Source organism: Lolium perenne, chromosome 2, assembly GCF_019359855.2.
Source record: "Lolium perenne isolate Kyuss_39 chromosome 2, Kyuss_2.0, whole genome shotgun sequence".
NCBI lineage: Eukaryota > Viridiplantae > Streptophyta > Magnoliopsida > Poales > Poaceae > Lolium > Lolium perenne.
Genome location: NC_067245.2, coordinates 273,324,194 through 273,395,086, shown reverse-complemented (window position 1 = coordinate 273,395,086; position 70,893 = coordinate 273,324,194). Strand labels below are relative to the sequence as shown.

Genomic DNA, 70,893 nt, shown 5'->3' with positions numbered 1-70,893 from the left:
TTGTTTCAATGTTGCTGATTTGACATCATATGACGGAGAAGACCTTGGAGCGTCGGGGTCGACGCCTTTTGAAGGGGGGGGGGAGATGATGAGGACATCCCTACCTCACTACTACCTCCGTCATTACAAGAAGATGATCCTGCTGTGAAGTTCAAGTCCAATGAAGTCAGGATTGGACCAATGACACGAGCTCGTGCGAAGCTACTTAAACAACATGTGAACTTGTTCCTAAACGATACTTTGATTGATGAGAACTTTATACTACCTAAGTGCTATTACTTATGTATGATCAGGTATGAGGAGGGAGCAAGCATCGCACGAGGAGGAGAGGAGCAACTGGACCAGAAGATGGACGTGAAGCTGGACATGGAGCTGGACATGAAGACATTCCATGGACACGCGAGGGAGGAGCGGGAGGCATGCGCGAGAGGGGAAGCTGAAGTTCAGGCCGGTGCCAGATCCGGTCCGACCGGCCGTGCCGCCGGACCATCCGGTTCCAGGCCCGGTCCGACCGGATCCAGCGCCGGGTCCATCCGGTTTCAACCGGTCGCGGCGCTTGTGCCATCCGGGCACTATCCAGTAAGCCCGGAAGCTTCGCCCGGTCACCACCCAGCGCCAGGCCCGGTTTGAACCGGACCGGCCGGTCCCAGACCCGGTCGACCGGCCGCCAGACCGGCCGACTCCGAGTCTGTCTCGACCAGATCTATTCTGGGTCGGTTATTTTCGTACTTTTTCGACCTGAGGTCGTCCTGGACGCCACGCCCCCAAAGTTGATTTAGACCACGTTTAAGATAAACCCTAGTTCATAGTTGTTTGCTACATCCAATTGCATTGATTTGGTGTGGAATCCCTGAAAAGTCTTGTGTGATCTGTTGTTCCATTGGGAATTAGTAGATTGTAACTTACCGCTTCGTGGTCGGCGGCTACGTGCGCAAGTGTGTGGAGTTGCGAATATCTTGCAGGGTTGAGAGCTGTTGCATTGGCGACAGGGACCAATCGAGAGATCTGGTTGCGCCATACAAGTTATCATCCACTACATCGTCGTGTTTTTCCGCTGCTATCACCCCGTGATCATCATCACTACCGTTGCTTACTGAGAAGATCGGGCCACCCCTTATCACCGGTGGATCGTCGACGTGATCTACGACGCGCCCGACAAGATGTACCTCCACATCGGCTCGGAGAAATTCGCACGCCACCACAGCCTCGAAGCCGGCTTCATCCTCCTGTTCTCCTACTTTGGCGGCAGGGACATGAGCGTCAAGGTCTTCGACGAGACGCGCTACCGTTGGGACTACCACGACGACATCACCGACAAGGAGGACGACTGATGAAGAGTGTTGTTTGTTCGCAGCGAATACGTGCACGAAGGTCTGTGTCTGTTCTTCCTCGGTAGAACCAACAAAGGCACCGTCTCCCGCTGGATTTTCCTGTTTGGGTGACTGCGTGTGCCCTCGAGTGTTCTTTTTCTTGGCAGCGAACACATGAAACCTTCGATGCACGGCCTAGTTAGATTTAGTTTTTTTACAATATTTTATATTTGTGTCCACCATGGTTCAAACTATGTATTAGTTTGTGAAAAACTATGTTCCTAATTATGTCTTCGTGTAAACCACGTTCTCAATTATATATTAATTTGTGGAAATTGAAATAAAAATACCAAAAAAATTATTTTTAATGTTTAAAGGCGGCGTTTGGGGGACGCGGCTGGAGAGGGACGTCCCCCAAACGGGCACGGAAGAAACACACCCAAACCCTCAATCCGGCACGGTGAAGATGCTCTAACGATTGGTGCAAATTTTTTGACAACAGCAAAACCCAGTAAGAGAAGGGTACAAAACCCAAATCCAGTTTGACCAAGCCGTCCGTCCGTCCACGGGGTTTTCGGCTGCCCCATCCATCCCGCCATGGCTTCGCCATTTTCGTGTGTTTGGTTCATGGACAATTGTGGATGGGATGGATGGTCCAGATTTTTGTGGATGGGATTGGATGATCCTTGTTTTTGTTTGGTTCAAAGGATCGAGGGATGGGATGAGAAGTGTTTTATCTTAGCATATTTAATAGGAGTTTGTTAACACGTTAATAGGAGATCCGCTGTGGCCGGCGTCGTTGTTGTCATGTCGTGACGCCGCCACAGCCTCCCCATTGTCCAGATGGCCCAAGCTAGATCTCCGCTGTGTCTTCTTCTTTCTTCCATTGAACTGAATCGAGCCGAGACGCCACCATTTGTCGCCATGGCAGTCGTCTTCCTCCACTCCGGCCGCCGCTCGCCGCGTTCAATTCCGTGGATGCCACGCCCCTTCCGGCCTACCCGACAACTCCATCAACATCATGGTTATCCTCCGATCCTTCCGGATCTCTCCCCGTCCTCCCTCGTGCTCTGTGGCGAGGTACTGTGGTGCGCCGCCGCCGTCAGCTCGGGCTAGTCGCCGGCAAGGTTTCCGGCAGCTCTAGATCCTCGCGTCGTTGCGTGCAGGGAGGGGCACTTGCTTGGGCGAGCCACGAGGCGTGGTCGGGCGAGCAAGGTGAGGTGCTCGCGCGTGAGGCACCTGGCGGCGGCTCGTCGTGGCTTTGGCCGACGAGGAATTATTAGCGGGGAGGGAGAGAGATTAGGAGCGGTCCACAAATTGGAAAAACATGGATGAGGAGGTCCGGCCAATTTAGAGGGATCACTTGGGTCAGCATCTTTGGGGAATATTCTATTAGGTGGATGGTACCATCCCTCTTGATTTACAACCAAACACATACAAAATTAGGACCATCCCATCCCATCCCTCATTTTGTCACGAACCAAACGCACGCTCGCGGCGAAGGTTTTCGGGGGACTAGCGTCGTGCCTAGGCCACTGCGCTGCTCTGCTCGGTCCTACTTTATGGAGACTGCGGTAGTTGAAAACGGGGTGACTGGTTGACACGGAGGGCGCCGCCTCCCTCGACAAGCACGCGCAGTTCCCTGCGCTTCTTGGCCTGGCCGCCCTCGCTTCTCCTCCTCCCCTCCCCATCAATCCATCATTGCCAAGCGAAAAGGCTATGAGCTTTTGGGGTTTCTTCCACGACGACGACGACGGCAGCGCCGCGCCCGACATGGAGGAGTTCCCCTACCTCTCCGACGCCGGTCCCGGCGTCCTCACGTCCTCACCGCCGGTACGCAGCGCCTCCCCGTACTTCTTTATCAACTTCTTGGTCTTTTCTTTGCGCGGTCCTGTGCGTGGGGCGGAAAGGCGTGTCTTTTCTCGTTTCCTCACTCTCCCGCGTGGTTTTATTTCAGGCGGACGGACCAGACCGTGACCGCGGCGGCGGCGTGAAAGTGAAGCGGAGCGCCTCGGTGGCGGAGAACGACAGCCGGTCGGGGATAGACCACCTCGACACCGTCGTCTCTGCCGGAGTCGACTTCGGCGCCGAGGACGCGGCGGAGCCCGGCCGCCCCGCCAAGCGCAACAGGACGTCCTACGGCCGCCACACGCCGGACCAGATCCAGGAGCTCCAAGCGTACGCGTCCTCGCCCCCTACACTCCCGATGCTTTGCTCGCCTCTCTGATCATGCGTGTGTGCGTGGGTGCGTTTGTTCTTCGGTGCAGCTTCTTCCGGGACTGCGCCCACCCAGATGGCAAGCAGCGGGCGGCGCTGGCCAAGAAGCTCGGCCTCAGGCCCATCCAGATCAAGTTCTGGTTCCAGAACCGGCGCACGCATGTGAAAGTAAGCAAGCAACCAACTTTATCCTCGATCGATCCTTTACCTCGTCTGCTTTGCGCTGCTCGCTGGCTGGCTGGTGCATGCGCGCGCGCGCTTCCTGACACGCCTGCTTCCTTCCTTTCCTGTGTTCGTTGATCTTGCAAGAGGGAGGCTCTGCTGGTCGAGAACGCGCAGCTGCAGATGGAGAACGACAGGCTGCGCGCCGAGAACGCGTCCATCCGGGGTGCGATGATGCACCAGGTGTGTGGCGGCTGCGCCCACGCGTCCTCGCCGATCCTTCGGGGGTCGGCGTCCCGGCAGGAGGAAGAGGACCTGCGCGTCCAGAACGCCAGCCTCAGGGCCGAGCTCACCCGGTTCTGCGCGCTCGCGTCCAAGCTCCTTGGCAAATCCATTTCCCTGCTGGCGCCACAACCAATGCCAGGGGAGTGTGTTGGCTCACTTCCGTCGTCGGCCACAGTGGCCAACTCCACGGTCACCGCGTTCACTGCTGGCAGCGGCTGCAGCTCAATGGCCACGACGAAGGCTGGCATTGACAAGTCCGTGTTGATGAAGCTTGCAGCGAGCGCGATGGATGAGCTCGTCAAGATGGCGCATATGGATGAGCCGCTCTGGACTCCAGGTGTTCCCTTGCCTGGCTCCCTCGCCAAGGACACACTGAACCACGAAGAGTACCTGAACATCTTCTCGCCGTGCATCACAGGGGCGAGACCTGCGGGGTTTGTGTCCGAGGCCTCTAGGGAGTCCGGCATTGTAATCAGTGGCAGTAGCGCTGCGCTTGTGGAGACCCTCATGGATGAGGTTTGCCCTCCTCTTACCACCATGCCCCTTCCTTCATATATTCTGTATGTCTGAACTTGCATTGGCTGTTTGAAATCTTGCTGCAGAGACGGTGGTCCCATATGTTCTCGTGCATCATCGCCAAGTCATCGACCATGGAGGAGATATCGACTGGAGTTGCAGGAAGTAGAGATGGTGCATTGCTGCTTGTGAGTGTTGAACAACACTATCCAGTGTCTATATGCACATCCTATAGTTAACTGCAGCGTCTAACTGATCACTGCAACAGATGCAGGCAGAGCTTTGTGTTCTTTCACCTCTTGTCCCTGCTAGGGAGGTGACCTTTCTCAGGTTCTGCAAACAGTTGGGTGATCGTGCGTGGGCTGTAGTGGATGTTTCCATTGATGGATTGGTGATGGAGCAAGGCCTAGCTGTGGTATACACCACTGCAAACATGAGGTGCCGGAGGCTGCCTTCTGGTTGTGTGATGCAAGATACCGCCAATGGCCTCTGCAAGGTACACCATCCTATCTCCATTCACCTGTATACATCATGATCTTAAGACACTTTTATGTGCTTCACCTCGTAAACATATGCACTGTTAGGTTGGCAATTGATAACTGTGTTAGCACGTGGAAACTCATCTACAAAAACATTCATAGTTTACTACTAGCTATGCTATTGAAGCCACTCCTAGAAGTGGTATTTGTTGGGTTAGTTTGTCATTGGGTGATCCACATGCATCACGACTCACAACTCATAGGGCACGCTCAAGCTTTCAACAGGAATGTACCAATGGTTTGAGGTTCCTGGAATGACATGATCTAGATCTAATATGTCAGCTATTCTTGTAGACGTGTGCCATTTCTCATAGGCCAGACCATGTGCAGAAAGATCTTCTGTTCCTATATCAGTCATTTTCAGTATTGTTGTGTGACTCCTGTTTATCTTCCCTTTCATGGCTGCTCACTTGTTATTTTGTCAAGTATAGATGCAAGCAACAGTAATGTGTCAATTAATATAGTTATTGCGATGTAAACATTCAGTACAAGTTACAATGTGGGAAGGTCTAGCATCTTGCATAGAATTAGTTTAATTTGTCTGCTCTTTTTTATATTCCAAAACTTGGCCAATATATTTCATCAAAACGTAAAAACATGTTTTGTTAGCACTGTCTAACCGGTAGTTACACAGGTGTACCTGATAGATCCTAGTAGAATTGCACCGCCCAGCTCGAGAATGTGTTCGGCCACGCACTCATCCACTTATGTGCTAACAGATGCAACTGAATCTACACTGCAGGTCATATGGATTGAACATACAGAATATGATGAATCCTCTGTGCACCAACTCTACCGGCCTCTCCTTCGTTCTGGCCTCGCCCTTGGTGCAGGGCGGTGGTTCGCGACACTACAGCGCCAGTGTGAGGGCTTGGACATTCTCATGCCATCTGTCACAGCACCGAAGCAAGACTCATCAGGTACAGAAATATGACAACGTGCAACATCTATGTGCCAGGCTTCCTTTCAATTAAAAGGCAATGTGCTACATTTTCCACAGATGTCATGGTGGATGGAACACGGAGCTTGCTGAAGTTGGCGCAGAGGATGATGGACAACTTCCGTGCAGGGGTGAGCACATCATCTGCTGCATGGAGCAAACTGGATGGCTTAACAGGCAACATTGGGGAGGATGTGCGTGTCATGGCAAGGCAGAGTGTGGATGAACCAGGGGTGCCACCTGGTGTGGTGCTGTGTGCTGCCACATCAGTATGGATGCTTGTAACACCCAAACGGCTGTTCAACTTCCTGTGCAACGAGGAAACACGTGCTGAATGGGACATCCTAAGCAAGAGTGGCCCTATGCAGGAGTTGACAAAAATTGCCAAGGGGCAGCAGGATGGCAACGCTGTATCTCTGCTGAAGGCCAATGTGAGTATTATATACTGCTCGTCCTAATTGCTGCTCCTTCTCTGCTTTCTGGAAACATCACATGCTTAACCGACTAGTAGTCACGAAGCTTTTTAATTATGTAAGATCTGAACCCATTTACTTCCAGGCTTTCAGATAAAGAAGGAACACATATACCTAAAAGGCTAAAACTTGGTGGTGTGCTCCGAATGTTTGTTTAGGGTGTAGATATGATCAGGCATAGTTTAATTATGAGCATGATGAAGTATGAATGGTCTGAAGTTTGTGAGATTTATATTATTGGTGAAGAACATATAAGATGTTTTCACCAACCTTAGTACTACTTACTAGTTACCATCTCTATTCCAATACCAAATTATATGTACTTTCAGGATGCATGCAGTCAAGCTTAAAAATTTACTACAGCTATACACTCGTACAAAGCATTTCATATCAAATGTTTCATATAATTTCAACTAGCATAGAACTAGCAAAGGTATTTGAATGTATTTATCGGAGGAGAGATGTGAAACAGCAAGAGATTTCCTCCCCCTGGGGCACACACCCAAATGTGTATGGTTTTGTATTAGAAGGAAAACCAACAAGAGATTGAAAGTAGGTAGTAGATTAGGTAGCATCATTGTGTCTGAATTCTTTGCAAGTAGCAAACTTGCGCTCCTGTGTGAAATTCCATCTAGTTTCTGTGAACATTTATTCGGTATATCCTGGTCTTCATAGGCATCTTCAGTAGCAAAAATGTCTGTCATGTTTTTGATTCAGGGTGTTCATACATGTTCCGCGTGACGGTATCTATTCTTTCTATTTTCCATTTCTAGCATAACCCTAATGTCATACATGGTGCAGGCCATAGACCTACAGGACAGCAGCATTCTGATCCTACAGGAGACATGCACAGATGCATCTGGCTCGATGGTCGTGTACGCCCCGGTGGACATCCCAGCAATGCGCCTTCTCATGGACGGAGGGGGTGACTCAAGATCGGTTGCGCTATTGCCATCCGGTTTTGTTGTTCTTCCTGCCGGGCCTAGCATATCTGGTGACGAGCACAAGGCATGCGGCTCGTTGCTCACCGTGGCATTCCAGATACTTGTGAACAGCAGCCAGCCCACCGGAAAGCTCACCATGGAGTCAGTACAGACCGTGAAGACCCTAATCTCTTGCACCATCAACAGGATCAAGACGGCGCTGCAGTGCAATGATGTCTGATTAGTGCAATGATGTCTGATTAGTGAAGACGAAAGCCATTTTGGCCTGGAGTGAGCAGCCAGTGACGAGTCTGAGTCAAGAGCGAACCGCGAAATATGAGTGGCCTTTGCTAGGTGATAAGGATCAGGCGGCGCAGGTCCTTAGCACAGAGCAATGGTGGTGGTTCGGGTATTGACTCATTTTGGAAAGACTGTTGGGGCTGGTGTTATGATTTGTAGTGAGTAGGTGTCATCTAAGTATTTTGTTGGCAGCTGTTCCATGCTTTTGTTACAGCGACATGTGGTGCTTTCTGTAGGAGCTCAGAATTGCAATGCTCGTCATGCCATAAGTTCTTTTCTTTTGAGGTAGTATTAGGTTCAGATAGTGGTCTCTGGCAACCTGTTTCCTAGAAAGAATCAACTTTGCTATGTTAACTTCTAAGATTTTCAGATCACTTCGCAGTTTCTTTTGTCATGTAGCAACTTTGGTGCACGGTACGCCTAAAATGGGAAGGTAGCTGCTAACTCTGCTCATAAGTTCAGGCAATCATTACATGCAAAGAAAAGATGGATCCATTTCCTAACAATGCTAGGTCATCAGCATGATATGAAATTGACTTGGATCAGTGATAGTTCCTTTTATGACACTGGTACGGTAGCAGCACAACGGTCTACAGGACCAGAACAATTCGGATACAGCAATGGACGAACCACAGATGTTTGGGCCAAGCTGTTTCAGTCTTCACTAATCACTACAGGCTACATCTGCCACACTAGATTAACATAACTAGGTTTACTCCAGTGAAGCACTATCTTACACAATACCACGGCAGAGTTGTAATAAGAAATCCGTGCAACGCTGTGAACTGATATCAGAGCTGCTGCACAATGTTACGCTTTTGCTGTTTCTCTCGCCAGGGCATACTTAGCCAGAAGGCCAGAAAGCTGAAGGAACGACCCAACACCATCACAGATCCTCATGTGGGCAAATCCAGTTTCCTGTGCAAATAAACATGAAATTTTAGCCCGCACAAGATAAACTGAGAACAGTCAACCACATAAGTAACAGGACTGTGTTTACCTTCAGGAATTCAAGCTTCAGATATTCAGCCATGTCATAGTTCTTGACAACACGGAAAAGGGTAGTGATTATGTCAGTAGGAGAGTAGCCCAGATCATAGAGTTGCTTTAGGCCAGAGCAGGCCTCATCAAACTTTCCATCAAGTACATTTTTCACTATATTCTTGACATGCAAGGGATGTGGTTGGTCGCATACCTGAACAAATTCATTATTACTGTTAACTGAAGAAAAAAATGCAAAATTTAGATGATGCGTGGTGATATAACTTATATTGTACCAACCTTGAACACATTTTCTTGATTAACAAAACGAAACCCACTAACTGTAGCTTGCAAATTGTTCAAAGCTTGTCTCATGTCACCATCAGCAGTAAAAATAATGGCTTCAAGACCTTCTGGCACATAAGGGACCTTCATTGAACAAGAATAGATACATTAGACCTGGCACCCAGGCCAAACAAACAGAATATCCTTTAGGGCTGTTAGATCAGACCCTAGTTTCAAGGTTTAACCAACATTCAGGTAATACGAGAAACCCTAGTATTGGCATGATCAAATGAGTTTCAACACTGCAAAATATAGAAACCATCGAATTTTATAAGGCTGCTGGGTGTTGCTTGCTTCCAGTCTTTCAGGTAAAAAGGTGCCTTGAGGTCCCATACTGATCATCTTTTTTACAAGACAAATTAAGTTTCTCAATCTAACAGCTCGGTCTATTGAAGAGCATTTTAGGATGACTAACAGGATATGCACCTGTAGACTCAACCAATCGGAGCATCAAAGTACATTCAGTAAACCAGTAAGGCAGGTACTTGTTAAAGCTAAGTTAACTTATCCTGACCAGACCAGCTCAGGGTGTGTTTGGTTGGGCTGTGGCTTATCTGAAAGCTGATGTGAGCGGTGTGCTGTGGAAAAGCAGTTGTGGGCTCTGTGCTGTGAGAAAGCCCCAAAGCCATTTGGCAACTAGCTGTCTGAATTGTGGTTGTGAGGATACATGTCCGTAATACCCCTGAAGAGATGAGAGATTGTTTACAAACTGTTTAATGAAAAGGACTTCATTAGAGGTTGATCTTGCCATGAGTAGTGTTGTTGTAACTAATTGATTGATTATCTAGTTAATTATTTGATAAAATTCCTGATCAATTGACATATTATCTTGTTAATAATTATATTGATTTTTCTGACTTAATTCACAAAATGTTTAACAAAAACCATACTTTGCGTCCCGTGAGCACGAGTGTGAATCCTCAAGTTTGGCCATTTACAACATATGTGCCTAATTAAACTAGATGTCTTAACTTCGACAAAGCAATCAACGATCAGCTAGTACTCTACAGGTCCAAACAGCGTACTCTCCCACGGTGGATCTGCAGTGAGGAACGGAAGGGGACAACCTGGTGCTGGAAACAGTTTGGGACAGTGGCAGGATGCCCCTCCTCCAGCTCCGGTGGTGGATTTGCAGGAAATGTCTTGAGGAGCAGCTGTAAGGAGGACCGTGGCCGTCAGTAGGAACTGATGTGGACGACAACGACAGTCGGGGAGGAACCAGAGAGGAGGTACAGGTTGGGGGAGAAACCAAAGAGGAGGACGACGACAGCAGCAGTTGGGGCGGACCGGTTTTCCTAGAGGTGGCATCCTCTGCTCGAACTCCACCGACGTGTGGCGGCGGCAGAGGCTGACGCAAGGGGTGGCAGCGAGAAGCCTAACGGAAGGGGTGGAGGCGGAGGGACCTGCTACAGAGGCGGGGCGAGCTGGCATCGGTGGGGGGAGCTAGAAGACGGTCAGGAGAAGGTGGCGGTGCCTAACAGTATCACGAGAGAGACATGGGGACTGGTCAGGGAGATGCCTCATGAGTTGGGTGGCAGGAGGCAGTTAAATTACCACAGCTTTAGGGGCAAAATCGAAAGGACTCCAAGCCAAAGCCAAAAAACACCTCCTGGCGTGCTTTCAACAATGCGCTAGTTTTCTGGTGGCTTTCCAAGTGTGTTCGCTGAGTTTGCTGTTTGGTTGGGCTTATGGCTTACAAGCAGAGAAAGCCACCGCAAAAGCCCAACCAAACACACCCCCAGTGTGTGATTTTCTGACCATCCAATTACAGTATGTAATCAGTTAACAGCAACAGACTAACATTCACTCTACATGGATTAGTTACAGTAAAATCGTAATTAATTGATTTGGAAAACAGCAACCTCTGGAGCAAGAACACTCAAGTAGCATAAAACATTTATCTGGGCCAATTACTTAACATTAGGGATCAGGAGCATTGATGGGTCAAATACCATATCGACAGCAAAGCCTAGAATTAAGAGCTGTGGTGAAGCCACAAAATTATGTAATGACAAAAGGAGGACACCGGCAAGATGCACCATGGATTAAGTGCAAATATCATTTAGTTGATGGTAATTGGTATCCATACCCTAAACTACAGGCTGCCTATCAGCACTGTGCATTGGCTCTTCAACTAGGAAATACTTCTTTATAATACCTCAAATTAAGCTTCTTTATATTAAGGTAGGCCGTAGCTCTTGTACAGAAAAAAGGCTAGTTTTATTTTCCTTTAACTGCAGAACAGGACAGTCATGTGCATGCTCTTATATAAGCTCTAATCATATTAATGCATGTACATTACAGTCATTATGCACAGATAACAACCACAGAAAAAGTTCAAAAGTGATATTTGAAATAAATAAAATTAGAAGAACAAAAATAATACAGACCTAGCAGGATTACATGTCAGAAAGGGGCTTAAGATGGATAATATTTAATGGGAAGACACCTTAAAATGGAATGTAATTTAAGGTAGATGGGGAATGCTCATGCGATCTTTCTGTGAGGGTTTTAAGTGGTTAAGATGGATATCAGATATAGAAGTCCAAATTAGATAAATGTTTTGGATTATTATGGCGATATGAATGGAGCTGTTTAAGTACACACACTTCTAAGTCCTTGCGATTACAGGGGTTAACAAATTACCTTCTCAGCTGCCACCACAACCATAAGGCGGCCAAGGATCTCCTGATCTGAAAGCCTCGAGAACCGGACAATAGCGCAGCGACTTTGGATGGGTTCGATGATTTTAGATGAAGTATTGCACGCAAGAGCGAATCTTGTGGTGTTGGAATAGATCTCCATGGTTCTTCTGAGTGCTTGCTGTGCCCCAGTTGTCATGCTGCACATAGCATGTGTTAGTCCGAACAGAAACTAAAAAATAGTTACCTATGTCGCTAACAACAATTCGATCCATGATTTGAAGCCTTCACAACAACTGCAGCACTACACTTGCAGATTTAAAGTTGACACTGGTTCTCTTTTTTATACTACCTTATGTGTTACTATTATAATAAACTTTCTGGTGTAATCTTCAGGTGAAGTGTATTTTTCTTGGTGATGTGTACTGACATTCTGGGCATAGAACAAGAACGTGCGATATCCCCTGCCCATTTTCCTCGGATAATACAATATTGTATTATATGGCAACCTCTAGCTAGTTTCTAATGCGGTTGTGTCATCAGTTCGTAATCCAGATGTAGTGCTAGCTTTCTCCAGTTCGAAACCAACAGATGATGAACTAGCAACAAGGTCACTGACACATCCTACTTTCAATCCTCAGATTACTGCCGACCACAAACCAACCCCGCTCCGGGGGTGGCATTACCTGTCAGCCTCGTCCAGTATGACGATCTTGTGCCGTCCAGGCGGCAGCGTGACCTTCTTCTGCGCGAACATCTTGATCTTGTTCCGCACCACATCCAGCCCCCTGCAAACGCACGGATCGACCATCAGTACATCACACAACCAATCCACACACGCAGACACGAGCCGACAGTACAAAATTAGGTCACACGGCGGGTGGCGGCAGCGACCTGTCGTCGGAGGCGTTGAGCTCGAGCACGCCCTCGCGGTAGCTGGGCCCGAGCATCTCGTGGGCCAGCGCCAGGATGCTGGTCGTCTTCCCGGTCCCCGGAGGCCCCTGGAAGGAGAAGAGAAGGTGTGAGTTTTGAGGTGTTCTGAGGGTGCGCAGCGCGCGGAAGGTGTTCGAGGAAATGGCGCTTACGGAGAGGATGAGGTTGGGCATGTTGCCGTCGCGGGCGATGACCTCGAGGCGGCTGACGGCGTCGGAGTTGCCGACGACGTCCGCGACGCGGCTGGGGCGGTACTTCTCCACCCACGGGATGTTGTACGTGTCGGCGGGGGCGGCGGCGGAGGAGGAGGCGGCGGCCATGGCGCTGGGTTGAGCCGAGGGAGGGAAAACCGCGCGGGTTGTGGAGGGAAATGTGGGAAAAGTGGGAAAAATGCCCGGGCAGCGGCGCGAGGGTTTCGTTTCGGCTGTGGGTCGCTTTGAAGACGACCGGCCGGTGGACGGCTGCGATCAACGACAGTGATTAAGGGCATTTTGGTTATTTATTTTTGTAAATTTATATGGGTCTTCTTCACTCTTGAAGGCAAAATTTCAATTTTCATTAAAGTCTACCTCCCAAACATGCTTCTAGAGAGACGAGGAAAGTGACGAGGAAAGTGGGCCAATGAAGTCGACCAAGATCATACTAATGGAACGATTTGACGAAAGCAATTTCGGTTACGGTGGACATCAATCAATTGCCTAAAGCTAACAACACCACAATAACGTGTAGCTTTGATTCCGGCGAAGCAACATTTGTCGAAGATCCATGTAGACATGGTGATTGCAAAATACTACGTGGGAAAACACGGATTAAGCTACTACATACTATGTTTTGCATCGTGGTACCTATTACACGCCGTCGCTATATATGTGATGGAGTGGAAACATGTGTGGCATGGTTCTACTCCATTCCATAAGTATCGATAATGACATGGTCGCCACATTATGAAGCAAAGGTGTAGTAAACATATGGTAGAGAAATCAAGTAGAACTTTCCTTCCTCACTTCCCAAGCACCAATAGAGCCACACTAAGAGGGTTGGTAATAATAGGAAGACTAAAAAATGTGAATGCGCCAATGAGAGTATCTCTCTAGTGTTGAAATATTGGGCCCATTTTTAGTGACCCAAATTAGATTTCAGTTTTTCCTATAAATCTCAAAGCCCACATAGTGGCAGCCTTGTGAGTTTGAGCCCAAGTTGGTGGCAGCTCACTAGGGAGTGGTAAGAGGTGGGAAGTTTAGTCCCACATGGAAAGTTGGGAGGAAGTTAGACCACCTTATAAGGTGGGTTGTTCCACCACTAGTAAGTGAGTGAGAATAGGAGTGCTACACGCGCGCTCCTCCTCCTCCTCGCTCGCTCGTCTCGACACGTCACGTCACGACGCGCGCGCCGCGCTCGTGGTGAGTGGATTGAGCCTCGAGCCGAGACTTTCCTTACTTTTTGCAGCTCTGGAAAACGAACAGAGTCCTAGACGGACGCGTCGCAGTTAGTCAGTTCGGGTCGCTCCCGGATCGTGGGCTATCTGTAACCGACTCGAAACGTTCGTGCGACGTGGGCGTGGCCCACGTTGCCTAGGGTTTCCCGAGCCTATATAATCTCCTGCCCGGCTACCGCAGAAATTCATCTAATACACGAGTTAGGGTTTCCACCTCTCTCTGCTTGCGCCGCCATCGTAGCCTACTCCATCCCGCGAGCCGACGTACATCGGCGAACGGGAGAGCAGGTCTCCGGAACCGCTCGTCCTTGCGATCCTGCACGGGAGAGGGCGAATTAGGTTTTTGGGAAGCGCTTTGCGCGACTGCTCAAGCTCTTCATCACGGGTCGCCTTCCGTCCAAGTCGGGCGGTGCTGCCTACCGTCGTCTTCAACGCCGTCTACTTCGACCCGTCGTCCCCGTCGTCAACAACGTTGTCATCAACAACGTTACTGCTGCGACATCATCTGCTACACCTCCACCGCCACCTCCACCAGATCGGTACGTGCGACATATCTCGATCTGTTTAGCGATGGATGCTTTACCGTTTGCGCTGCTGCTACTCATGTTGATTAATGCATCTAGTATGTTTGAGTTTCACATGTTAGTAGTTGCTTCCATCATGTTTTATATACTGGAATTAATCATGGAAATTGTGCCTAATTATCCAACAATCCAAAAACCTAATTGTAGGCAATTTCATGAGTTAACAATGGTTGGTTTTGCTGATGCACTGAGGCCGGATAAGTTCACCGGTGTGCACTTTAAGAGGTGGCAAGTTAAGGCCATGCTCTGGCTTACTCATCTGAAAGTGTTCGAAGTTAGTGATGGTTTACCTGAAGGAACTATATCTGACCAAGATCAGAACAAGTTCAAGGAAAACAATACTCTCTTCGTCGGATGCGTTCTGAGTATTCTTGCTGATCGTCTGTGTGAAGTGTACATGCACATAACAGATGGTAAAGAGCTCTGGGATGCACCGAATGCTAAATTCGGTGCAACCGATGCAAAGATGAACTGTACATCATGGAGAGCTTCCATGACATCAGGATGGTGAACAACCGTTCTGTAGTCGAACAAGCTCATGAGATACAGTGCATTGCGAAAGAGCTTGAACTCCTTAAGTGTGCCTTACCTGATAAGTTTGTGGCTGGATGCATCATCGCTAAGTTGCCCCCTTCATGGAGGAACTTTGCCACAACTCTCAAACACAAGAGACAGGAGATATCAGTTGAAAATCTGATAGCGTCTCTTGATGTTGAGGAGAAAGCTCGGGCTAAGGATAATACTGAGAAAGGAGAGGGTCAGTCTAGCGCCAACATGGTGCAGAAGAAACCCTACAGCAAGAACAAAGGGAATAACAAGCCCTCCTTCAATAAGCCTATGAAGACTACAACCTTCAAGAAGAAGAAGATGATAAACAAAGCAGATATGAGCTGTTTTACCTGTGGAGAGGCTGGCCACTTTTCTAAGGACTGTCCAGAGAGGGCAGACCGCAAGAAAAAGGGGAGGCAAGTCAACACGGTGACCGCTAGCAATGTTGATGGGTACGGTAATCTCTTTACTGTTCTTTCGGTATTTCAATCTCCATGTTGGTGGATTGATACATGTGCTAATGTTCATGTGTGTGCTGACATATCCATGTTCACTTCTTACCAGGTCGCCCGGGATTCTTCCGTCTTGATGGGAAATGGGTCACATGCTTCGTTCGTGGTCTTGGCACGGTAGATCTGAAGTTCACTTCGGGAAGATCGTGCACCGAGGAACGTGCAAGCATGTCCCTACTATGAACAAGAATCTCGTTAGCGGCTCCCTTCTATGCAGAGATGGGTTTAAGGTTGTTTTAGAGTCGAATAAAGTAGTTGTTTCCAAGTTTGGACAATTTATTGGTAAAGGCTATGAGTGCGGAGGCTTGTTCCGCTTTTCGCTTTCGATTTCGGTAATAAGTCCGTGGAACCATATTTGTGGCAATGTTAGTGATGATACCAGTGTTTGGCATTCTCGTTTATGTCACATTAATTTTGGTTTAATGTCTCGGCTATCCAGTTTAAGTTTAATTCCGAATTTCACCATTGCCAAAGGTTCTAAGTGCTATAGTTGTGTGCAATCAAAGCAACCTCGGAAGCCTCACAAGGCGGCCGAGGAGAGAAACCTGGCACCTCTAGAACTCATACATTCTGATCTATGCGAGATGAATGGTGTGTTGACAAAAGGTGGAAAGAGATATTTCATGACATTAATTGATGATGCGACTAGATTCTGCTATGTTTATTTGTTGCGAACTAAAGATGAAGCTTTAGACTACTTTAAAATTTATAAGGCCGAAGTTGAAAATCAACTAGAGAGAAAGATCAAGCGTCTTAGGTCGGATCGTGGTGGCGAATATTTTCCTAAAATCTTTGATGAATTCTGTGAGGAACATGGCATTATTCATGAGAGGACGCCTCCCTATTCACCCCAATCAAACGGGGTTGCCGAGAGGAAAAACCGCACGTTGACTGACTTGGTGAATTCCATGTTAGCCACTGTTGGTTTATCAAAGGCATGGTGGGGGGAGGCTTTGTTGACTTCATGTCATGTCCTGAATAGAGTTCCTAACAAGAATAAAGATAAAACCCCTTACGAGGAGTGGGCTGGGAGAAAACCATCACTTTCGTATTTGCGCACATGGGGATGTTTGGCGAAAGTCAATATTCCAATTACTAAGAAGCGCAAACTTGGACCAAAGATTGTGGATTGTATCTTTCTAGGTTATGCTCCGCGGAGTGTAGGATATAGATTTTTAGTAGTTCAGCCCGAGGTACCTGATATGCATGTTGATACTATTGTGGAATCTCGTGATGCAACATTTTTTGAGAATATGTTTCCTATGAAAGATATGCATAGCATTGCTAGAATTTCTACTGAGATAATTCCTGAGTCTAGAACATCTAATGAGTATTTTGAACAATCACATGAGAATGTTACTGAGAAGGATGACAATGAAGCTCCTAAACGGAGCAAGAGACGAAGGATTGAAAAATCCTTTGGTGATGATTTCATTGTGTACCTTGTGGATGATACTCCCACATCCATTGCAGAGGCATATGCATCTCCGAGATGCGAGATGACTGAAAGAAGTCATTCATAATGAGATGGACTCGATTCTTTCTAATGGAACTTGGGAGTTGTCAGAACGACCCCATGGATGCAAGCCAGTAGGCTGTAAATGGGTGTTCAAGAAGAAGCTAAGACCTGATGGTACTATTGAAAAGTACAAGGCACGGTGATGGCGTGTAACTCACACGTTCATTGGGAACCCCAAGAGGAAGGTATGATGCGCACAGCAGCAAGTTTTCCCTCAGAAAGAAACCAAGGTTTATCGAACCAGGAGGAGCCAAGAAGCACGTTGAAGGTTGATAGCGGCGGGATGTAGTGCGGCGCAACACCAGGGATTCCGGCGCCAACGTGGAACCTGCACAACACAACCAAAGTACTTTGCCCCAACGAAACAGTGAGGTTGTCAATCTCACCGCTTGTCAGAACAAAGGATTAACCGTATTGTGTGGAAGATGATTGTTTGCGTAAAACAAGTAAAACAAGTATTGCGATGGATTGTATGCGATGTAAAGAATAGGACCGGGGTCCACAGTTCACTAGAGGTGTCTCTCCCATAAGATAAAAGCATGTTGGGTGAACAAATTACAGTCGGGCAATTGACAAATAGAGAGGGCATAACAATGCACATACATGTCATGATAAATATAGTGAGATTTAATTGAGCATTACGACAAAGTACATAGACCGCTATCCAGCATGCATCTATGCCTAAAAAGTCCACCTTCAGGTTATCATCCGAACCCCTTCCAGTATTAAGTTGCAAAACAACAGATAATTGCATTAAGTATGGTGCGTAATGTAATCAATAACTACATCCTTAGACATAGCATCAATGTTTTATCCCTAGTGGCAACAGCACATCCACAATCTTAGAACTTTCTGTCACTGTCCCAGATTCAATGGAGGCATGAACCCACTATCGAGCATAAATACTCCCTCTTGGAGTTAAGAGCAAAAAACTTGGCCAGAGCCTCTACTAATAACGGAGAGCATGCAAGATCATAAACAACACATAGGTAATAACTTGATAATTAACATAACATAGTATTCTCTATCCATCGGATCCCGACAAACACAACATATAGTATTACAGATAGATGATCTTGATCATGTTAGGCAGCTCACAAGATCCAACAATGAAGCACAATGAGGAGAAGACAACCATCTAGCTACTGCTATGGACCCATAGTCCAGGGGTGAACTACTCACTCATCACTCCGGAGGCGACCATGGCGGTGAAGAGTCCTCCGGGAGATGAATCCCCTCTCCGGTAGGGTGCCGGAGGAGATCTCCAGAATCCCCCGAGATGGGATTGGCGGCGGCGGCGTCTCAGTAAGGTTTTTCGTATCGTGGCTCTCCGTACTGGGGGTTTCGCGACGAAGGCTATTTGTAGGCGGAAGGGCAGGTCAGGGGGCGTCACGAGGGGCCCACACTATAGGTCGGCGCGGCCAAGACCTGGGCCGCGCCGCCCTATAGTCTGGCCACCTCGTGGCCCCACTTCGTCTCCTCTTCGGTCTTCTGGAAGCTTCGTGGCAAAATAGGACCCTGGGCGTTGATTTCGTCCAATTCCGAGAATATTTCGTTACTAGGATTTCGAAACCAAAAACAAAGCTTGACAAAGAATCGGCACTTCGGCATCTTGTTAATAGGTTAGTTCCGAGAAAATGCACGAATATGACATAAAGTGTGCATAAAACATGTAGATATCATCAATAATGTGGCATGGAACACAAGAAATTATCGATACGTCGAGACGTATCAGCATCCCCAAGCTTAGTTACGCTCGTCCGGCGAGGTAAAACGATAACAAAGATAATTTCTGGAGTGACATGCCATCATAACCTTGATCATACTATTTGTAAACATATGTAATGAATGCAGCGATCAAAACAATGGTAATGACATGAGTAAACAAGTGAATCATAAAGCAAAGACTTTTCATGAATAGCACTTCAAGACAAGCATCAATAAGTCTTGCATAAGAGTTAACTCATAAAGCAATAAATCAAAGTAAAGGTATTGAAGCAACACAAAGGAAGATTAAGTTTCAGCGGTTGCTTTCAACTTATAACATGTATATCTCATGGATATTGTCAACATAGAGTAATATAATAAGTGCAATATGCAAGTATGTAAGAATCAATGCACAGTTCACACAAGTGTTTGCTTCTTGAGGTGGAGAGAAATAGGTGAACTGACTCAACATTAAAAGTAAAAAGAATGGTCCTTCAAAGAGGAAAGCATCGATTGCTATATTTGTGCTAGAGCTTTTATTTTGAAAACATGAAACAATTTTGTCAACGGTAGTAATAAAGCATATGAGTTATGTAAATTATATCTTACAAGTTGCAAGCCTCATGCATAGTATACTAATAGTGCCCGCACCTTGTCCTAATTAGCTTGGACTACCGGATCATCGCAATACACATGTTTTAACCAAGTGTCACAATGGGGTACCTCCATGCCGCCTGTACAAAGGTCTAAGGAGAAAGCTCGCATTTTGGATTTCTCGCTTTTGATTATTCTCAACTTAGACATCCATACCGGGACAACATGGACAACAGATAATGGACTCCTCTTTAATGCATAAGCATGTGGCAACAATTATTGTTCTCATATGAGATTGAGGATATATGTCCAAAACTGAAACTTCCACCGTGAATCATGGCTTTAGTTAGCGGCCCAATGTTCTTCTCTAACAATATGTATGCTCCAACCATTAAGGTGGTAGATCTCTCTTACTTGAGACAAGACGGACATGCATAGCAACTCACATGATACTCAACAAAGAATAGTTGATGGCGTCCCCAGAAACATGGTTATCGCACAACAAGCAACTTAATAAGAGATAAAGTGCACAAGTACATATTCAATACCACAATAGTTTTTAAGCTATTTGTCCCATGAGCTATATATTGCAAAGGCGAAGAGTGGAAATTTAAAGGTAGCACTCAAGCAATTTACTTTGGAATGGCGGAGAAATACCATGTAGTAGGTAGGTATGGTGGACACAAATGGCATAGTGGTTGGCTCAAGGATTTTGGATGCATGAGAAGTATTCCCTCTCGATACAAGGTTTAGGCTAGCAAGGTTATTTGAAACAAACACAAGGATGAAGCGGTGCAGCAAAACTCACATAAAAGACATATTAAAAACATTATAAGACTCTACACCGTCTTCCTTGTTGTTCAAAACTCAATACTAGATATTATCTAGACTTTAGAGAGACCAAATATGCAAACCAAATTAAGCAAGCTCTAGGTGTTTCTTCATTAATGGGTGCAAAGTATATGATGCAAGAGCTTAAACATGAGCACAACAATTGCCAAGTATCACATTATCCAAGACATTTTAGCAATTACTACATGTATCATTTTCCAATTCCAACCATATAACAATTTAACGAAGAAGAAACTTCGCCATGAATACTATGAGTAAAGCCTAAGGACATACTTGTCCATATGCTACAGCGGAGCGTGTCTCTCTCCCATACAGTGAATGCTAGGATCCATTTTATTCAAGCAAAAACAAAAACAAAAACAAACCGACGCTCCAAGCAAAGCACATAAGATGTGACGGAATAAAAATATAGTTTCGTGGGAGGAACACGATAATGTTGTCGATGAAGAAGGGGATGCCTTGGGCATCCCCAAGCTTAGACGCTTGAGTCTTCTTAGAATATGCAGGTGAACCACCGGGGCATCCCCAAGCTTAGAGCTTTCACTCTCCTTGATCATATTGCATCATACTCCTCTCTTGATCCTTGAAAACTTCCTCCACACCAAACTCGAAACAACTCATAAGAGGGTTAGTGCACAATAATAATTAACATGTTCAGAGGTGACACAATCATTCTTAACACTTCTGGACATTGCATAAGGCTACTGGACATTAATGGATCAAAGAAATTCATCCAACATAGCAAAAGAGGCAATGCGAAATAAAAGGCAGAATCTGTCAAAACAGAACAGTTCGTAAAGACGAATTTTAAAATGGCACCAGACTTGCTCAAATGAAAATGCCCAAATTGAATGAAAGTTGCGTACATATCTGAGGATCACGCACGTAAATTGGCTTAATTTTCTGAGCTACCTACAGGGAGGCAGGTCGAAATTCGTGACAGCAAAGAAATCTGAAACTGCACAGTAATCCAAATCTAGTATGAACTTTACTATCAAAGACTTTACTTGGCACAACAAAACACTAAACTAAGATAAGGAGAGGTTGCTACAGCAGTAAACAACTTCCAAGACTCAAAATAAAAACAAAGTACTGTAGTAAAAACCATGGGTTGTCTCCCATAAGCGCTTTTCTTTAACGCCTTTCGCCTAGCGCGAAAGTGTAAATCAAGTAACATCAAGAGACGAAGCATCAACATCATAATTTGTTCTAATAATAGAATCATAAGGTAACTTCATTCTCTTTCTAGGGAAGTGTTCCATACCTTTCTTGAGAGGAAATTGATATTTAATATTACCTTCCTTCATATCAATAGTAGCACCAACGGTTCGAAGAAAAGGTATTCCCAATATAATGGGGCAAGATGCATTGCATTCAATATCCAAGACAACAAAATCAACGGGGACAAGGTTATTGTTGACCATAATATGAACATTATCAACTCTCCCCAAAGGTTTCTTTTTAGCATTATCAATGAGATTAAAATACAAATAACAATTTTTCAATGGTTGATATTCAAGCATATCTTAGACTTTCTTTGGCATAACATAAATACTTGCACCAAGATCACATAAAGCATTACAATCAAAATTATTGACCCTCATTTTAATGATGGGTTCCCAACCATCTTCTAGCTTTCTAGGAATAGAAGTTTCAAGTTTTAGTTTCTCTTCTCTAGCTTTTATGAGAGCATTTGTAATATGTTTTGTGAAAGCCAAGTTTACAGCGCTAGCATTAGGACTCTTAGCAAGTTTTTGTAAGAACTTTATAACTTCAGAGATGTGGCAATCATCAAAATCTAAATCATTATGAGCTACAGCAATGGGATCATCATCCCCAAGGTTGGAAAAAATTTCAGCAGCTTTATCACAAGCAATTTCAAGTAGCTTTTTAGCAATTTCAGCGCTTTTGTACGCTTTGCACTAGGAGTAGAAACATTGCCAACACCAATTATTTTACCATTAATAGTAGGAGGTGCAGCAACATGTGAAGAATCAACATTACTTGTGGTGGTAATAGTCCAAACTTTAGCTACATTTTTCTCTTTAGCTAGTTTTTCATTTTCTTCTCTATCCCACCTAGCACGCAATTCAGCCATTAATCTTATATTCTCATTAATTCTAACTTGGATGGCATTTGTTGTAGTAACAATTTTATTTTCAATATCCCTATTAGGCATAACTTTCGATTTCAAAAGATCAACATCAGAGGCAAGACTATCAACCTTAGAAGCGAGAATATCAATTTTATTGAGTTTTTCCTCAACATTTGTTAAAGGCAGTTTGTGTACTCATAAATTCTTTAAGCATAGCTTCAAGACCAGGGGTACACTCCTATTATTGTTGTAAGAATTCCCATAAGAATTACCATAACCATTACCATTAGCGAAGGATATGGCCTATAGTTATTACTAGAATTGTTAGATAAGCATTGTTGTTGAAATTATTATTTTTAATGAAGTTTACATCAACATGTTCTTCTTGGGCAACCAATGAAGCTAACGGAACATTATTAGGATCAACATTAGTCCTATCATTCACAAGCATAGATATAATAGCATCAATCTTATCATTCAAGGAAGAGGATTCTTCAACAGAATTTACCTTCTTACCTTGTGGAGTTCTTTCCGTGTGCCATTCAGAGTAATTAATCATCATATTATCAAGGAGCTTTGTAGCCGCCCCAAAGTGATGGACATAAAGGTACCTCCAGCAGCTGAATCCAATAAATTCGCGAAGAAAAATTTAGTCCTGCATAGAAGGTTTGGATGATCATCCAAGTAGTCAGTCCATGTGTTGGGCAATTTTTAACCAAAGATTTCATTCTTTCCCAAGCTTGAGCAACATGTTCAGTATCTAATTGTTTAAAATTCATTATGCTACTTCTCAAAGATATAATTTTAGCAGGGGGATAATATCTACCAATAAAAGCATCCTTGCATTTAGTCCAGGAATCAATACTATTCTTAGGCAGAGATAGCAACCAATCTTTAGCTCTTCCTCTTAATGAGAAAGGAAACAATTTCAATTTAATAATATCACCATCTACATCCTTATAATTTTGCATTTCACATAGTTCAACAAAATTATTAAGATGGGCAGCAGCATCATCAGAACTAACACCAGAAAATTGCTCTCTCATAACAAGATTCAGTAAAGCAGGTTTAATTTCAAAGAATTCTGCTGTAGTAGCAGGTGGAGCAATAGGTGTGCATAGGAAATCATTATTATTTGTGGTTGTGAAGTCGCACAACTTAGTATTTTCAGGAGTATTCATTTTAGCAACAGTAAATAAAGCAAACTAGATAAAGTAAATGCAAGTAACTAATTTTTTTGTGTTTTTGATATAGAGAACAAGGCAGTAAATAAAGTAAAGCTAGCAACTAATTTTTTTGTGTTTTGATATAATGCAGCAAACAAAGTAGTAAATAAAGCAAGACAAAAATAAAGTAAAGAGATTGGAAGTGAAGACTCCCCTTGCAGCGTGTCTTGATCTCCCCGGCAACGGCGCCAGAAAAAGAGCTTGATGGCGTGTAACTCACACGTTCGTTGGGAACCCCAAGAGGAAGGTATGATGCGCACAGCAGCAAGTTTTCCCTCAGAAAGAAACCAAGGTTTATCGAACCAGGAGGAGCCAAGAAGCACGTTGAAGGTTGATGGCGGCGGGATGTAGTGCGGCGCAACACCAGGGATTCCGGCGCCAACGTGGAACCTGCACAACACAACCAAAGTACTTTGCCCCAACGAAACAGTGAGGTTGTCAATCTCACCGGCTTGCTGTAACAAAGGATTAACCGTATTGTGTGGAAGATGATTGTTTGCGAAAACGATAAAACAAGTATTGCAGTAGATTGTATGCGATGTAAAGAATAGGACCGGGGTCCACAGTTCACTAGAGGTGTCTCTCCCATAAGATAAAAGCATGTTGGGTGAACAAATTACAGTCGGGCAATTGACAAATAGAGAGGGCATAACAATGCACATACATGTCATGATAAATATAGTGAGATTTAATTGGGCATTACGACAAAGTACATAGACCGCTATCCAGCATGCATCTATGCCTAAAAAGTCCACCTTCAGGTTATCATCCGAACCCCTTCCACTATTAAGTTGCAAAACAACAGACAATTGCATTAAGTATGGTGCGTAATGTAATCAATAACTACATCCTTAGACATAGCATCAATGTTTTATCCCTAGTGGCAACAGCACATCCACAACCTTAGAACTTTCTCACATCCGTCCTGCATTCAATGGAGGCATGAACCCACTATCGAGCATAAATACTCCCTCTTGGAGTTAAGAGCAAAAACTTCGACCGAGCCTCTACTAATAACGGAGAGCATGCAAGATCATAAACAACACATAGGTAATAACTTGATAATTAACATAACATAGTATTCTCTATCCATCGGATCCCGACAAACACAACATATAGTATTACAGATAGATGATCTTGATCATGTTAGGCAGCTCACAAGATCCAACAATGAAGCACAATGAGGAGAAGACAACCATCTAGCTACTGCTATGGACCCATAGTCCAGGGGTGAACTACTCACTCATCACTCCGGAGGCGACCATGGCGGTGAAGAGTCCTCCGGGAGATGAATCCCCTCTCCGGTAGGGTGCCGGAGGAGATCTCCAGAATCCCCCGAGATGGGATTGGCGGCGGCGGCGTCTCAGTAAGGTTTTCCGTATCGTGGCTCTCCGTACTGGGGGTTTCGCGACGAAGGCTATTTGTAGGCGGAAGGGCAGGTCAGGGGGCGTCACGAGGGCCCACACTATAGGTCGGCGCGGCCAAGACCTGGCCGCGCCGCCCTATAGTCTGGCCACCTCGTGGCCCCACTTCGTCTCCTCTTCGGTCTTCTGGAAGCTTCGTGGCAAAATAGGACCCTGGGCGTTGATTTCGTCCAATTCCGAGAATATTTCGTTACTAGGATTTCTGAAACCAAAAACAGCAGAAAACAGCAACTGGCACTTCGGCATCTTGTTAATAGGTTAGTTCCAGAAAATGCACGAATATGACATAAAGTGTGCATAAAACATGTAGATATCATCAATAATGTGGCATGGAACACAAGAAATTATCGATACGTCGGAGACGTATCAGCATCCCCAAGCTTAGTTCTGCTTCGTCCCGGCGAGTAAAACGATAACAAAGATAATTTCTGGAGTGACATGCCATCATAACCTTGATCATACTATTTGTAAACATATGTAATGAATGCAGCGATCAAAACAATGGTAATGACATGAGTAAACAAGTGAATCATAAAGCAAAGACTTTTCATGAATAGCACTTCAAGACAAGCATCAATAAGTCTTGCATAAGAGTTAACTCATAAAGCAATAAATCAAAGTAAAGGTATTGAAGCAACACAAAGGAAGATTAAGTTTCAGCGGTTGCTTTCAACTTATAACATGTATATCTCATGGATATTGTCAACATAGAGTAATATAATAAGTGCAATATGCAAGTATGTAAGAATCAATGCACAGTTCACACAAGTGTTTGCTTCTTGAGGTGGAGAGAAATAGGTGAACTGACTCAACATTAAAAGTAAAAAGAATGGTCCTTCAAAGAGGAAAGCATCGATTGCTATATTTGTGCTAGAGCTTTTATTTTGAAAACATGAAACAATTTTGTCAACGGTAGTAATAAAGCATATGAGTTATGTAAATTATATCTTACAAGTTGCAAGCCTCATGCATAGTATACTAATAGTGCCCGCACCTTGTCCTAATTAGCTTGGACTACCGGATCATCGCAATACACATGTTTTAACCAAGTGTCACAATGGGGTACCTCCATGCCGCCTGTACAAAGGTCTAAGGAGAAAGCTCGCATTTTGGATTTCTCGCTTTTGATTATTCTCAACTTAGACATCCATACCGGGACAACATGGACAACAGATAATGGACTCCTCTTTAATGCATAAGCATGTGGCAACAATTATTGTTCTCATATGAGATTGAGGATATATGTCCAAAACTGAAACTTCCACCGTGAATCATGGCTTTAGTTAGCGGCCCAATGTTCTTCTCTAACAATATGTATGCTCCAACCATTAAGGTGGTAGATCTCTCTTACTTCAGACAAGACGGACATGCATAGCAACTCACATGATACTCAACAAAGAATAGTTGATGGCGTCCCCAGAAACATGGTTATCGCACAACAAGCAACTTAATAAGAGATAAAGTGCACAAGTACATATTCAATACCACAATAGTTTTTAAGCTATTTGTCCCATGAGCTATATATTGCAAAGGCGAAGAGTGGAAATTTAAAGGTAGCACTCAAGCAATTTACTTTGAAATGGCGGAGAAATACCATGTAGTAGGTAGGTATGGTGGACACAAATGGCATAGTGGTTGGCTCAAGGATTTTGGATGCATGAGAAGTATTCCCTCTCGATACAAGGTTTAGGCTAGCAAGGTTATTTGAAACAAACACAAGGATGAAGCGGTGCAGCAAAACTCACATAAAAGACATATTAAAAACATTATAAGACTCTACACCGTCTTCCTTGTTGTTCAAAACTCAATACTAGATATTATCTAGACTTTAGAGAGACCAAATATGCAAACCAAATTAAGCAAGCTCTAGGTGTTTCTTCATTAATGGGTGCAAAGTATATGATGCAAGAGCTTAAACATGAGCACAACAATTGCCAAGTATCACATTATCCAAGACATTTTAGCAATTACTACATGTATCATTTTCCAATTCCAACCATATAACAATTTAACGAAGAAGAAACTTCGCCATGAATACTATGAGTAAAGCCTAAGGACATACTTGTCCATATGCTACAGCGGAGCGTGTCTCTCTCCCATACAGTGAATGCTAGGATCCATTTTATTCAAGCAAAAACAAAAACAAAAACAAACCGACGCTCCAAGCAAAGCACATAAGATGTGACGGAATAAAAATATAGTTTCAGGGGAGGAACCTGATAATGTTGTCGATGAAGAAGGGGATGCCTTGGGCATCCCCAAGCTTAGACGCTTGAGTCTTCTTAGAATATGCAGGGGTGAACCACCGGGGCATCCCCAAGCTTAGAGCTTTCACTCTCCTTGATCATATTGCATCATACTCCTCTCTTGATCCTTGAAAACTTCCTCCACACCAAACTCGAAACAACTCATAAGAGGGTTAGTGCACAATAATAATTAACATGTTCAGAGGTGACACAATCATTCTTAACACTTCTGGACATTGCATAAGGCTACTGGACATTAATGGATCAAAGAAATTCATCCAACATAGCAAAAGAGGCAATGCGAAATAAAAGGCAGAATCTGTCAAAACAGAACAGTTCGTAAAGATGAATTTTAAAATGGCACCAGACTTGCTTAAATGAAAATGCCCAAATTGAATGAAAGTTGCGTACATATCTGAGGATCACGCACGTAAATTGGCTTAATTTTCTGAGCTACCTACAGGGAGGCAGGTCGAAATTCGTGACAGCAAAGAAATCTGAAACTGCACAGTAATCCAAATCTAGTATGAACTTTACTATCAAAGACTTTACTTGGCACAACAAAACACTAAACTAAGATAAGGAGAGGTTGCTACAGCAGTAAACAACTTCCAAGACTCAAAATAAAAACAAAGTACTGTAGTAAAAACCATGGGTTGTCTCCCATAAGCGCTTTTCTTTAACGCCTTTCAGCTAGGCGCAGAAAGTGTAAATCAAGTAACATCAAGAGACGAAGCATCAACATCATAATTTGTTCTAATAATAGAATCATAAGGTAACTTCATTCTCTTTCTAGGGAAGTGTTCCATACCTTTCTTGAGAGGAAATTGATATTTAATATTACCTTCCTTCATATCAATAGTAGCACCAACGGTTCGAAGAAAAGGTATTCCCAATATAATGGGGCAAGATGCATTGCATTCAATATCCAAGACAACAAAATCAACGGGGACAAGGTTATTGTTGACCATAATATGAACATTATCAACTCTCCCCAAAGGTTTCTTTTTAGCATTATCAGCGAGATTAACATCCAAATAACAATTTTTCAATGGTGACAAGTCAAGCATATCATAGACTTTCTTAGGCATAACAGAAATACTTGCACCAAGATCACATAAAGCATTACAATCAAAATTATTGACCCTCATTTTAATGATGGGTTCCCAACCATCTTCTAGCTTTCTAGGAATAGAAGTTTCAAGTTTTAGTTTCTCTTCTCTAGCTTTTATGAGAGCATTTGTAATATGTTTTGTGAAAGCCAAGTTTACAGCGCTAGCATTAGGACTCTTAGCAAGTTTTTGTAAGAACTTTATAACTTCAGAGATGTGGCAATCATCAAAATCTAAATCATTATGAGCTACAGCAATGGGATCATCATCCCCAAGGTTGGAAAAAATTTCAGCAGCTTTATCACAAGCAATTTCAGCAGTTTTAGCAATTTCGTGCAGCTTTGTACGCTTTGCACTAGGAGTAGAAACATTGCCAACACCAATTATTTTACCATTAATAGTAGGAGGTGCAGCAACATGTGAAGAATCAACATTACTTGTGGTGGTAATAGTCCAAACTTTAGCTACATTTTTCTCTTTAGCTAGTTTTTCATTTTCTTCTCTATCCCACCTAGCACGCAATTCAACCATTAATCTTATATTCTCATTAATTCTAACTTGGATGGCATTTGTTGTAGTAACAATTTTATTTTCAATATCCCTATTAGGCATAACTTTCGATTTCAAAAGATCAACATCAGAGGCAAGACTATCAACCTTAGAAGCGAGAATATCAATTTTATTGAGTTTTTCCTCAACAGATTTGTTAAAGGCAGTTTGTGTACTCATAAATTCTTTAAGCATAGCTTCAAGACCAGGGGGTACACTCCTATTATTGTTGTAAGAATTCCCATAAGAATTACCATAACCATTACCATTAGCAGAAGGATATGGCCTATAGTTATTACTAGAATTGTTCCGATAAGCATTGTTGTTGAAATTATTATTTTTAATGAAGTTTACATCAACATGTTCTTCTTGGGCAACCAATGAAGCTAACGGAACATTATTAGGATCAACATTAGTCCTATCATTCACAAGCATAGATATAATAGCATCAATCTTATCATTCAAGGAAGAGGATTCTTCAACAGAATTTACCTTCTTACCTTGTGGAGTTCTTTCCGTGTGCCATTCAGAGTAATTAATCATCATATTATCAAGGAGCTTTGTAGCCGCCCCCAAAGTGATGGACATAAAGGTACCTCCAGCAGCTGAATCCAATAAATTCCGCGAAGAAAAATTTAGTCCTGCATAGAAGGTTTGGATGATCATCCAAGTAGTCAGTCCATGTGTTGGGCAATTTTTAACCAAAGATTTCATTCTTTCCCAAGCTTGAGCAACATGTTCAGTATCTAATTGTTTAAAATTCATTATGCTACTTCTCAAAGATATAATTTTAGCAGGGGGATAATATCTACCAATAAAAGCATCCTTGCATTTAGTCCAGGAATCAATACTATTCTTAGGCAGAGATAGCAACCAATCTTTAGCTCTTCCTCTTAATGAGAAAGGAAACAATTTCAATTTAATAATATCACCATCTACATCCTTATAATTTTGCATTTCACATAGTTCAACAAAATTATTAAGATGGGCAAGACATCATCAGAACTAACACCGAGAAAATTGCTCTCTCATAACAAGATTCAAGAAAGCAGGTTTAATTTCAAAGAATTCTGCTGTAGTAGCAGGTGGAGCAATAGGTGTGCATAGGAAATCATTATTATTTGTGGTTGTGAAGTCGCACAACTTAGTATTTTCAGGAGTATTCATTTTAGCAACAGTAAATAAAGCAAACTAGATAAAGTAAATGCAAGTAACTAATTTTTTTGTGTTTTTGATATAGAGAACAAGGCAGTAAATAAAGTAAAGCTAGCAACTAATTTTTTTGTGTTTTGATATAATGCAGCAAACAAAGTAGTAAATAAAGCAAGACAAAAACAAAGTAAAGAGATTGGAAGTGAAGACTCCCCTTGCAGCGTGTCTTGATCTCCCCGGCAACGGCGCCAGAAAAAGAGCTTGATGGCGTGTAACTCACACGTTCGTTGGGAACCCCAAGAGGAAGGTATGATGCGCACAGCAGCAAGTTTTCCCTCAGAAAGAAACCAAGGTTTATCGAACCAGGAGGAGCCAAGAAGCACGTTGAAGGTTGATGGCGGCGGGATGTAGTGCGGCGCAACACCAGGGATTCCGGCGCCAACGTGGAACCTGCACAACACAACCAAAGTACTTTGCCCCAACGAAACAGTGAGGTTGTCAATCTCACCGCTTGCTGTAACAAAGGATTAACCGTATTGTGTGGAAGATGATTGTTTGCGAGAAAACGATAAAACAAGTATTGCGATATGATTGTATGCGATGTAAAGAATAGGACCGGGGTCCACAGTTCACTAGAGGTGTCTCTCCCATAAGATAAAAGCATGTTGGGTGAACAAATTACAGTCGGGCAATTGACAAATAGAGAGGGCATAACAATGCACATACATGTCATGATAAATATAGTGAGATTTAATTGGGCATTACGACAAAGTACATAGACCGCTATCCAGCATGCATCTATGCCTAAAAAGTCCACCTTCAGGTTATCATCCGAACCCCTTCCAGTATTAAGTTGCAAAACAACAGACAATTGCATTAAGTATGGTGCGTAATGTAATCAATAACTACATCCTTAGACATAGCATCAATGTTTTATCCCTAGTGGCAACAGCACATCCACAACCTTAGAACTTTTACATCAGCTTTGTCCCCGAGATTCAATGGAGGCATGAACCCACTATCGAGCATAAATACTCCCTCTTGGAGTTAAGAGCAAAAACTTGGCCAGAGCCTCTACTAATAACGGAGAGCATGCAAGATCATAAACAACACATAGGTAATAACTTGATAATTAACATAACATAGTATTCTCTATCCATCGGATCCCGACAAACACAACATATAGTATTACAGATAGATGATCTTGATCATGTTAGGCAGCTCACAAGATCCAACAATGAAGCACAATGAGGAGAAGACAACCATCTAGCTACTGCTATGGACCCATAGTCCAGGGGTGAACTACTCACTCATCACTCCGGAGGCGACCATGGCGGTGAAGAGTCCTCCGGGAGATGAATCCCCTCTCCGGTAGGGTGCCGGAGGAGATCTCCAGAATCCCCCGAGATGGGATTGGCGGTGGCGGCGTCTCAGTAAGGTTTTCCGTATCGTGGCTCTCCGTACTGGGGGTTTCGCGACGAAGGCTATTTGTAGGCGGAAGGGCAGGTCAGGGGGCGTCACGAGGGGCCCACACTATAGGTCGGCGCGGCCAAGACCTGGGCCGCGCCGCCCTATAGTCTGGCCACCTCGTGGCCCCACTTCGTCTCCTCTTCGGTCTTCTGGAAGCTTCGTGGCAAAATAGGACCCTGGGCGTTGATTTCGTCCAATTCCGAGAATATTCCGTTACTAGGATTTCTGAAACCAAAAACAGCAGAAAACAGCAACTGACACTTCGGCATCTTGTTAATAGGTTAGTTCCAGAAAATGCACGAATATGACATAAAGTGTGCATAAAACATGTAGATATCATCAATAATGTGGCATGGAACACAAGAAATTATCGATACGTCGGAGACGTATCACACGGCTTGTAGCGAAAGGCTACACACAGAGAGAAGGCGAAGATTACTTCGACACCTATTCACCTGTCGCTAGACTTACCACCATTCGAGTACTACTATCCATGGCTGCCTCCTATGGTCTTATCGTTCATCAAATGGACGTAAAGACAGCTTTCCTGAATGGAGAGTTGGAAGAGGAAATCTATATGGATCAGCCTGATGGGTTTGTAGTAAAAGGTGAAGAAAGAAAGGTGTGCAAGTTGCTGAAATCTTTATATGGCCTCAAACAAGCACCTAAGCAATGGCATGAGAAGTTTGACAGAAATTTAACTTCTGTAGGCTTTGTTGTCAATGAGGCTGACAAGTGCGTTTACTATCGCCATGGTGGGGGCGAAGGTGTTATACTATGTTTGTATGTGGATGATATTCTGATCTTCGGTACAAACATGAAAGTAATACACAAGGTCAAGTCTTTCTTGTCAAAGAGCTTTGATATGAAAGATCTGGGAGAAGCTGATGTGATTCTGAACATCAAGCTGATTAAGAACGAGAATGGGATTACTCTAACGCAATCTCATTATGTTGAGAAGATCTTGAGCCGGTTCGGCTATATTGATAGCAAGCCTTCTTCAACACCTTATGATCCCAGTGTGACACTACGCAAGAACCGGAGGATTGCCATAGATCAATTGAGATATTCTCAGATCGTTGGCTCACTCATGTACTTAGCGAGCGCGACTAGACCCGACATCTCTTTTGCAGTTAGCAAGTTGAGTAGGTTCATGTCAAACCCGGGTACTGATCATTGGCATGCACTTGATAGGGTCATGCGCTACCTATGTGGTACAATGAGTTATGGGATTCACTATTCAGGGCACCCAGCTGTGCTTGAAGGATATAGTGATTCGAATTGGATCTCAGATGTAGCTGATCTGTACGCCGCAAGTGGGTATGTATTTACCTTTGGAGGTGGCGCAGTATCATGGAGATCTTGCAAGCAAACCATATTGACGAGGTCAACTATGGAAGCAGAACTTACTGCTTTAGACACAACCACTGTTGAATCAGAATGGTTGCGTGAGCTCTTGATGGACTTGCTTGTGGTTGAAAAACCTGTTCCGGCAATCCTTTTGAATTGTGACAATCAAACAGTAATTGTCAAAGTGAACAATTCTAAGGATAACGCGAAGTCATCAAGACACGTCAAGAGACGTTTGAAGTCTGTAAGGAAATTGCGAAACTCCGAAGTAATAAATGTTACATATATTCAAACAGACAAAAACCTGGCAGATCCCTTTACAAAGGGACTATCACGTAATGTGATAGAAAGTGCATCGAGGGAGATGGGTTTGAGACCCGTTGATGTTATGCCATAGTGGTAACCCAACCTTTGTGATCGGAGATCCCGTGAATTAGGACCTGGGAAGAACAAACTAGTGGTTTAATTGAGGAGAGTATTATGTAACCCTCTCTATGTGAAGATGCACAACTTTCAATTGCTGTAAGGCAGGTTGGCAACAAGCCTTAACGTGTTTATGTTGGCTATTTTAGCAAAGATGCTGTCCTACAGAGCATTCTTGAAATAACACACCTATATGAGTCTGATTGTTAAACGTCGCAATCTATGAGATTTGGGTGATCTCTAGTAAACTCATGAAGAGACCACGAAGTATGACGCATATGCTTCACCCGCAGGGTAGGCTACTGGCAGCCATGTACTGGTCATGACTTTGAGTGAAACCCTGTTCACGCAAAACTTGCAATTCAAGGCTTAGTCCATTGTTCAAGTGTGAGTGGATGTAGCTTAAGGTTCTAGGCGGAAGTTCAACTTAACAGTCTCCGCTGAAACACTGGTATATAAACAAGCAGCGAGTATTGGTAAATCTCTAAATGGGGATTTGAGATCTGGTGGGGGATTGTTGAAATATTGGGCCCACTTTTAGTGGCCCAAATTAGATTTCAGTTTTTCCTATAAATCTCAAAGCCCACATAGTGGCAGCCTTGTGAGTTTGAGCCCAAATTGGTGGCAGCTCACTAGGGAGTGGTAAGAGGTGGGAAGTTTAGTCCCACATGGAAAGTTGGGAGGAAGTTAGACCACCTTATAAGGTGGGTTGTTCCACCACTAGTAAGTGAGTGAGAATAGGAGTGCTACACGCGCGCTCCTCCTCCTCCTCGCTCGCTCGTCTCGACACGACACGACACGTCACGACGCGACGCGCGCGCCGCGCTCGTGGTGAGTGGATTGAGCCTCGAGCCGAGACTTTCCTTACTTTTTGCAGCTCAGGAAAACGAACAGAGTCCTAGACGGACGCGTCGCAGTTAGTCAGTTCGGGTTCGTGCGACGTGGGCGTGGCCCACGTTGCCTAGGGTTTCCCGAGCCTATATAATCTCCTGCCCGGCTACCGCATAAATTCATCTAATACACGAGTTAGGGTTTCCACCTCTCTCTGCTTGCGCCGCCATCGTAGCCTACTCCATCCCGCGAGCCGACGTACATCGGCGAACGGGAGAGCAGGTCTCCGGAACCGCTTGTCCTTGCGATCCTGCACGGGAGAGGGCGAATTAGGTTTTTGGGAAGCGCTCTGCGCGACTGCTCAAGCTCTTCATCACGGGTCGCCTTCCGTCCAAGTCGGGCGGTGCTGCCTACCGTCGTCTTCAACGCCGTCTACTTCGACCCGTCGTCCCCGTCGTCAACAACGTTGTCATCAACAACGTTACTGCTGCGACATCATCTGCTACACCTCCACCGCCACCTCCACCAGATCGGTACGTGCGACATATCTCGATCTGTTTAGCGATGGATGCTTTACCGTTTGCGCTGCTGCTACTCATGTTGATTAATGCATCTAGTATGTTTGAGTTTCACATGTTAGTAGTTGCTTCCATCATGTTTTATATACTGGAATTAATCATGGAAATTGTGCCTAATTATCCAACATCTAGTAGTTCATAATAGTAGGTATCAAGCAAATAATGTTTCATGTATTTACTACAAGGCAAACCACTGTGCTTCTTTTTTAGAGAAGCGGGTTTATCCTGATTTCATTTAAAGAAACTAAGTTTTACAAAGTCCAACCACCACAACATAAACATCATCTTAGAGCAAGTACAGCAAGGGTGAGTCAGCAGGCTATAGCCTTTAAAATATCATCAAAATATGATGTTGAAGAGAGAGAGAAAAGGAGATAGAGGGAGCAAGCGCTTCACATGTCGCCCGGATATAGCACAACAAACGAGGAAAAGAACCTTGCATGCAGCCAAGGCCCAATAGCATGCATGCGTTGATGAATTATTTTTTGATTAGAGCTCATCTAATAGCCAATCTAATAGCTAGCCTATTGCATGGGTGAGCTTTATGCTGGCTCTATGTGACATGGCATGGCTTTAGAGCCTGCAGCTGACTCTCTTATTAAACATGCTCTTAGTCCATCTAGACTATATGAATAACATAACAACATATTTCCCACCTAAAGAAGGCCACACCCTCAGCCGAATCATTGTGGTTATTTCACAATTGTGCATGTCTCACAATTACACATGTGCACCATCCTAAATAATGGGTACATGTGGCCATATAAGATCTTTGACAAATCTGCATGTGTCACAACTACACATGTGCACCATGTGAATAATGGGGACACATGATCATATAAGCACACCCCATCTCCCATATAAAACCACACCACCATTTATGTCATCAACTTACAACTCACTAAGGATCGATATGATCGATTGTGCTATATTTTAAAATCATGAGAATGGAAAAACATTACCCAACTTCTTGTGGACGCATTTTACTTATAAATGAAAGAATTTATATACTTGAAAGATCATGCGTTTGTGGGAAATTTTGGTTAGCTGGTGTGATGAAAATAAAAAAATGAAAGCGCTATAGCTAAAGGAACATATATTTATACGTCTTAAAAATTTAACAATAATGAAAATTGCTTCTTTATCTAATAAATACCGAGCAATTACATATTTTAGAAGTTCTACTTCCTTCATCTTTGAACATGCCTTAACTTTGTCAAATTTATGGAATAGAGGGATATAATTTCTCAGACGGATATAATTCCATTCCATGTGACACAGTTTTTCCTGAGAATCATTTGACCAAGAAGATAGCCCGATTAAAAGAAGTATTTACATAAGATACATATCATTTTAATATGAAAATAAGTCACATAGTTTACTACATGGAAATTAAAATAAATAAAGCAAAAATAATAATTCAATCGCAAAAAGATAATACTCCATGTTAATCCATTTTTTTGGCATTTTTTTTTTTGCAATATTCAGTTGAGAACTTTGCCTGAGTTGAGAGCTGCCTGACAACGTGACATCATGGATCACAGCTGGTCCAATCCGCACAGCCCCATCATAGAATCGGGGAAGGAAAAGGGGAAAAAAAACGAGAAAGGACTCTCCAGTCTGCAGCCCCATTCCCAATTCCATTCCCCCGACGGAAGAGACTTCTTCTTCCCCTCTCCTTCTCTCGATCTCCCTCGATGTCGAGCAACCGCGCCGGCGCGCTCCTCGACTCGGCGCCGCTGCTCGGCGCCGGCGGCGGCGGGCACCGCCGGGGCAACGCGCTCCGCCGGCCGTCGCTCCGCGGCGCGGCGCGCCTGCTGCGCCGCAGCGGGCGGCGGGCGATGCGCGAGCCGTCGATGCTCGTGCGCGAGGCGGCGGCCGAGCACCTCGAGGAGCGGCAGGCGGACTGGGCCTACTCCCGCCCCGTCGTCGCGCTCGATCTCCTCTGGAACGTCTCCTTCATCACCGTCGCCGCCGTCGTGCTCGTGCTCAGCCGCGCCGAGGACCCCCCCATGCCGCTCCGGACCTGGGTCGTCGGCTACGCCCTGCAGTGCGTCGTCCACATGGTCTGCGTCGCCGTCGAGTACCGGATGCGCCACGCCCGGCGCGGCGGCGGGGCCGCCGCGGTGCCCGCCGACGAAGGGAGGGCCAGCGACGGCTCCTCCTCGTCCAGCGACGATGATGCCAGCGAGCACAACCTTCGTGGTCGCGGCACCGATTACGTCAGGTAATTGGAAGGATCTGGCAAGCAATCGGTATTTCTTAAGCTGTTTTGCTCGTTTCAAGCAAACCTAGAAAGTTCAGCAAAACTCTTGAACTCCACTCACACGTTCCCTCCCTATAATTTGGCCAGCTCTTTACGACATCGTAGTTCCTAATTGAATTTTCCTTAACCACGGTAGCGAATTTCTCTGTTTAATTCGTAGAGCGCCTGTGAGCCATTCTACAAGGAAATACAGACGATTATTACATAACCCGTGTCTATTACAGTTCTCTAGCTCAAAAATGTGTTGTATAGTCCTGTAGCGGTGTGTTTATGTTCTGTTTATTATTGTGGTTTGCTGATTGTTGTGTATAGAGAAGTGTGGCTGTTTCAAGAAATGTGGGGTTAATCTGTCATGCAAAGTCATGACTTAATATGGTTAGAAGTTCATTTTGTTCTGTTATGGCTGGAATTTTGGCCTGCACTGCTCTTTTAGGTGCATTTCTGCTACTGCTACAGAAGGGATTTGAGGAATCTAGTGCTGTGGACTTGATAATTACCCTGTGCTTTTCTATCCTCTGTGATGGTACTGACATAGTTTTTTCTTTCTAGTTTCTTTAACATGTTTCTATATTTTTTCTGGTTTATGACTAGTTTATAGATGCATCTCCCTGTTTCTTTAATTTGACCAAACATGAAGTTATTGTTAATGTCTCATTGTTGGTGAATTGGTGGTGTGTATAGTTGATTATCCATTACGTGGTAGTTCAACCTAAGAGTGTTCATCTGTCAGCATGCACTTCTTCCATTATGTATTGTTCATTTGTATCTGATGATTTCACTATTGTTTACTCTGGCAGTATTGCAAAGCATCTGGAGTCTGCAAATACAATGTTCTCCTTCATATGGTGGATAATTGGATTCTACTGGATATCTGCTGGGGCTGAAGATGTTATCCGTGATGCACCTCAACTTTACTGGTACATATATGTTTGAAGTAATAGCCGACATTTATGCTCTCCTTATTTCTTCCGTTTGGTATGTAATATGTTTTCTATGTCTTGCTCTGCAGGCTTTGCATAGTCTTTCTGGCGTTTGATGTGTTCTTTGTTGTATTCTGTGTTGCCCTGGCTTGCATTATTGGTATCGCTGTTTGTTGCTGCCTCCCTTGCATTATAGCGATTCTATATGCAGTCTCTGACCAGGTATGGCCTTGAAGTATGTGCAATATGGCAATATAAGTATGCTTATTACGACATATACAATCTAGAACAACAAGATCCAGTTCGGTGTCACATTGATTCTCTTGCAGATTTAAATGCAATTAACTCAATTATGTCAATCTTGCAATCAATAACCTTTCTAATCATCTAACTAAAATCAGGAAGGAGCATCTGAAGATGACATTCGTCAAATTCCGAAGTACAAATTCCGTAGGGTGGATGAACCTGAAAAGGATTCCGTTGATACCCCCGAGTCTTCTGGTGGAATAATGACAGAGTGTGGCACCAACCAACCTATTGAGAAAGCACTTGCAGCGGAAGATGCAGTAAGTTCCCATGTTATCGTCTTTTGGTCATGCATATCTTTGGCCCTAACAATGCATGAGCTACAGAATCTCTGAACCTCTTCAATTATACTTTGGACCATCTCAGGTAGCAGTATTTTTCGATCATCATTCATCATGACAATCATGGGACGGAATAAAACCATGATTTTGTGCTTTTTTAGACAGCCCATACTAATGAAATACCTGAGTTTGGTGCACTTAATCACTGGTCTGGGAAAATTTATTAGCCATGCATAACTTTACTTCAGTTTTAAAACCAGTGGATGCATTATATACTCATTATGTCCATGCACCATGCTGTATTGTTTACACAAGTAACACTTTGTGATACCAAGAATTCATTCATTGGTCACCTTGTCAATGCAGGAGTGCTGTATTTGCATTTCAGCATATGATGATGGTGCAGAGTTGCGTGAACTGCCTTGTGGCCACCACTTCCACTGCACCTGCATCGACAAGTGGCTGCACATCAACGCAACATGCCCTCTGTGCAAGTTCAGTATCCGGAAAAGCGGCAGTAGCAGCGGAAGTGAAGAAGTGTAAATGTACTCCATTTGATTGCCATCTCTTTCGACTTCACACCTGAGTCTCCGCTGATGTGGTGTACATTTTTGTATCCTAAATGTGCTAATAGTAATGTCTTAAAAGTGACTACAGTGATGTTCATATTACAAAAAATTAGTTGCTGTGTGTATCTCTACAGTCCGGAGTATATGCCTAGTTACTCAGTGAGCTGTACAACTGTATCTACGATTCATGTTTGCGTCAGATCGTGCTTGCAGAATTCCTTACTTGCATCTCATGGTCTTGCTGACAAAGAATTCAGTGCATGATTTTTTTTAGTACAACCGATGGAAGAAGGTATGAATAGTTTTGGGCTGCTGAACTGGCGAGCCGAAAAACAGTGTCGTCCTCCAAATCATCCATCTCGTGTGGTAACTTCTCTGCTGTTCTCCCCAGTGTTGTTATTACTGATATTTTTTTTTCTTTGAGTGAGGCAATTTAGTGAGCTGGGAGGGAGCCATGCGAGGTAGAATTGCAACATTTCCGCTTCAAGTGAAGATTCTATCTTTAAATCAACCAATGTCCGATCGGAGACATAGCCGTTCTGGAATCTCTGATGGAGCCAGGACCACTGCGGTCTGGGATCGGGCAGTGTTGAAGAATGAAGACCCCCAGATCGCCAGATGATTAAAATCAGCCGTGTGGACACAGGAACCGCTGCATCACAAGACGCAACGCTGCATCACAAGACCGCAATTCAGAGCATTTCCAACCGCGTCCCTAAATCTGGATCGAGTGTTTGGGGACCGCCGCTAGTTGCTGTTTTTCGGCGCGTCGGTTTTCAGCTGTGTCCCCTATTTTTTTAGAATTTTATTTATACGTATCATACAAATAAATATGTTTGCCAATATTGTTTTCAAATTAAATGTTAACAAACAAATATAAAATTGGGCTAGATTAAGGCGCCCTTGAGTCGCAGTTGATGCCTCTTCTTTGAGCCTCCATAGATGCTCTACGAGATCATATTGCAGCTGAGCGCGAACAGTGATGTCACGGATTTCCTTATGCATGACTAGGAAATCAGCAAACTCACATGGTGATCAACCTCCGCAAGAGGTCCCTGACACTCATAGGGACCAACATTCCTGACTCGAGTTTTGCGTCCAACGCAGTCGAAGTATTGCATCGGTGATTGTCGGCGATTTGAGTGGCAGTGGAGGGGGGAGGCGGAAGAGAGGATGCGCGACACGAAAGAAAGGCGCGAAGCAACGATATCGGCTTTGGTCGCTGGTAGATAGGAACCCACTCGGGTTTTCGTTATATCCGGCGTCCCCGCAACGTCCCATGCATAGCGGGGATGGGCTTGGGGAGTTGGACACCATCTTGAGCCACGCCGGATGAAAAAGAAGTCTTTAGGACTCGCAGTGGAGGAGCGCAGAAGATGCACAAAAGAAACTCGAAATTTACTCTTTTTTTTCCCCGTGAGGTTGCTGCATTCAAACAGTTTCCGCAAAAACATTTCAAAATGAGAACGACGGCCGCGGGCCCCACTCCCCGGCCGCCATCGTTTCCGTTTGACGGTTTCGGTTCATGCGCCGCACCAAACCCCACTTCTCTCCGTTTCTTCCGTTATACTATTTTTCTTCTCCCCTCCAGCTGCTTTCTCTGTGCACTCCGCACTCCCAGCTCCTCCGCCGCCCCGAAACCCTCGACCGCCGCGGCGCTCCCAGCCAGCCATGGACTCGGCGGCGTCGCTCCTCGAGGCGTACCGCCGCGACCGGCGCCGCCTCCTGGGCTTCCTCCTCTCCGCCGGCGCCGTCGACCTCTCCCGCGTCGATCTCGACGCCGTCAGCGCCGACTACGCCCTCGACTGCGTCGCCTCCGGTAAGGCCCGCGCCTCTCCAAGTCTCCGGGCGCACGACCCGTGCCGTGCGCGCGTGCGTGTGCTGAGGTGGAGCCGTTTATTTATGAATTGAATTAGTCTGATGGGTTTGGTTGCGTGTGTGTTTCGACCCAAACCAGGCGCGCAGTTTGACGCCTCGGAGGCCACCAGGAGGTACTTCCACGACAGGAGGTACCCGATCATGGTACGCTTGATTGAACTGACCTCTGGGAATTTCCTATCGATTTCAGCTCCAAATTTCGATTTAGGCACTTGTTTGATTGAATAATTGCTCCTGCTCACGAAACGTGTAGTGTTCTGCCAGTAGAAACTTACAGGTGTGAGGATGGGAGCTGAAAGTGATTCTAATGCTTATACTCCCTCTAGTTGATTAATAGTAATACTCCTACTAATAATACATTTAAAATGCGTGCAATCGCAGCAATGTGATTATAGGAAAATTGATAGAACATAGTTTGGTCCTTCTAAGCCTGTGCCGAATTCGATTGGGAGCATCTCCACGTCGTAGCAAACAATGACAACAGGACTGCCTGGTGCAAATATTTGTAACATGAAATTCTTCCTCAACCCTAAGCAGCATGCTACTAGCTACTATATAATTTAAGATGGCTTGTCTTTGATCTGAACCGTAGAGTTTTACCGGATTTGGTAAGCGTTCTCTTAATTTATCATTTCAGTCTGTGTTTAAATCTCTATGATCCCATAATTTCTGGTTTCCGTCCATGACTTTCGAGGTTTGTAAGTTGCTTCTGCACAATACTTTATACAAAGATAATACATTGCTCCTTTTTGTCTTATCATGTTTGATGTTTTGTATGAAGTGATATGCAAACACCTAGTACACCTTGGTCTGCGTCCATGGGGTACTGCTTGGGAATTTTCTGTAATTGTTAAGATTTTTTTTTATTCAACAGACAAACTCGCCATCAAGGAACTCATATTTTCTTCTTTCAAGGCCAGAAGCCTCTGGTTCCCCTCCAAAGAAAGTAGCACCAGACATTGGACTTGTACCACCTTCAGAAGAGAAATCAAGTAGAACAAGAAAACATAGCGATTCTTCTAGAGTAGCAACTGACCTTCCGGGAGCATCCAATGGTACGCAGGATGTTAGTTTGGCAGATATGTCTCCTCCGCAAGCAAAGGAAATGGATATTCTATCTCTAGGTTTACCTAGATTAAGCACAGGTAGACAATTGTCCATGCTACATTTTTGCTGTGCTTTCTTATGAATAAAAAGTAGGGATTATGTTTCTTTCCTTGACTAATTATATACTCTTTATTCGCCATTTAAGAATTGTCTGATGATGATCTAAGAGAAACAGCTTATGAGGTTCTTCTCGCTTCTCTATTTGTCAGGTAACTTGTACAAACGTGTCTGTGTTGGAAGTTTTCATAGATGCATGGTGCATATTTATATTGACTTACTGGTGTGATCTCTTCCTTAATAATGTGTATCCAACAGTGGAAAAATGAACTTCTCTGAAGAGAAGAGAGAGAAGAAGCCTAAATTCTTGAAGGGTTTAAGATCGAAGACTGAGAGGTCTAATGCAGCACCTCAGATGGAAAATTATTATACCCACCATCTTGATTTGGTCCGAGTACAAATGGAAGTAAGGTCCTTGACTAATTTCTGTACTATTCAATATTTTCGTTAGTTTAAATAAAAGAATTACCTGCTTGTTTGAAATACATGGCATCAATAACAAGATTCTTTATGTTTGGTTGATTCCAAACACATGGTTTCTCTTCTCCCTCCATTCCACATGTTAGAGTTACTGAGGGCTGGAGGTGTGCATTCTGCATAATGGTCTGAGGAAGATCAAACTATTGAAGGACCCTATTTGTTTTATTCTTTAGCAGCTGATTAAGATACTATTTTCTTCTTGTTTTTATGGATTCTAAATTTTGCATAGCGATCTGAGGACAGAAGGTTCTAGCTAGGATAAGAAACTTCTTTTCTCGTTCTGTTTATGTGATCATGTGATAACAGAATAGGATGGAAAACTCATTTTAACACATTCTTTCAGATATCAGAATCTATGGATATATTGTCCAAGAGAGCTTTAAGACATATTGGTTCAAAGATGGTGCAGGGACAGCTTGACGTGCCTAACATATCATTACAGCTCTTAAGTTCTGTTGGCAAATTTGATTTCCCAACAGAAAGACTGCGTGTACATTGGCAGAGAAGACAGGCAAGCAATCTTGAGTTTTTTCTTTCTACAGCATGGCGCTTGTTCTAACTATTACTCACAATTCTGCTGTCCAGGCAAATGTTCTAGAAGAATTACTTTTGTTCTCAGCATCTCTTGAGTATAGTATGAGTGAAACATTGCGGATAGTTCTCTCCAAGTTAAAAAATACAGAGGCAAGGCCTGTTATCCATATTTCACATCATTTTGTGTTGATTAATGTTACTGGTGTCTCATAAGCCAGATCAGTTGCTGAATCTTTTTCGTCAAACTGGGCTATCTTTGATATTGAGTTGTGTCTATATTTGCACCATAAACTTTTCCAGGACTGGGTTGTGAGTGTTCCTGATGGGCGTATTGAGGTCTTGACTATCATTGAAAGATACAACACAAGGCTATCTGCAGCTCCAAAGAAGTTTGGCCTTGAAGGCGAGACCTACCATTGGACTCGGAGCTACCATTTTAATTCTAGGCTATATGAGAAACTTCTCTGCAGTGTGTTTGATATTCTTGAAGATGGACAACTTGTAGAGGTTTCCTTTTGTTTTTTCCTCTCTATTGTCAATATCTCCTTGTTGGTATGCTTATTAAAAGTACCCTACTTTTATTGCATATATAGTTGAGTTATTCCTGAACAACAATGTGGAATTAAGTCAAAGATTGCATCTTGAGTTCCTGACACAGTTATTCTTATTGCTACCAGGAGGCTGATGAAATACTTGAAACAGTGAAGCTGACCTGGCCTATATTGGGCATCACCCAAAAGTTGCATGACGTCCTGTATGCTTGGGTGCTTTTCCAGAAGGTCTATTTACTATGTTTGTCCCCCTATTTTAATAGAAAGAATTCCACCTGTCAATCCTGAACTCTGGCAAAAGCGATTGGAGTTACAGAAGATAGAGTTATCACAAACAGATAGAACTACTGTCCATGCTAATGATGTACTCCCTCTGGCCCAAATTAATTGGCGCAGCCACATACTATGCCCAGTACAAGTTTACTCCTGAACTGTGTCAATTAATTTGGGCCGGAGGTAGTATTAAATTAGTATGAGAAAAAGGAAAGGCATATTTGAAATAGTGAACTCACTTTTGCCATAGTCATTTAGAAAGACTACACATACTGGTTCAAACTTGACAAATATTACTATGGAACAATTCTAATGGACCTGAATACTTGGGCTAAGCCATATGATTGGGTGTTCCTGTGAGCGAATACAACTCAATCCAGGGGCTATTTAGTAAATTAGTGCAATGATCCCACTTGCCAGAGTAAAGTTGGTGGCAGGTGGGCCAGGTGTAACCAACTGTTATCTTTGTAGCAGTAGCGAATTGGGATCCTATCTGCTGCCCCTTATCAAAATGACTGACCTGTGAATGCATAGGTTTTGCACCAGGCTCACTTCATTTTCTTTTCTGTAGAGGCACCTACACTGTATATTGTATTGATGACATAGGAATTGATGTTCATTCAATGTTTGTTGCCATTAGCATAGGACTTAACGATTTAGAATTGGGGAATGTTTCCAGAGTCTTATTTGATTGATTTTTGTACTTTATTTTGAACAAACGGAGAAATTCGTTGTTCAAACACTTGTCTGGAATGGTAATACTCCTTCCGATCCATAATAAGTATCGTGGTTTTAGGTCAAATTTGAACTAAAACCACGACACTTATTATGGATCAGAGGGAGTAAAATAATTCACTTTTACTCTGCTTAGTTCATTTTTTTACATGGAAAGCTTCACTCATTTGTCTAAATATCATTCTTGACATGAGCATTTTGTCAGCGCTAGTACCATGCCAAAGAGGCCACATTGATTCATATGGTTATTTTTCTTCTATTCAGTTTGCTCAAACCGGGGAAATTCTTCTACTAAAACAGACAGACCTTCAGATACAGAAACTTCAGTTACATAATGATGTTAGAGAAACAGAGATGTATATAAACAGCTTTGTTTGTTCTGTTGAAAGTTGTGGCAGCAATCGGGCTCTAAATTTGGTGGACAGTGCCATTCTTAAAATAAACATGTGTTGCCGCAGACAACTGGAGAGTTATCACTTATACTTCAGTCAGGTTAGCTACCTCCCTTGTTTGGATACAATTTCAGCTGAAGATTTTTTTGATACGCCAGGTGACTTATAGCTAGATGTGCCTTCATATTCTGCCTATTAGCAAAATTTAAATCAGTTACTTCCTCCGGTTCATACTAAATATCGCTGATTTAGTACAAGATTTAGTACAAATTTGTACTAAATCAACACCACTTAATATGGATTGGAGGGAGTAGTTTTTTTTTTGAGAAAAATTTAAATCACTTAGTTATTCTTAGGTAATGCTTGTAGGATGGGTAGATGCTTGTAGCGTAGGTCTTCTTAGATGAACTTTATAGTTCAGAATGCTTATATATCCATGTCCATATTAGAACTTTAGCATAGGCAAGAAGTACATGCAAGTATGGGTCCTTGAACTGTAAACATATTCTTTCAAATTTCTTGTTACTGAAGAAACATAAGTGCAGAACGCTTAAAGAGTTAAGACAGTTGCTGGTGTAGGTTGGCCATCCACTATTATTTGTCTCAGGAAGTCTGAAAGTGATATATAGACATGAGTAGTGTTACAGTCTGAAATCTGATTACCACATAATAATAATAACAATAACAACAATATCTAGGAAAAACTGAGAAAAGAAAGGGCTTAATGTTTTCGATTTCATGAGTTGATAAAGTTGCCCTACATTAATTAGTTTCTGCAATGATTTAATTCTTTTTTTGCATTGTTCTTTCCGCAAAAAGTTCAGTGTTACCACAAAGTTTTTTCATAAAAGCTTCTTTATCTTGCCTTTCTGTTACAGGCTAACTATTCAATCTTTGAGAGCATGCTGAACTTGCTATTACTTTCTGCGGCAATACTTACTGATGATGATGAAGAAACCATGGTTAGATTTCTTACTTGTCCTGCAGTACTTTTATAGTACTCCCTCCAATCCATAATAAGTGTCGGGGCTTTAGTTCAATTTAGTCCAAATTTGAACTAAAACTCCGACACTTATTATGGATCAGAGGGAGTATGTGTCATTTGTCAAAAATTTAAAAAGTATTTGATATGAACTCCTTTCATCCAGAAAGGATATAGCCCTCTCTCCTGAGGCAATAGTGGTGTTAACCAGGAACTGAGTTGGGTAGGGCAGTGGATGCACAACCCCACCAACCAAGTTTTAGTCGTGTACCTATTTTCTTAATTAAATTGATACCGAGTTCTTTGAGTGCATATCTGCCACACCCTACCTTTCTTATATTATTTTGACAGAAGTGGAGAGGATCGTGAAAATTAGTGTGACATACCTAACACTCAAACTATCAGTCGCATACCCTAAGGCCCGACATATAGTCATGATAATTGGGACTTAAGCTCCATGCTGCCCCTGGAGCTGGGAAATTCTTGGAACAGAAATGTTTACCAGCGCTCAAACTAGGAGATATTTGCTGGCGAGCCATACATGATTGTTCCTCATAGAAGACATTTTCCTTTAAAATGTATATACGGTACATCACACATTTGTTTTGTATGTCTACTTATAGACTCTAGTCAGGACCTATAGAATCTGAGAGGTTAAGAAAAATTGTTTCACTTGGATAAGATTGTTCATTAATAATGTTTGTTCTGTAGTTTCTAATGTAATCAATGTTGTAAGGATGTAAGGTATGATTATATATCATATTGCCCAGAAGATCTGAATTGATATTTCTCGTAGCAAATCCCTCATTTTTTTTGGCAATGTTAATACACAGACACAAGGGTGTTCCCTTTTGATCAGTTCGATCCTTCTGTCATGTAAAGTCACTTGGAATATTTTAGCTCCATTAGTAATTCATCATTTGTGTTTGATGTTGACCTTTTCTTGTTCTCCCCATTGATTACAGCTTATTGAGACCCCGCTTGGCAGTACACCAGAATCTACGCTGGTCCATAAAATTGTTGTCAGATCTATACAAACTGCATATAAGCATGTGAGCTAAACCATCTTACGCCCCCTACCAAAAGGATACACTTGACAAAAATAGAGTGATTTTTAATATTTCATATTTCCATTATGCTTCATTAGGTCCTAATTTCAGCACATGGACAATCAAAAGCAGAATCTAAGCATCCATTGATATTGCTTGCAAGTGAGCTAAAGCTACTAGTGGAGAAAGAATGCGCTACATTCAGCCTAATACTTCAGAAATATTATCCTGAAGCTGGAAAAGTAGCACTAGTTGTCTTTCACCTACTGTATGGCCAACAACTGGTTAGTCAACTCCCTTCTGCAGCTCTATGATTTTTTATTGTGTTCATTTTGTAACAATATTTACTACTACTATGGTGTCAAGGAGCTGTTTTTGGAAAGAACGGATGATTCAGAAAATCTGAAAGAGATACTGGGAGCATCAAATAATTTTGAGCTCTGTATAGCTCAGAAGCTTTACTCAATGTGCGGGGAAGCTGTTGGGTCTTCATTGTCTAACTTTCTAAAACCATACATGGTAAGGCATGAAGATGTTCTTTGTGCTCATGATAACTAATAATTGACAATGCCCCTTATACAATGAGTGTAAAATAAATTTTCCCTTTACTCCTATTGTAGGGTTTTTTTCAACTTGAATATCCTGTATAATCTGTTCTGCTAATTTGATATTCCTCAAAGTATATTTATGTGATGGTACCACAGTAATGTAGAATTGTGGAATCTAGTTCTTTGATGAGCTACAAACTTATAACTAATTTTATTGTACCTGTCAAATTGTCATCCTTATTTCGTAGATTGGCTTGCTGTTTCTTCAGACACAAAATCATGTTGACGCACTATCATCCATAGTGGTTTATTCAAAACTTTGAAACTTGATCTTATTCCAATACCAGGAGAAACACAACTGAGCTGTGGGCCAAATGGACACAAATTGAATGCACTTAACTTCCCAAATACATCAGTTTCTGTTTACTTATAGGGCGCATTAAAGTACAAATCTTGATGGACATCATGCTTTCTCATTTTTATTTGTTTTAAACAAACTTTATTGGTGTGCCATCTGGCATTTCAAACAGACACATTTAAGTTGAATTAAATTTCATTTTCTGAATTTTGAAACAGATCAATCGTTTTTCTTCACCCATCATTCTTCAGTGGCTGCATGCTCAACATGAGAATGTTTTGGAGTGGACAAAACGTACCATTGAGATTGAGGTTTGATACTCTATTCAAAGTTCACTGCGAGCATTTTTTGTGAATAGCTAATTATGCTTGAACATCACTTCTTTATTTTCTTTGCATTGATGCCCACATGGAAGATAGGGAATTTTCTCTGTAGATTTTTGAATAAACTGGCATGGTTGTAAAATTACCCACGAGTATTGTTTGGTGCAAATTTGATCACATTTTTTTTCGAGAAAACGCAAAGGACCTTTGCGCTTCATTTCATTGAAAAGATAGAGTTTGGTTTACATCCTCGTAGGAGGTGGTTTACATGGTTTTGTTCTTACATTTATTTTTAGTACTCCCTCCGTCCATTAATAGATGTCCGATGGTTCGTTTAAATTCGGATGTATCTATACACTAAAGTGTGTCTAGATACATTTGAATTTAGACAAACTTTTGACATCAAAAGATGGACAGAGGTAGTACAACATTATCACATGGTTCATACAGTAACTTGATAACTAGCTCAATGCATTTTATGACATTAAATTGGTACTTACATCAGGTTGAACCTTTCAGAAAAAAACCCGACTTGCATTATTCTGTAACATAATTACCATAACTTCGAAGAGATTTGATCAACTTTACTGGGTTGATTTTTTTGAAACTGTCATGATAGGATTCCAGCAAAACTGAAATGGTGCTACATATGCAATAGTTAGACGCACATGTTTGTTGTTGACACAACTCTGTAACTAGTACTGCCATCCACAAGGTGACTGTAGCCCATATGACATTCTTTAGGTGGTGACTTCAATTTTTTTCTTTGTTGGATATCTTTTTACTAACTAACTATTACGCAAGACTTCTGTTATGCATCACACAACTTCTTTTGTTTGCATTTGACATGTATTTCTGTCTCTTTTAAGTGTCCAACGTAAATTGTTCATGATGGCTATTGTTTCATCTCTGGTCCATAGGATTGGGTGCCTCTATCAGCTCACCGGAAACTAGCAACATCTATGGTTGAAGTCTTCCGGATTGTGGAGGAGGTAAGCTTTTCTTTATGAGCTCATTTGCCACCACATGTTATGTTCCTCAAGAAAAGGAAAAGAAGAAAAAACTTCTTGCTTTTGGATTACATATTGCAAACTTTATTATTCCCTCCGTCCCAAAATAAGTGACTCAAGTTTATATAGATATGGATGTATCTATAACTAAAATGCATCTAGATACATCCGTTTCTAGACAAAGTTAAGTCATTTATTTTGGGATGGAGGGAGTATGGTGATTTCACGGTAAAAAACCAAGGTTCAAAAAAGCGCTGAGCACTAAGCGAGCGGTGAGGCACTGCCTAGAGGAACTGCTGCTTAAGCGAGCTTAAGCGCCGCTTAAGCGTGCAGGGCAAAAAGCGTACGTCCAGGAGCACCGAAGGCAAATTGGACATACAGAAGACTATAATATGCTGTAGTTTTGTATCATAAGCATGTAATTCTACAGTACGTACAAACATTATAAAATTGCAAGAATCTCTTAGCTCTTGCAGCAGCAAACAGCAACAGTAGCAGTTCAGCAACGCAGCAAACAACAACAGTAGCAGTTAAGCACTTAGCCAGCAGCGCATCGCAGACACGTACACACGATTGAGGCAACACACGAATGCACACACCCAGGAACCTAAAGGCACATGATCTAATTAGGATTCAGGCAACACACGCACGCACACACGAGCTACATCGCACACACCCACACACGAGCTGGGAAAATAGGGATTAGGGGATATCTGAGAGATGTGGCGGCCGGCGGCGAGCAGGTTGAGGTCGACCTCGATCTGGGGCGCCTGGACAGGGAGGGTCAACCTCGATCTGGGGCGCCTGGACGGGGAGGAACGCGGGGGTGGAGGTGGAGCACTTGGAGGAAGAGGGACGAGCTCCCGCCGGCCTGGAGGAAGAGGCGGAGGGCTGTGCATGCTGGCACCGGCGGCAGGCGGAGGTTCACCAGCGGAAATCTGGTGCGCTGCCACTCTCCCCTGTCTCTCTTCCGCGCGCTTAGGCAACACTCAACGCCCAATCGCAGAGCTTAATCGCGCTCAGCGCTTAACCTCCCGCTCAGGCCTTAAACAAAGCGGTATGCTACCGCTTCGCTCTAATTACCGCTTAAGCGCGCCTGAGTGTACGCTTTTTTGAGCGTTGTAAAAAACGTTGATTACCTGGGTTCAAGTCCTCATTGACACAAATTTGGGTTCTTATTTATAATGCCGTGGCTTCCTTTCAAAAAACATGGTGATTACTGATGATGCTATTTGATCTTAATGCAATCTGAATATCAGAAAGTTCAGTTTGAAGGCAGAATCTTCCATCTGCATCTTCCACTTCTTTTTTGAAAGGAATGTGGTAGGGGAAGCCCCTACAGTGATTTTTTAAATATAAGAACCCAAACCTGCATCCTTGGGGACTTGAACCTGGCCTAGCCACCTCACTTCTTCATCTACATCTTCCACTCACTGCCTGATTGTTGAAATTCTTCTTTTCTGACTGCTGTTCTACTATGTTCTCACATTTTTCATAATTGTTTAGCCAGTTGCTTAATCTAATAATTACACTTGTACTTGCTTGGGGCTTATGTGATCAGTTTATGTGCAGACCATTGATCAGTTCTTTAACTCGAGACTGCCTTTGGATATTGTGCACCTGCGGAGTCTACTTATAGGAATCACTAGCAGCCTTCAAGTCTATTTGCTTCACATGGAAAACCAACAAGGTATTCCTTAGGTTTACATAAATGTCAATGCCTTATCTTGGACTCAGAAGGTTTTGTTTCATTGTTTGTAACAGTACATTTGCCATAGGTATGGCAGGAAATAACTACATTAGTCTTATCTCATCACATTAGGCGCGTTAATTTTACAGTGCTCTCTTTACAAGCCATTTGTTTTACCTCAGATTATCTTTTTAGGAAGACCACACTGAGTCGGCATCGTACTGTTAGGCACTGTGCTGACGCTGGTGTCACTTATGCAGCCTTGCAACTAGTTTTACAATTAACAGATTGGTGTGAAGCATCATGTGTATGACTCCCTCCGTCTAAAAATAGGCGTCTCAATTTTTTCTAGATACAGATTTATCTATAACTAAAGTCTGTATCTAGACAAATGAAGACACCTATTTTTAGATGGAGGTAGTAATGTAGTATATAACTCTCCCTCCCAATCCAGTCTGATTCACTACTTTCCAAACATCTCCGTCTATCGAACTATCCATGTGTCAGTGTATCAATCATGTTCCTACCATCAGTACCAGTTAAGATGCCATCACCCACACTTTGTCCCAGTATGCAGTGTTATACTTGTTTTGCGGCGGTACCTTTTTAAATGCCATCTCCCAGCACTTCAAGTGGAAATACAAGGCCAGAAAATCCTTAGTTAGTGAAGGGTGCTAGCAGCAGAAGTTGTAGAATTGAATGAAATTACCTGCATAACATGGATCGTGTACTTCTAGGTGTATATGTTCACTTGGGAATTAGGATATATATCTCATTACTGGTTTTCTTATGTTTCATCAAATTGTTAATGGAAATTGATGTTTACTTGTTTTCTAAGAATGTCAGATTGCATAAAAGATACCTTATTCATGAAGTTCTTTCATTCAGTATTGCTGAATTTGTGCCAAGTAGTGGTCCTGTATTATCCAGCATATTCTTTGTTTTTTAACTAATGTGCAAATAATTTTAAAGCACAATAGCATTAACAATATCACAAATATATAACATCTGAGCTTTTAATATCTTCTTTAAAAACATAAAAACATATTAATTGCTTACTGTTCATCTTGCTAATCAATAACTGTTTTCTTTATCTTTTCTTTCTCTATTGCAGTTTCTAGAGCTACCCTGCTTCCTACTGCGCCAGTCTTGACACGTTATGCAGAATCAATTAATCCATTTGCGAAAAGAAAACTTATTGAGCCCGCAGTTCGTGAAGAAAAGGTGGTCAATAAATTGAACAATTTAACGGTTCCAAAATTATGTGTGAAACTCAACACCCTTCAGGTGAGACATTTTGGTTGACACCCCTCCCAAACTGCATGACTGGATCTTTCATTAAACCCATTCAGTAATGCGTCTCTGATCCGCATATCCTAAATGGCAGTTTTTCATCAGTCTGGAACTTTCACAAACTACAGCTCTAGGTCAATGATCAAACATTCAAACTATAAATGCTGCATGGTAGTAGAAATAAAGGTTTACTTTAGCAAGTTTGAATTCCCAAAACACATGTGAAAGAATGGCAGTCTTACCCATGGAGCATTGTACATTGACGTGGAGTGAGGGCACAGAGGGCTGATCTCCTACATGGATTCTCACCACCCATGGATGTTGCTGGACGGGCATGGATATCTGGATACTAACTCCACACCTCTCACGTGTTCCTTCAAAAAACACATCTCACGCAATTGTGCGAGGCCGCTTTGTGATAGGTTAACTCACAATGAGCCACTTGCTTCGTATGAGCTCAGCACTTGCAAGTAGCAGCCCAGTCCCCATGAACGTGCAGCTATACCGTTACAGCATGTTGCACCCCAAGTTTAGTACCATGCCGTTGAGTACCCCCACTGGCGTTTGCGGGTTTGGGATAGCTTTAGCCACTCGACCCCTCCCTGTTGACATGCCTAATCTTGTTACGGCAAAATTTGTATCTTTTGTCAGCATTGTTAATTTTCTTTATAGTGTAGATAAATAGAATTGCTTTCCATTATTCTTGTCACAACATGAGTTGTTTTTAGCGTTTATTTTTCTTATGATCCATTTGTCTCCTGAATGCTGCAGTATATTAGGGATCAACTTGATACCATAGAAGAGGGGATCAAACAATCCTGGGTCGATGTCCAGTCAGGTAATCCACCCTCTAAGGCCTTTTTTTTTTTTTTTTTTTTTTTGCAGTGCTACTCTGGAAAATCTAGTGGTAAGGTTTTTCTTATAGATCCAAAAAAGATGTTTCCGACTAGCTAGTATTTATTAGCTTTAGTAAAACTGTTGTTATAGCTACAAAAAATTTCTTTCAACTAACCACTATGTTTAAAACTAGAAAACAATTAAGTGTGTCATAAGACTCATAATTCACAGCAATATCAACAAGTTTGTCGCTCTGTATTTTTCATATCACACGGCTGTTATTCAATGCATGGCTCCAGAAGATGGAAACAGCCTGCTTATGGTGTTCCACGCCATTTCTCATATAACTCCCAAATGAGACTGACTGGTACTTGGCTGTTCTTTTTCCAGCAAAAAACAATAAAACCTAGCCCAGAAACATTTTTTTTTGTTAAGAGCATCTCTAGCAGATACCCCATCCGGGTGTTGTACTGCATCGCGTGGATGGGGTTAATTGCATCAGCTAAATTCACGCGAAAAACAGGAGCGACCGAACATATACCCTATTCTCGAACTGAAAAAAGAATATACGTGGAATATTCCATCGTCTTCCTCGCAGGCACAATCTCAGACATCACTGCTTCCTGTCCATGATGTGGCTCCATGCCCCTTCCCTAGCCGCTGCTGCTTCGGCCGCATGGTCGCCGCACCGTCCCTGCGCTCGCCGCAGAACGCTAGTCAAGCTAGCAGCGTGCTAGCAAGCTACGCACGCTATGCTAGCTAGTAGCAAGCCAGCTAGGTAGTATCCGCACATGCGCCGCCGTGTTGCTGTCGCCGGCGAGCCTCTGTGACTATCTCAATAGATTTGTTCCGATTTTTTCGAAAACAGATTGTAATAGAGGCAGCGAGGTGGAATACGGCCTTGATTTGGCTGGACTGCGGGCGGCGTGGCGGAATTTCGCCGGAGTAGTACCACTCCGGCGAGCTCTACTCCGGCGAGCGTTGACCAAAGTTTTTCGTACCCCAAATCTTTGCCGTTCTACATTTGGGCCAAAATCCCCCGTGTATAGAGTATGCGAGGATATTTTGGGGTAGTGCTGCAAACTAAATTAGGATGCGGGGTGGTATGCGGTATCTATTCGAGGAAGTTTTTTTTGGTCAAACCCGTAAAAAGCAGGATGCGGTGTGGTATGCGGTATCTGCTAGAGATGGTCTAAAGAGCTGCTCTGGAGGAATTTCATATGCAGGACTAGGACCATTGGTCGTGAGAAATTTGAGCCCGTTTGTGCGATGTACTTCTTAGACCGTTGAATACCTTAGGCAAGGGTTAAGAATTGTTGTTTATATGTGGAGTTTGCCAAGCTTAGTTTTATGGATGATAACTTATGCATAACTATTCTTTGTCCCTGAACTACTTTTATTACAGCTGTGGAGTTGGTAAACCACTTGTCTTGTACTCTTGTATGGCTAGTGAAGGAGTTTTATCGAAAAAAATGTCATTATGTGATAAACCGACGGATGAGTTGCAGTTTATCTATGATTAATTACACATGACAAGTCTTTGTTCCTATACTTCTTTTGTTACAGCTGTGGGATTGCTAGACTATTTGTCTTATACGGCTAGCGATGGAGTTACCTCGAAAGATTCACCATCTGATGAATCGATTGATGAGTTATTTACAATATTCGATGATGTGCGATGCTCTGCGGTAAATACAACTGACACAATCCTGAACTTCATTGGTGAGCTACTTAGTCTGTGCCCTTTACAATTTTACACTCTTATTTGCTGGAATAAACTTTATGCAAGTGTTTTTAAGAACATATTGTAGTTGATAGTTCCTACTTCCTAGTCATGGCATTTCATTAGACAGGTAACTGTTCGAAACTTTGTTCTATTTTGTATTATCTTTAACTCTTCAAAAGTCCGAGGAAGATACAACAGCTTACCAAGTTCTTTTTTTGCGAATAAACAGCTTACCAAGTTAATGGTGAATTTACAGCAATGATATGTACTCCGACAGTTTTTTCGTATCGGTGAAAACAAAAAACTACCACAACACGCACATGACTGTTTATTGCTAGAGTAGCCATCGAATTGCTGTAAATTATAACACCCCAGCCACTTGGCTGGCGGTCGTTACCCTGGCAGCTCTCTAGGATCTCTAGACTGGCCCCACTGACCAACACTAGTCTTTCGTGCACTTTGTTAGTTTCTTTGGAGATGAGCTTCCGGAAAGAAAGCTACACCTTGTTAGTATTAGTATCCTATGAATCCTATTAAGCCCTGGGCCAAGATGACACACAAATCCACCACAAACTTGGTAATCTGTTGTACTCCTTTGATTGCTCAAGGGGCAATATATGGATAAGAATGAAATCCCTACGGCATATATAGTGTATACTGTCATAACTTATAGCAATAGTCTGAGCTTTTCTTTCTTGAGCTACTTTATATTGGAGTAGATCGCCTATCTCTCCACTTTAGGGAGACTCACTGCATGTTTCCTCCTTCTAATGTGTATATAAATTACTCACTGCATGTTTCTTCTTGTAATGTGTATAAATTGTCCCACTGAGCCATAATGATATGACTAGCTCATTGTCTCAGTTAGACAACTAGCTTACCATGGCAAGGCACATGATAGGTCATGGTGATGTACTGTTGCTACAATCGTGGATTTTTTCCATATTCTCTAATAAGCAAAACAAAAACAAATTTTTTACTTCAAGTGTAGAAGGAAAATAATCATGCACTTCTCTGTTTTTTTGCATTAACCTGATATTTTTGGAAGAAACATTGTCCCGATATAGATCCCTTGAGTTGCCAGGATAATGCTTTGCAGGAACAAGGGCTGTACTCTGGGATATGAGGGACTCACTTCTTTTCTCCTTATACCGAACTAGCGTTGAAAGTGCACGCATGGAGATTTTTATCCCTACAATAGAACAAGTAATGAATCCAAACTCGGGAAACCTAATAACCTACATGTTTAGTTTGTAACCTAGTAATCCTGCTTTTAACTTTGTTAACTGATGAACTCGACATATGCTGCAGGTTCTTGATCAAGTGTGTGATCTAATTGTTGACGTGTTAAGAGATGGAGTTGTGCTGAGAGTTTTTCAAGCATGCATGGTATATCCTTTCTTCCTATGCTTTCATGGGCGCATTTTTTAAATATTTATTTAAAGCAAATGATGGTTAAATTTCATATGTCCGCTTTATTTAGGAGGGATTCATTTGGGTCCTACTGGATGGAGGTCCATCACGCGCATTTTTGGAAACAGATGTGGACTTGATGAAAGCTGATCTGGCTATGCTCAAGGTGAACAAATAATACTAAATAAATGTGTGTGGTACTTATCATCAGTTAGAAAAGAAGCAAGAATTCACAAGACATATGGCATATCATTTCAACAAGTTGATACCTTGGTGAAATTGGACGCATCTGTTTCTCTTAACTGTTCAATATTTTCTCGTAGGATCTCTTTATAGCAGAAGGCCAAGGTTTGCTATCAGATGTAGTTGAGAAGGAGGCTAAACTAGCTGAGCCGATTTTAGACCTCTATGTGCTAAAGGTCTGGTGCTCTTTTTTGTTCAATCTCATCAAAGAAAAATGCTAATGCAGTAAGCAAATAGTAACTAAAGGAAATCTATGCATGCTGGTTTTCAGGCTGATACAGTCATTGATTTGCTGATGAAAGCAAGTGAACATATGCCACACCATCTTGAACCTATAACTGCTCGAAGAAGGCATGCACATGATGTCCATACCCTTCTTCGAGTTTTGTGCCATAAGAAGGATAATAGTGCCTCCACATTTTTAAGAATCCAGTATCATCTTCCAAGGTCTTCAGGTGAGACAAAATTAGCGATGAATTACTGTTGTTTATCAGAAAAAACAAAACACATGCTAGTATTATTTTTTTGTGAAAAATAGTCCACTTTTCAACCCTGAACTATTGCTGAAGTTCACTTTCCAGCTCTGAGCTTTGAAACCTGATATTTTTAACCTTGAACTCTTGATAGTTCAAGGTTAAAAACTGCCTGTTTCGGAATTTAAGGTTGAGAACTTCTTCAATAATTCAAGGTTGAAAAGTGGATCTCTAGTTTTCTTTTTTGTATTTTTCTTCTTGATCTTCTGCTTCAGTTCATTAATATCAAAACACATGCACAGGCACACTGGTCTTATCTTACATACCAACAACCGATACATGTTCCCAGTAGAATGTGCACTTCACTTCCAATGTTATACCATACATGAAAAAATATTTTTATTTTAGTTCCTTTGGGTTTGGTTTATGCAATGACTCCGCAAATTCTCCATTGATGCAGATTATGACGACGCTCCTGTGAAGGATGCACCTAAAGTACCTTTATTTTCTGACATGCTGAATAGGGGCTCTTCATTCAATTGGTCGGAGACTGGGCAGCAGAGTTATAAGATTATGAAGAAGAAACTACAAGCGGCTAGTTGGCAGTAAGACGTGTCTTGGTTAGAAAGTTCTGCTGGGTTTGCACATGTCCTTTGCTAGAAAATTCTGGTGGGTTTGCACATATCCTTCGCATATCTATGCGATAGGTATGTAATATGAAAATCTGAAGTTGGGTAGCTCATGGATACATGCAAACGAAGGTGAGAAGGAAGGCAGCATCATTCGCAAAAAAAAAAAAAAAGAGAAGGAAGGCAGCATATGCTGTAAGGCGTCTTTTTATGCATAATGGATTAATGGCATCACAAGTGTCAACCGGCTACTACCTCATTTGATGTCACTTTACATTAAGCAAGAAGCGAGGAAGAAACAAATAAGCTTTAATTGGTGATTTGTGAAGGAGACCAACTGAACTTTTACCTGAGATCATCATGTTCCAGCTAAAAGAGAAGCATTACAGGTATGTTACTCCACTAATACCACGTGACGTGACTAGAAAAGACGATCCATCCTCTTTTCTGTCTTGCAGGATATCCATTCTGAAAGTATTTCCCCTTTTTTTTTATCTTGCAGGATTTTCTTATGGAAATATTTTCCTCTGCTTGGTCTTTCCCAGTGCAACATCCAGTGAACAGCCTAGCAGCCACCTGTGGGAATATAATTTTGCCAACCCAGGGAAATTATCTTCGCTGCAGATCATTACGAGCGGAGATCTGTAGCATCGAAGATGCTAATACATTCTCAGAAAGATTACCAGGTAATCGGTCCACGAGCATTTCTGATACTCTCTTCATAGAACTTGAGTTTTCACTCACAAGCTGCCACATTATGTTCTCCCTCGTCCATGACTAAACAGGAATCGACAATAGGCTTGGTGGTCTAAAGATGCCGAAAAGAAAGGCCTGATCAAAACTTTCCCAGGCCTGATTCCCTCAAAACCGAGCTTCTATATATTGTATTCCCGAAAATGGTTGATTTACAGATATCAGCCAGTATACCGAATATAAACATGATAGTGAAATTTACTTACAGAAAGTACTGAAAAAAATATTTATAAATTTTCTTTTCGTACATTAATAGCAAAATAGCAAAGCAGTGAACAATCCGATGTAAATTATATCGAAGTGGATCCGATATAACTGAGATCAGCCACTGGAACGCTTGATCAAAACCTTCTATAACGCATCGTGGTCGGTGTAACAGTGTTCTCTGAACTTTTGGGTTGATTTTTTTCTCACTTGCGTTATCTGGAATTTGAAGTCATTCCTTTTCAGGCCCCTCTCTGATGTAGTTAAATTTTCACATCCTAGCCAAGGAATTACGAGAAAGCAAGGTTGTAGTATTCTGTTTTCTGTGGCGCAATGCCTTTGCCCCTGGTTAGGGTTGCATTTTGCAAGCAGGTGCACATAATTTCTAGAAAGCTAAATTAGCATTAAGGCCTCTTTGTTAATAAATGACACAGTTCAAAGATCTGGGATACACTTCTTTCAAAAAGGGATGAAATTAGAAATGAGTTTAACTTGTTTGCTTCGCAGGATCAAAAGCCATATACAAGGTACGAGGTCTATTCACTATTTTGCACACAATCAAAAGAAAATGTTTCTCTATGGACTGCCAATTCTTCTCTTTCTACTATTCACTGGTTTTTGAAAGCCTGCAAATCATCCCTGCAATTCCTAAGACATGAGTACAAACTATGAAATGGTTTGACTTGGCCAATGCTCTCAATAGCAAAGAAAGAAAGTAAACCTATGCGAGCAAATGCATTTCATGTCAGTTCAAATACCATCTCGTCCCAACAAAGACATTACAATACTAGGAGCTAGGAGCGTTGCGCGACTTGACCGCACAGGCCAGAGGTTTGGGCATCGACGGGTTCTTCCTGTCGCGCGAACCCCCGTCAGGCCTCGCGGCCGCAGCCGCCCGCACGGACAGCGCGAGCACGTCCAGATCCGACGGCTCCGTCCTCCTACACATCGCCGGCGGCTCCCGCCGCGCGACGTGCCTCTCGTCGTCTTCCTGCTCCTCGTCCTCCTCGTCGCCGTTCTCCTCCTCGTCCCCATCCTCGGGCGAGCGCGACCTCTTGCTCCCGATCGCGACGCCGAACAGCATCGGCTTCCCGCCGGGCCTCTCCCCCTCCTCCCCGCCGTGGTCGTACATCGAGACGAGGTGGCGCACGCCGTCGCAGACGCGGCGCGCGCGCGCGAGCTCCCGCGCCAGCCTCGCGTTCTCACGCCGCAGCCACGCGTTCTCCTCCTCCAGCTCGGCCACCGCGCCGCTCGCCCCCGTCGCCGGCCCGACCGGCGGCGGCGACGAGGAGACCGCGGGATCCCCGCTGGAGCTCGTCGGCGTGGGCGAGATCGGTATCGCTGTCGGCAGCATCGCCGGCGCCGGCAGCCCGGCGCCGATCCCCTTCCGCCTCTGTATCGCCCCGAGCAGGTGCTTCTGCCCTCGCCTGAAGCAGTCGTTGGCGAACTCCCACCTGTCGATCCCGACCTTCCTGAATCCCTGCACAAACAAACACCGAATCAGATCTATCAAACCAAACCAACCAAACGGGAGAGAAGGTAGAGGGACGCACGTAGGTGTTGAGCTGCCGGACGAAGGAGGCGAAGTTGCTGTGCTTGAAGTTCCTGGGCAGGAGGTCGCGCTCGAACTCGGCGCGCCGCCACACCACGAACGCCGTGCCGGACTCGTTCCAGGAGATGGTGTCGTCCGTCCCGGGGTCGTCGACCATCGCGTACGTCTTAATGAGGAACGGCGGCGCCGGCGGCGACGCCATTAAGCACCTAGAGGTTGGTTGGGTAGGAGTTGTCGCCAGAGGAGGAGATGATGGGAGGATGCGGTTTACAAGGAAGGAATGGTCGAGAAATGGGGATTTCGTGACGGGGTAGGTTTTGGATGGGGGCGAGAAGCATCCAGCTGGTTCTGGAAGGTTCCGAGCCTTTCTCTACTCGGCCCCACGTGGTGCTGTTTCTGGAGACGGGCTGAGCTGTGGCTTTGGAGAAGACGGGCTGAGATACAGCCTCGCGGCAGCCCAGTTAGTTTATGGGAAGATTAATTAGTGAACGGTCGCTTGTTTGGGTTAGAGAGAGACAGGGTCGGCCCTATGTTTTTCGGGGCCCTTGGACGAAGTAGACAAAAAGGCCCCTTGAGGCTAATATATGCCTACTTTCAGTTTATACACATATTTTCGATAGAAATAAAAATAATAAAATGGTTGAAAAATATAATAAGTGTTTTCTCAAATTTCCCCAATAAAAACAATAAAAGTGTATACAAATAATGATATGCAACTGAAACATTTGGATCGCAATCGACTGAAATACTTATTTAAAGCACCCTTTGCGATTCAATAAACTTATTGGCTAGCTTTCTCTTTCTCTTTTTCGCAGTACACGGCATTTATTTTGGCATTCTAACACCTATAACAATGAAGGAATATACATCAAATTAAAATGCTAATTATTAAGAGAGTAAATCATGGATTGGATAAAAAAAATAGATTGAAGATTTAATCATCTGCTTACAGAGGGGCAGGACGGCAGGTTGCCAATCGACGAGCGGTTGACTGGGCGAAGCAATCGGCCAGCAAGGAGGGCGGTTGAGCGAGGCGATCGACGAGATGCAGAGACGAGGAAGACTTACGAACTGGCGATTGTCTATATTCTTTTTCCCAAGGAAATCGATCGAGGCAGGGCCGAACCTTGGCCACGCGTACTGGTAGCCTCTTGGTTTTTTCAAGGGAACCAATTCGTTCCTGACTAATGAAGATCATGCATACTGGTGGTCTCGTGGAAGACATCCGATGGGAGCTGGACCAATCGGGGACTTGCTGTCTGGCTTCAGTACTTCTTCCATCTTTTTCTTAGGCTAGCCATAGTGCTAGTATCATAAGGAGTATCATGCATGCCACCTAGGTAAAAATTTGATGTGGCGCTATAATTAATGAGGAGAGATATGCTAGTGCTATCATAATATAATACTGTATCATAGCATGTGAAACTAGAAAATTTAATGTCAAATACATCATATACACACAATTGCATTGAGATTCTACAAATAATTAAATATCATGAGATTATGATACTACTAGATGATACTAACCACTATAGGGGTAGTATCATAGACTTGTATCATATGAATGATACCACTATATGATACTTTGCACTATGGCCAGCCTTAGTGGGCATATTGACTTGTATTAATTCTTTTCAGCTCATAGTATAGAGAAGCTCCGATCCTGGGCCCCTCCCCACCTGGGCCCTTGGCGGCCGCCCATGGCTGCCATGGGTCAGGGCCGGCCCTGGAGAGAGACCGGTTGGATGACTTGCGTCAGTGCACAGTACAAGAAGCCGGGAAGGAGAAGAAGGTGGACAGAAAGAAAGCGAGCACAATTGGAGGTAACAGGTGTCTCCTGTTTTCGTACAAAATCCTTATTATGGATCTAATGACCGCCTCAATGTTGAATTCACTGTGATGACTTAGAGCAATACTATGTTTGTCGGGGTGGTGGCACTGAATCATGGGGAAGTGGCAACCCTATGAGGTGGGGTCAGGGCTCGACAAGGTGTTGGTGATGACCTGGTTCCATCCAGGTGGCGGAGTTTATTGGGCCATACAATATGGCATGCAACGAGCCGCTATGTCTTGTATGAGGGGGTTGCGGCTTTGGGTGCTCGCGCGGAGAAAGGAAACAAATAAAAACCAAAACCAGATGTGATAATCTTATCGATCCCTCTAGTATAATTGTATTCCTTTCTTGGGATAAAATATTCCTGCTATCTCCTCTTAGTTTGCTCGGGTCGGTCGGATATGTCTTTTCCTCCCCAAATTATCTATGCTCATTTTGTTTAAGCGAGCTAGATCCTAACAACAACAAACATTCACTCTCCTCTCCCGAAATTACGTTGCTCACTTTGTTTAAGCAGGCTAGATCCTAGCAAAAACCTCAAACATTCACTCTTATTATTGTTTCTTGTTCAAGGCCTTGCTCGTTACTTACTGAAGATAGATATATTTTCTCCCTCTTTTTATAGTACATATCTACAACCGCTCCTTGCCAGAAAGATTTCTCTCTCTCGTTATTGGAAGATGGAAGAGAGGGGCAAAGAGAGAGAATATGTTAAACCTACCACTTATAGTTCAACTTTCAGTAAATTCTCCTCCGCAAAAAAAAAACTTTCAGTAAATTATATACCTATACCTTCTGGGCAACAATGCAGAGGGAGCCGAACAAAGGGATGTGGGAGGTATTCTCATAAAGTGCACATCTATTCCATGTGTAAATCATCTATATATTAAAGAAAAGCTATTGATATTCATTTACTAGTAGCACAAATCCTATACTTCTTCCTTGAAATGATTCCAATACGAATCCTTTTCAACGACCTAGTGATCTTACCTTCTTCGAGCCCAAGTTTCGGAAGTTGCTTTGGCAAACCTAACATGGAATAAATACCTAGGGATCTTGGCAAATTTCTACTCAGTTCATATGAATCGGGATAGCTGAAAAATAGTGTGACTGTGCCATTTTATTAGAAAGACATGGTTTATTTTTGACTTTACCTCCCGAGATAGTAAGTATATTGAGGATACTCAAAATCGTGTTCTAGGAGTCAACTAGGAGGTCACCGGGACGCCAACCAAGCCAACTAGGAGGTCACCCTCCAAGAGTAACAAGCTCACGGTCTCTCACTCGAACTAATTGTGGTGGAGAGCTCAACACTATGCAATGATGCAAAGCAAGAACACTAGAGGTGTTCAAATCTTTCACACTCAAATCCCACCAAAGCAACAAAAGCTAGGATGAGATTAGAGAGGAAGAACAAAGAGGAAATCAACAAATGACTCCAAGATCTAGATCTAAAGAGTTCCCCTCACTTAGAGGAGAGATGGATTGGTGGGGATTGTAGATCTAGATCTCCTCTCTTAGATCCCTTAAGAATGAGCAAGAATCATGGGGGAATCAAGAGATAGGGCAAGTTCTTCAAAGGCAACAATGGAAGAGAGAGAGTGTAAGAACTTCTCCAGCCCAAGGTGGAAGAAGGCCTATTTATAGCCCAAGGCCAAAATCTAACCGTTGGGGAAGGTTCAGCACAGCACAGTCGAGGAGGCCGGTCAACCGGGCCTGGGACCGGGCTGTCCGGTGCAGGGGCCGGTCAGACCGGACCACAGACCGGAACAGTCGGTCCAAACCGGACTTGGCGCCGGGCCTTGACCGGGACGGGTCCTTGTCGCGCAGTACATGGCTTCCGGATGGCACCGGAGCAGGAGACGGTCCGCGCCGGGGCAGCCGGTCCAGGGGCCGGTCCGACCAGACGTGTGGCCGGACCAGGCCGGTCCAGACCGTGCCAAACGCCGGGCTAGAACCGAGCGAAGGGGAAACTCCCCTGGATGGTGCCCGGTGTGCACTGGTCCAGGGGCCGGTTGGAACCGGGCCATCCGGTGGGACGGCCGGTCACGCCGGGCGAGGTACCGGGCCAGTAGGAAAATATGTTATACAAAAACTGTGATAACTTTTGTGTCCGGGCTCTGATTGATATGAAACCAATATTGTTGGAAAGATAACGACGAATAGAACCCCAACAAAAATGGAAATATGGAGACTCTTCACATGATATTTTTAGATGATTTTAGAGAGGGAGTCTCCCACCGTCAAGAAACGGTGAAGACGTCCAAACTCGAAAACGCAATAGAAGATGCATGCGGATTCCGTTTTTGATGAACTTGGGCTTGTTGTAAAGCTAGCAACAAGCTCAAGAACCTCTCACAGAGAAACACCAAGAAGTAATAGGGATATGCAAGTATGCGAAGGGTTGAGCTCCCTAAGACGATGTGATCAAGTTACCCAACCGAAAGCCCCTCTTGATAGTGCGGCTATGTATCCTATAATCCGGTCTCCCAACAACCACCTTGAGACCGGTAAAAGGAAAACCTAGCAAGGCCATACCTTTGCCTTGCGCATCCCTCTTGAACTTGATGATAACTCTTCAAGCTTCACTCAAGCCGGAATGCCTCACTTGATCATTGTTGCTTCGTGAAGACTCACAAATGCTTCCTCATACACCATGATGGGAAAGCTCCATTGATGCACATCTTCACATGTCCATTATCACCAAATGGACGGCAAGCTTCAAGCATGTGATCCTCTTGAGATTCTCATCTTGAACTTGTCCAACTCGACCTTGATGACGATCACCACTTGATGTCATCCTCTCATGGGCTATATGAGATCTCACTTTTGATGCATGCTGTAATAACCCAGAACATAGGAACAACGAAGGGTAAATTTAGAAATGGGATGTGCATTTCATCGCAAAACGGGGGAAATTTTCGCGCCTTATTGCAACTAAACCTAAGAGGGATCGAGGTTCTCTCTCATTTTGCACTTAGGGTTAGGCAATGTGAGTTAAGGAAATTTCGACATGATCTCTTTTGTATCTTGTTACTTTGGGGAATGATTGCATTTGATAAGTGTTAAACATTTAAATATAAACATCACACAATATAAACAATGAATTTAAAATTCAAACACAAGATATAAATTCAAATCATCTTGAATTTCAAAGTGAATATCAAATACAATATTTAATTCAGAATATAAATATTACATAAAGCAAAAGCTCATAAACAAAAACTTGGGCTTTATTGATACACAAAACAAATTACAAAGTCTTTACATTATTCTTGATACAAGAATTAAGGAATAATAAACAGAAATGAAAAAGGAAAATTACAAGGTTGTTCTAAACTAAAACCTAAACTAAATGCCTTGATGAATATCTTCTGGTCATATTCAACTTCAAACCTGCAACATAAATCACAAGTGCTAAACCAGAATGTAAGTGTTAGCAATTTCAGTTTGGACAGTTAACACAAAACACAGAAATTCAGTTTGGACAAAGGAAAGCATCACATCGCACACTTGTGCTTGTCCGAATTCCGGGACAGCACAAGATAAGACCAGGCAGACCAAAACTGAGCAGCCACAGGGGCTCAAGTTTCAGCATATGAAGGCTGTTGCTAACCAAGCAACAGCAAGGCAATGCAAGGGGTGAGTCACAAAGTAACCAGGCCTTGTGTGTCATGGCCAGAGAAGAAGTAGAGGCCATATAAATAGCACACAAACCCTAGAACCATGACAGTCGACCAGAATTGCAAATCACCAGGTAAGGGTGAAGCAAGAACAAGCACAGTTCATCCAGTTCATAACCAAGAACAGAAACCAACAAAACCAACTTAGCCACCAGGAATCATGGTGACCTGAGAAGATCAACCAGAGATTGGAGGTGAAGGGCTGAGCACAGAAACCCCAAGTCTGCATCAACAAAATATTTCACACTAGGAGCTGGAACAAGGTATACCAAGTTCCTGGACAGATCCAATGGATTTGATCCATCACATATGCATAAAATAAGCATGGGAATGAGCAGATGCTCATATGGGTAGATCATCACTTGGTTTTCACCAAGGATTACTGCCAGTCAAAAGCTACTAAAAATAGAAAAGCATCTAGGTACAGATCTTGTACACAGAAACTAGCACACATGCACAGATGCACACCATAGCTAGATCACATGCACAGATAGCACCAGTAGATGAATTGCAAGGATTAGCAGCTAAGACTACACAGTAAATCCTAAGCTATGAACCATCAGAAACCCTAGATTTTCATCAGGCAAGCATATTGGCATTCATATCTAGTATGATTCCCAAATATGCAAGCAAAGGTTGAGTAGCCACAAGAACCAACTAACTAAGTGAGCAACCAATCAGTAGCAAGGCTACTGAGGTCACATCACACTTAGCATCAATTAAAATAAAGCCAAATATATCACATCATTATCCAGGAATGGATTCAGATTCAATTGCTTGCCAGATAATCATGAACAGCTAAGTCATTTGCAAGCAAATCATTTAAATCATTACTGCATAAGCAGTTCATCATAATTTAATTAATACAAGCATGAATTTATCACAGATCCATGCTTAGCACTGACAGTAGCACACTATTAAGCAACACAATTTACTCACTGCATCATAACCACTGGAGCAAATCCAGTAGCTTAAGTAAGCAACAGCATAGTGATGCTTGAGCATTAGCATCACAAGATAATTGAATCACTTAGTCACAGTATTAGCCAGTAAGCTATCACTGATAATTGAATTGATAAAATGGATCAATTATAGCAAGCCAAGCTACACAGAGAGGTTAGCCAACAAGCAAGGAATGATCCAATGGATCATTGGCTTGCATAGGAAGCACTGAAGCATATCACAGGCACCACTGGCACACACACAAGTGTCACTGATGCATCACAAATACACCTAGACAAGCAAGTATGATATCCCAGTAAGAATAAGCAAGCCACAGTCAAGCATAGCATGGCATAGCTAGCTTTTGAGCAAGCACAACAGAGCATGGCAAGTATAGAGCATGCTAGGAGCAGCAGAGATGCAAGCACAACATAAATAGCAAGCAAATCGACATGTGCCAGTACCAGTAACTGGTAATTGGGCCATGAGCTTGCAGTAAACAGAAGCACAGGCAAATTGCACAGCAATAGCATGGCTCTGCGTGATCACAGGATCACCAGAGAGCAACAGAGCATGAGGAGGAAGAAGAACCGTGGCAAGGGAGGCGCACAGAAGAGAAGGAAGAGATGCAACACTTACTTGCGCAGAAGCGAAGCTAGGGCAGGGCGAGGCAGGGCGCGCGCGGCCCTAACAGCTGCAAGTCCAGGGTAGGCGCCGACGTTACGCCGGCGAACCAGACACGAACCAGCACCACCGTAGCAGATGCACATGAGGTGACGGCACGAGTACTGCGAGCAGCACCCGCGCCAGGTCAACCCCAGGCGCGTACCCATCGTCGGCGAGGACGAGATCTCGCCGGAGTCCGTTGAGGCGATTCTTCCCGAGATCCAGAACGGAGGCGATTCGCCAGAATAGGAACAGAAGGGGAAAACCACGCGGACAGATTGATAGATCTGCACGCGGCGGTTCAGGTTCGCTACGGCAGAGGAGCACGGCGATGGCCGGAGCGAGGCGGCGGCCATGGCGGCGACGCCATCGCCAGGGCGTCGCGAGAGAGGCTAGGGTTAGAGACGAAAAGCGAGAGAGGGCCGAGTGAGTGAGAGCGTGGTGGGCCGTTCGGCGCCACCGAACCCAAAAGGGATTGGCCTTATTGGGCTGTCCCTGGGTTTAGGTAAATGGGCTGGGCCCAATATGGGTCCAGGGGGGTATTTTGGTCTTTTAACATTTAATAAAAGGCCAGAACTTTACCAAATTTTAATAAATCAAATACAACTCTAAAAATCCATTAAAAATTGGATTAATGAATGAAAAATAAATCTTAACAAGAATAAAATATGAAATGGAATTTATGAAACAAATTCAAAATTATGAATTTTAAGAATTCAAATAATAACTTGGAATTTAAAATTATTATTTACTTGTATTTAAAATTCAAGGAAAAATCTCAAATAAGTTCAAATACTTATTTTCAAACATTTCAAAATGAAATTCTATTATTCCAAGTCATTTCTTTTGGAAAAGGGTATTTTTCCCAGAAAAATACTATACTCCTTTTTATTCCAAAAACTATAGAGGTAACTCTATAATTTTCAATTATTTTTGGAATGATTAAGGGAATCACCAAGTAAATAATTTTACTTTGAATTGTTGTACTTTGTGTGAATTAAAAATGGTTTATACTTTTAAATCAATTGTAAATTACTGTCAAAGACATAAATCTTAAACGCAACCCTAAATTGCTATAACTCAATGGGGTAAAAGGGTTTCAACATAAAATAATACATCCATGATTGCATTATTTGGATTTTATAACATTGTCCTTACCGGACAATGATGCTTCTTACAGAACCCGAGGTCCAGGTTCCATCAACTGCATTGAACTGCACTATCTCGCAGTCCACAGGCAAGTTCACCCTTGCTCATGTCAACTTGATTATTTTCTACTACTTTAATGCAAAGCTATATACTTATCATTCCTGCATCGCAAATGAAATGTTACTTTCCAACTATGAATATGACTATGTGGTTGGCAATGGAACCATGGTATGTGTTGATATGGTGGAGGTTCCATTGCATGGGTTATATCACCCTAGGATTAATTACCAATGCCGTCCAGTGATTCTAGCGCCGTACAAACCGCGTTGACCATGAGATCTATAATGGCTCTAGGGAAGCCAGCCGTATCTTTTCCCTTCTGCACGCCAACAGATTGGTAGAGCCGGTGGGGTGTTGGAGGCACTGCCGCAATAGGTTGGGATATCCTTTTAAATCCCCATCCATTAGTGATGATAAGCTCTACCATCTATGAAGGATTGTCCGGAGTACACCGTGAGTAAAGCCGTATTATCGGGAGAAGTCTACTGGGGGTGTACGGTTGGACAAAAGGGTGGGTTTGCAGTCGCGGAGAAGGCGGTGCGGGCTTGGATCTTTATACCTGGCCTCACACCAAGGAAGTGTGAACGGGGGCAAGTCCCTGCGGATGGCAAAAAGGGTGAGATCTCTTATGGGAAAAGTAACGCACCTCTGCAGAGTGTATCAAATTGTGGCTGTCACTCCTTGTTCTGGGAAGGGAACTGCGAACGCGGCAGGAAAGGAACTCCACGAAGTTCTAGTCAACCTGTGAAGACTGACGGGCATAGTTTTCATAATAAAAGCAACCTTTTGAAGAAATGATTTCAAAACATGCATTGACCTGCGATTTCCTGATCAATGGTCGTAGCTAGTGCATCAAACACCTTTTTATTCTTTTAGAACTTGCTGAGTACCTCTGTACTCACTTTCTTTCGACACCCTTGCTAGACTGTGATCCGGAAGTGGAGGCCATCAACGATGGAGCACCAGAAGGAAGTTACGAGCTGGTCTACGAAGAACCTGATCTTACCGGAGGAGTTGAAGGAGTAGACTATGGGATAGTCTACGGACCTGATGACACGGAGGTGGAGGAGTAGTGATATACCTAGCATCATAGAGCCGAGCAGCGTAGAACTTACCTAAATAAGCTGTTGAGCTCTTTCATCTATAGTATGAGTTGTAATCGTACTTTAGTAGTATCTTAGGGTGTTCTCATAGGACCTGTGAGAATACCAACTTGTTAAGACAATGTTTGTAATAAAGTATGGAGTGTTATGACCTGCAATGTTTCTGTTGTACCACTCTGAGGGATATGGCAATTTGTGAAGAAGTCCCTTCACAAAGATCATATCAACGACTTGTATACTACAACATGTAGTGGTATGCTGGGTCACCGCAGCTGGTATCAGAGCAAATGTTGCGACCTTAGGTTGGAAAAACCTAGTATAGGGAAGAAACCTGTAGGAGTCTAGTAGAAATAGTAAAGGATTCTCTAGAAGTATGGTGATTATTCACTTGAGAATAGCAAAACCATATATTTTAGTACGATAATTCTTTATTATAGCTATTATGATACATCATCACTACTAATATTCTTCTTTTGTAGACAGCCGTAATGGCGTGCACGTTTCCTAAGAGGACTATGAGGAAGGTTGAGGGTTGGCTCGGTGATTATGATGGACCAATTACAGCTCTCCTGTGTGGGATGCTGAAGGAACTCCATTGTGAAACTCGAATACCTGTTCTCAAGTATACCTATTATGACGGAGAAATCCTAACCAAGTGCAGAGTCTCGGTCCAACTACCGGCGCAACTGCTGATGAGTCGTATAATGCCGTATGGTGAGGCCAAAACTATCACCACAGCCTATCACATGGCCCTATTCAAGGCAATCCTTGAGATAAGGCAGCACAAGTCAGTAGAACTGCTATGTTCAGAGTTTTCTCATATACCTCATGCCGAGGAAGATGAGGACCCCACTCTGAATCATTTGGTGTTAGCACACAGAAGTCCTGAAGCTGCAGCATAGCACATGGATAGCTGTAAGTCTTTATTGACCACGATGTACCTTTTACACATGAAGATGAGAGGTGAGATTGACCACATGCTAGCTGAGTTCACGGACCCTGATAAAGTCCAAGCTTGGATGCATGATTTGAGGGCACAACCCCAATACACAACACCCTTCTTTAGCCTCAACAGCCCTGTAGATTTGAGTGATCAGTTGCCCAAGAGAGATCCACTTACACCCAACTTTGTCCCACACTATCCACACGTGTCAGCATCGTATGATACTGGATATGGGGGAGATCATTCATGGAACTTAAACTGCTCGGAGTCACCGATCGAGAACTCGACGGGTTGGCGTTTCGGGGAA

The 70,893-nt window shown here is 43.2% G+C and overlaps 5 protein-coding genes across 6 annotated transcripts; 3 read left to right on the top strand and 2 right to left on the bottom strand.

Annotated features, from left to right (window-relative positions):
* The first annotated feature begins 2,873 nt into the window (after positions 1-2,873).
* Positions 2,874-8,039, top strand: LOC127335887 (homeobox-leucine zipper protein ROC4). Its single transcript, XM_051362616.2, has 9 exons — positions 2,874-3,143; positions 3,268-3,488; positions 3,578-3,695; positions 3,837-4,490; positions 4,577-4,678; positions 4,759-4,986; positions 5,772-5,949; positions 6,030-6,400; positions 7,244-8,039. The coding sequence occupies exons 1-9, from the start codon at positions 3,030-3,032 to the stop codon at positions 7,604-7,606; spliced, it is 2,349 nt and encodes a 782-aa protein (XP_051218576.1). The 5' UTR covers positions 2,874-3,029; the 3' UTR covers positions 7,607-8,039.
* A 158-nt stretch (positions 8,040-8,197) lies between these two features.
* LOC127335888 (replication factor C subunit 4) lies at positions 8,198-12,982 on the bottom strand. The gene is made up of 7 exons (XM_051362617.2): positions 12,719-12,982; positions 12,528-12,634; positions 12,320-12,421; positions 11,638-11,833; positions 8,947-9,075; positions 8,666-8,860; positions 8,198-8,583 (listed from the first exon to the last, which is right to left on the bottom strand). The coding sequence occupies exons 1-7, from the start codon at positions 12,884-12,886 to the stop codon at positions 8,476-8,478; spliced, it is 1,005 nt and encodes a 334-aa protein (XP_051218577.1). The 5' UTR covers positions 12,887-12,982; the 3' UTR covers positions 8,198-8,475.
* A 23,402-nt stretch (positions 12,983-36,384) lies between these two features.
* Positions 36,385-39,275, top strand: LOC127335889 (E3 ubiquitin-protein ligase At1g63170). The gene is made up of 5 exons (XM_051362618.1): positions 36,385-37,001; positions 37,838-37,957; positions 38,050-38,182; positions 38,362-38,526; positions 38,914-39,275. The coding sequence occupies exons 1-5, from the start codon at positions 36,472-36,474 to the stop codon at positions 39,088-39,090; spliced, it is 1,125 nt and encodes a 374-aa protein (XP_051218578.1). The 5' UTR covers positions 36,385-36,471; the 3' UTR covers positions 39,091-39,275.
* A 1,412-nt stretch (positions 39,276-40,687) lies between these two features.
* LOC127335891 (protein unc-13 homolog) lies at positions 40,688-58,856 on the top strand. Of its 2 annotated transcripts, XM_051362620.1 has the most exons (28): positions 40,688-40,935; positions 41,074-41,138; positions 41,869-42,139; positions 42,247-42,310; positions 42,417-42,564; positions 42,982-43,149; positions 43,224-43,322; positions 43,473-43,679; positions 43,850-43,951; positions 44,996-45,223; positions 46,002-46,085; positions 47,071-47,157; positions 47,253-47,438; positions 47,521-47,673; positions 48,279-48,371; positions 49,304-49,375; positions 50,966-51,083; positions 52,198-52,370; positions 53,148-53,214; positions 54,780-54,935; positions 56,039-56,145; positions 56,251-56,328; positions 56,423-56,518; positions 56,676-56,771; positions 56,867-57,050; positions 57,529-58,086; positions 58,200-58,383; positions 58,483-58,856. In XM_051362620.1, exons 1-26 carry the CDS (start codon positions 40,788-40,790, stop codon positions 57,675-57,677), a joined length of 3,399 nt encoding a protein of 1,132 aa, XP_051218580.1. In that variant the 5' UTR covers positions 40,688-40,787; the 3' UTR covers positions 57,678-58,086; positions 58,200-58,383; positions 58,483-58,856. The 2 variants fall into 2 exon arrangements, with proteins under 2 accessions (XP_051218580.1, XP_051218579.1); XM_051362619.1 differs by having other exon boundaries at positions 58,200-58,856.
* A 509-nt stretch (positions 58,857-59,365) lies between these two features.
* LOC127335892 (heat stress transcription factor B-2a) lies at positions 59,366-60,609 on the bottom strand. Its single transcript, XM_051362624.2, has 2 exons — positions 60,208-60,609; positions 59,366-60,134 (listed from the first exon to the last, which is right to left on the bottom strand). The coding sequence occupies exons 1-2, from the start codon at positions 60,406-60,408 to the stop codon at positions 59,442-59,444; spliced, it is 894 nt and encodes a 297-aa protein (XP_051218584.1). The 5' UTR covers positions 60,409-60,609; the 3' UTR covers positions 59,366-59,441.
* Between the last annotated feature and the right edge of the window lie 10,284 nt (positions 60,610-70,893).

Coding starts and splice junctions, on each gene's coding strand:
- LOC127335891 (XM_051362620.1), top strand. CDS start 40,788: ATGGACTCGGCGGCGTCGCTCCTCGAGGCGTACCGCCGCGACCGGCGC. Junction 42,140..42,246: donor TTTACCTAGATTAAGCACAG/GTAGACAATTGT, acceptor TCGCCATTTAAG/AATTGTCTGATGATGATCTA. Junction 52,371..53,147: donor TGAAACTCAACACCCTTCAG/GTGAGACATTTT, acceptor TGAATGCTGCAG/TATATTAGGGATCAACTTGA.
- LOC127335887 (XM_051362616.2), top strand. CDS start 3,030: ATGAGCTTTTGGGGTTTCTTCCACGACGACGACGACGGCAGCGCCGCG. Junction 3,696..3,836: donor ACCGGCGCACGCATGTGAAA/GTAAGCAAGCAA, acceptor TGATCTTGCAAG/AGGGAGGCTCTGCTGGTCGA. Junction 4,679..4,758: donor GAGATGGTGCATTGCTGCTT/GTGAGTGTTGAA, acceptor TCACTGCAACAG/ATGCAGGCAGAGCTTTGTGT.
- LOC127335888 (XM_051362617.2), bottom strand. CDS start 12,886: ATGGCCGCCGCCTCCTCCTCCGCCGCCGCCCCCGCCGACACGTACAAC. Junction 9,076..11,637: donor TTGTGGTGGCAGCTGAGAAG/GTAATTTGTTAA, acceptor TGTTCAATGAAG/GTCCCTTATGTGCCAGAAGG. Junction 8,861..8,946: donor ATCAAGAAAATGTGTTCAAG/GTTGGTACAATA, acceptor GAATTTGTTCAG/GTATGCGACCAACCACATCC.
- LOC127335892 (XM_051362624.2), bottom strand. CDS start 60,408: ATGGCGTCGCCGCCGGCGCCGCCGTTCCTCATTAAGACGTACGCGATG. Junction 60,135..60,207: donor TCCGGCAGCTCAACACCTAC/GTGCGTCCCTCT, acceptor TTGTTTGTGCAG/GGATTCAGGAAGGTCGGGAT.
- LOC127335889 (XM_051362618.1), top strand. CDS start 36,472: ATGTCGAGCAACCGCGCCGGCGCGCTCCTCGACTCGGCGCCGCTGCTC. Junction 37,002..37,837: donor CGCGGCACCGATTACGTCAG/GTAATTGGAAGG, acceptor TTACTCTGGCAG/TATTGCAAAGCATCTGGAGT. Junction 37,958..38,049: donor GATGCACCTCAACTTTACTG/GTACATATATGT, acceptor CTTGCTCTGCAG/GCTTTGCATAGTCTTTCTGG.